Consider the following 69,197-nt stretch of genomic DNA (forward strand, 5'->3'; position numbering starts at 1 on the left):
GGTGACATGTACTGGGGTCTTGGGTTTCCTGATATTTCTCAGATTTATGAGGTAATGCAAACTATTAATCTGTTAGCTTATGCCACAGATTTGGACAAGTAGAATATGAAATGGACACTACAATGCACGATTAGCTCCGAAGCATGCCAACATGATGTCAGCCATGTCATTGTCTATAAATTTCATTGATTACCATTTTTATATGTTTTGTGGAGTGGTTAGTTGTTATCAGGGGCGACGCCATGTTCAAGTAGGCTGGTGCCCATGCATGCACCAGGGTAATGAAAAAACTACCACTAACTTGACTCATATTCATCTTGGATTGCTACAAAATTTTGTAGATTTCTTGAGGAGTGCACCACGGTAATCTTAGCGCTAGATTCGCCACTGGTTGTTATTATTTAGTATGGATTAAGCAAAGATTTGGTATACTTGGTTCGATCCATCCACAAGTTGCTACCTGCCCTATGTTATTGGAGTGCCGGTTTTTTCTTTTTTTGAGAAATTCTTAGATTCTCCTCTTAGTGGTGGAAGACTCGATAACTTATATTATCAACTTGGAGTATATATAAATTCACTTGGTCAATATTTGAAACTGAAACTGAATTTGGCGTGTAGTATACAAGTGGTCTTGGTTGTTCTAGAACTATGTGGTATTGTGGTTCACAAGAAATTTCTCCAGTATTTCTCATACTTGAAGTACTGTACGGCACTGAATTTTGTGGCATCATTACACTGTATGGATGAAACACAAGTCTAACAATTTTGGATCAGTCTTTATCAGAAGTTTCGACATCTTACAGAATGGAAATCATGGCATTATTTAATTAAAACTTTCAGCCACACATAAAACGACACCATTTGCAATAATCTCTTCAAAAAAGTGAAAACCCTACTTCCTAAAACATCACGGCCTGATTACGTATCAAAGATTTGATATGGTTGATGGGTCTAACCATTATTTATTTAATCTAGAGCTTATAGTAAATAAACGAAGTGTATTAGCTCATCGAAAGTGATGGAGTATGCAAGATATCATCAGCATGTCACTTACAAGTTAAGATTCCCTACTAATATAACACATTTCCTTCATTAATTATTTGAAGATCACATTTAACTAAATCAATTCTTGGTGGCCGGTTTACCAAAAGTCTGCAACACGTGAAGAAGAAACTCTCAAATATAGGTTCTAGAACTCCTAAATAAGAAATTCCAAAAAAAAGGCATTAGCACACAATAGTGGAGTAGTTAAGATGACACAAACAACATGTTTTAGTAGATATTTGTTAGAAACAACTTAGGATAGGTTCAGTAGCCCAAGCCTTGGGTAGACTAGTATTTTTAATAGAAAAAAGGAAGTTTGATCTGTATAATGCGCCTAAAATTTACTCTATTTCAAAATACACGTAGAAGGACTAGTATTTAGACATTTACATTAAGAAGGATGTCAATGTGTAAGATTTTGCATTGCTATCCCATCTTCACAACAAAGACATGACAATATGTCATTTTAAAGTCTTCAATCCACCTGTTTTGACGCAAGAGAACAATCTAAACGTGTATATCGAATCTACCTACCTCTGCTGGCACAACTGTCGATAGCACATGCTTGGATTCTGATACATGTGTTCAAATCTCTTTGTGATAGTCAGCTCCATGTAAACTATTGATTGCATTGCATTATAGGAAGTTCAAACGTGCACTCAAAGCTAGCATATATAGTGCATGTGTACCTGATGTCGTCTATCTGTACATGTTTGGCAAAGTTTGGACAGGAAACCTCAAGTTGGCCTTAAATAAATTTGGGAGACATATATACTAGCCTATCAACCCCTACTCCCGCACGGGCTAATGAGAATTAATATAAAAATAAGATTTATAGCTAATATATTCTAATTAACAATCTCACGTCCACTTCATCTATTAAATATTCTAACACGAACTCTAAAATACATATTTATCATTATCTAGTTGCAGTAGATTTCATTTTGAATTGATATTTTTATCTCTTCCATCATGAATACATATTTATCATTATCTAGTTGCAGTAGATTAAATCATTCATTTTTGAATTGATATTTTTGTCTCTTCCATCATGAATACATGGTGACACATATCATGGATAGTATTTTTATATAAATAATATATTAACAGTGATATAAATAGTAATTTAGAATTTTATATTGGTACACTTCAATATTTTGTTATAATTATATAATTTAGATTCAGATTTAGGAGTTACTTTAACTTTTAGTAATAATATTATTGGATAATTTATATGCAAATTTAGGGCTATTTGCATTATTTTTATAATGACATAGCTAGGTAATTTACATGAAGAATAGGGAGTTACTTTAGATTTTTTTTATAATGGCGAAGTTGGTTAATTTAGATTTTTTTTACTTTAGTCTATTTTCATAATGATAGTGTTATCAGATTGATGGCCGAATGTTTCTATTTTTTTTTAGAATTTCTCTATTTTTTTTAGAGTGCCCATTTAGGATCCTAGGTGGTTTCACGTGAGGCTTCAAAAGAAGCCTCCAATTAGTAATAGTAAGATATGTCTGCTGTAAGTGCAAGACGCTAAAAGTAGCCTTTTTCAGACTGAAATTCTACTTATTGTAAAGGCGGTACCCAGCTATGATTCAATACTTTTCAATTCATTATTTAAACATGCATGTAGGAGTACGGTACCTATTCTTCTAAAAAAAATTCTCAAAAAGCAGGCCTTTGCAAATCATGATATTATAGTTATCAAAATGTGAAGTAGCAAATGTTAATTAGTAGGTACCTTCTATCTCTGTACAGTAGTACACGTGGAGGACAAAGGCGGAAAGGCCCACAAACAGTACTGCACACATTGGACATTGCCGGGCTAGGGAGGCACAAACTGATTCATTGTGGGACCCAGTCAATGATGGTTGCATATGCATAGTATGTCATTGATACAATGAGAGAGAGAGAGAGAGCGGATGAGTATGGATGTAGCCTTTTTCAGCGTTTTACTGAATGAACTCAAAGGATAAAACAAATTAGGTATCCTAATACTAGAATCATTGTGTTTCGCAAAAGGAAGTTTGGCCTAGCAAGGAAAGATTTGGATATGCACACGAATGTATCCAGTCAAAGTTGGCCATGATTTGTTGGGTTGTGTGGTTGCCAACATCGGCTATGATGATGTCATCTTTACCCCCCAAACGCTTGAAGAATTCACATACATTCTTTACTAAAGAACGATCAATAAAGGAGAGGTAAGTATGTGTTTTGCAAATAGTTTTTTTATTCTCAAGAACCCATGCACATTTACTATTAGAGCATCTCCAGCACTCTCAATAATCATTTCCCAATAATTGGTATTGGGAGATGTCCCAATATATAGCAACTTTAGGATTATTAGGGGAGTTGCTTTTGTAGTTTCTCAATAATCTCATCCCAATCTAACTATCTTATTGGGAGAGTCACAACTCACCCTTTATTCAAGGAGAGTTGGGGTGAATTATTGGGTTGTCCCTAACTATTGGGAAAAGGAAAAAGTTTAGGGAGACTGTCGGAGCACTATTTACTTATCAACTCTCCCAATATGATAGTTGGATTGGGAATTGGGGAACTGCTGGATATGCTCTTACGCCCAAGTCTGAAACTACTGCATGCACTTATTTTGAACTTGTTATGACGTGTTCATTATGGTGTGAAGAAATGAGTATATTGAATTGAATACTGCTCATGTTCATCTAATAAGATAAAAACTAGAAGTGGCCAAGACACCAAGTAGATGGGCAGCTGGTTCCATCAATGTTAAATATAATCATAATAGGGACAACCCTAGCTAACATGACGCCACGTTAAAAAGGTGTCTATATATACACAAGAATATACAGTAGGTTGTAGGTTATCATTACTAGAGCATTAGGTGATGCATCTCATGAACATCCAACATGGACACACTTACGTCAATGATGGCTATATTCATCCAACCCAAAGGAACAAAGATACCAATCAATCAATCAATGAGACACGCACGCCATTCTTGTTGATCCATCCATCCATCGACCTGCCACCCACCAACTGTATTCGTGCAAAATGTTGCTCAATAGTTTGTGATACATAAGTTTTTGGAAGAGGTGCTGTACACTAGCTAACTAGTTTGGTTAGTGACCCATCATTATAATAATTTGCTTGCTTATTAGCCACACCAATCTTCAGTCTTATCAGCAGCATCCAATGGATAAAAAAAGATTCTGCCTTAGAATCATACTATGATATGATGCCTTACTGAGATAGCGAGATGAAGTTTGTCTCCTGCATGAAAAAAGAGCACTTTTGATCTTAAACATCAAATACAAAATTAATGATTAGTACTTCACTTGTCAAAGCATCGTTAGTTGAACAATAATCAACTAAATGTCTGATCAATCAAAATTATTATATCGCATACCGATAATTTATCTGGTAAGCCCATCCAGCCGAACTTAATGATGTAAGGTGTCTCATGCTGAGCTCTGGTAGCCCTTCATCAAATAAAATGTTATTTAATCACTAGATTATGTAATATCCATAGTTGTGTGCTAGCTTATGGTACAATACATATTATATATCAGCATGTTAAATTCATTGTCAGTTGTCATTAGGCTAGTCCAACTAAGGTGATATTCTACCATAGATGTTGTGGGTCTATGCAGGTTATATATTGTGACCATATGGTTGTTTAATGTTCGAAACGGTTACCATTCTTAAGTACAATACTTAACCAACTTGATCAAGTCATCTCTAAAGTAACATTGTATATCTCCAACTTAATTAGGGATATCTCAATCCTTGATGTGTAAACGTCGATCCCCAATCACAGGAAAACTGGTAGTTAGGAATCAAAACTTTTTATTATTTGCAAAAATGTCGACACCCTTGCTGCAGATGAAGTGCACTTGTAGAAAGGATACACTGCGAATAATTCTTTGGTTCTGATAAGAGGCATCTTCCCATCTAAAAACTAACATTTGCTTGAGACAGACCTGCTATCAACACTTCCTAATAAGACAGCTCAAGCAAGTAAGAATTCCATGCATGAAACGGCCTGCATACGTCCATTTATTGGAATCGTCTTTTTGCACACTTGTAGCTAAGGCTCATCTATTGATGTATCTAGCTCGATGGGCACGAACGTGGATTGTTTTTTGTAAGGTGGTGAGTCACTCACTGACTGTTTTCCTATTTTCCAAATTTTTTGGATGAGGTAAAACTTTTAATTTCTGCATTAATCAGACAACCTAACTAGATTCAATTTTTTACACTAGTAGTACCGTAATCGAGGATTTAGAAAAGTTTCAAATCTAACTATTAATGCAAGAAATCTTTATAAATTTTTTGAACATGAATGATTGAATTGGACAGTCAAAAGTTTCATCATGGTTTTCCTTTTCCTCTGCCATACTGCCATAAGTGGCACAAATTATTTGGCCATTTGCCGCAACAATTTGATGCAACCAAGAATTTGGCAAGATTGACGCTACCACTACAATACACATGTCATGCCATGGTTCGCACACTTGGCGCGTCACAATCTACACGCAAGAGTACTCCAGGACAAACAGCATGCAAGCGATACTGATAGAAGAGATACTTCCAGAAATCCAGTACCCTTTGATTGGACACTGGGCAGACAAAGGTTAGGCAATTGGCAAATCTCTAGCAATCATCCAATCGCCAGCACCAAAGAGAACAAAGCATGGAAAAGAATAGAGAGAGAAATGGAGCACTGCATGGCCATACAGGCATCTCAATCAGGGGACAACATCCATGTCAGCATTTATCCCGTCTGGAGCACACCACTTGGACTGATTGCTGCTTGGGACCAACCAAACCAACCTTTGCAGATGAAACGAATTTCTCCCCCAGTTTGTCACACTCAGAGTGCCCAACTTGGGCTTGGGATCTTCCGTTGGGATGAAATTGGAACAACTGCCTAACTCAAAATGCACAAGTACCAGGGTGAGCATTTTGATCTTTTTGAAGAACCAGCACTGCAAAAACTAAGGTTGATAGGGCCATCACCTTGTGAAACATATGTGAATTCAGAGGTGCAGCACAGTTCTCAGGCATCATAACCACCATTCAAATTTGGAAACATATCAGGTGCAAACCAATTCTTTTCGTGCAAACTGTGCAAACTTCAGTCTGGTAATAAAGAAAACGGCAGTCAATTCTTTTCGTAATTTGGGTGAACTACTCATCACCCATCATCACAACTCTCCTCTCTCAAGTTGTTGGTTGGGGTCTATAAACCTAGAGTGAAAGCAAAGGGATAAGTTCTTTGTGCCTTGCAGTAGTGGTCCTAGTGGACAGAACAAAGTTGATCGGCGATGGCAACCAGATGCCACACTACTCCTGCCACCTGCTCGATCACAGCTGAACACTTGGGATTTTTCCCAGTGTCCTTTCCACACAATTCCCTGCATTTTTTTACAACATGAAAAAGGCAGTGCATCAAGAGATAGGTACACTTGTCGACTGCTTCTTCGAGTGCCTAACAAGACAAACGAATATGTGGCTTTAGTTGACCATCCAAACTAAAGCAGCCACAAGTTCTTAAAAGTGAGAGCATCCATGATTTCCCACCAAAAAAGAAAAGTTAAAAGGAAGGAAAATGAGACCAATCTCACTTCAGTGTTCACTCCTAGATTCCCTTCAGCTGTGTCAGATGGAACTCACTTTCTGAAAAAGGGAGGAACATGACATTGGCATCTGACAGTCAGAATTCAGAATTGGCTTCTCAGGTTCAGATACCGCATCGCATTCTGAACTCCATGGTTCTAGATGGGTTACGTTAACCGTGTGTATCTCAACATTAGAAAGATTATTTAATTCAGGCGTGATTATTCATTTTATTTTATCTCATCTTTTAAATTCAGGCGTGATTATTCATTTTATTTTATCTCATCTTTTACCGGTCGCACGCATGGTCTCATTTCATGGGGGGAAATAATAAAGATGAACAAAAGTAAGAGGCCCATAGAATTTACCGACAATTACACCTTGAGATCCTCGGGCCCAATATCCCCTAGCCCATAATCACCGGGCTCGGCCCGGCACCAACTTAACCGGGCCAAGCGGGAGATTATACTCCATAGCCTAATTAAGCCCACGTCCAGGATGGCTCTCGCTCGCCGCTCACAGGCCCAGCGTGTCCCCATTTCACAGGCCCAGTGTGTTACGCGCTAGCGGGCCGAGCGAGCGGGGAAAGAAAAAAAAAAGGAAGCACTTTTCCATAGCCCAGTTAGGCCCATGTTCCCAACCAGACTAGGCCCAGCCCAACGCGCGGGTCAAGAGCTAGGGTTCCGCGCCTCCCACCCCACTATATATTCTCCTCACCACCTCGCGCCGCCACTTCTGCGCCTCCCCGTCTCTCTCGTCCTCGCTCGCCGCCGCCGAGAAGGAAGGAAGAGGAGGAGGAAGGAGCAAGCGGAGATGGGCCACTCCAACGTCTGGAACTCGCACCCCAAGAACTACGGGCCCGGCTCCCGCGTCTGGTAAGGAACCTGCGCCGCCGCTCTCGTCCCTGCCGCTAGGCGGGTTCGTCTCTTCGCTAGGATTAGGATCTCGGTTCGTGATGCTCTTGAGCTGTGGATGGCCTGGTTGTGAATAGCGAGATAAGCGGGTTCCATGGATCTGAGGTGGTTCTGATGCGATGTGATGGGTAGTTCAGTTCCCGTGGGTTTTAGGACCGTATGCTCTTGATGCGTCTGCTGGTTAGAAATACTCTGCGTTAATATGTTCCTTTGTTTGGGCAGTATGGTTGCTGCATGAAGAGCCGGTATTGTCGTTGTAGGTTTCTAGAACGATAGTTGGTGTGTATTTCTAGGATTGTTGTGTTTCCCAGCGGAGACATGATGAGCAGCTGTCGTATGAAACTGCGGTTCTGCTACCCTGTTAAAAAAAAACTTTTTCTGAGCCTTTGTTGTTTTAGTTTTTGTATCTCAGCTTCATGTAGACGCTGTGATATTGCTGCTCATGTCTTATGGTTTACCACAGAACCTACTCATGTCATCTCCTAGCCAATCCCTTTGTGAGCCTGGTGGACTATTTATCTATGCTGTAACATGTTGTAGTAATGGAGATATGTTTGGTTGGTATGATGGATTATGGCTGATGTGATTTGCTAGAGCTATGCAACAAAGAGAGGCAACTGTTTTTGCTGGGGATGTGTTTTGTTCCAAATTGTCTGTAAAATGAATGATATTTCAATGATAGAGTCTTGCGGCGCCAAGAGTATTTGTCATACAATGAATACTATGGTAACTCTGAATGCATTTACATTTTGCAGCCGGGTCTGTGCTAACCCCCATGGATTGATCAGGAAGTATGGGCTCATGTGCTGCAGGCAGTGCTTCCGCAGCAACGCCAAGGACATTGGCTTCATCAAGGTATCCCTGCTTGTGCAGTGGGCTCATTATTGTCATTAATTTGGCTTGCATCCTTGTTGAAGTCAGTTCAATAATTTGTGATTGTTACATACCTGCATTGGTAGATAAGTATAATTGTTTTCAACTGCATGTTGGCCTTCATTTGCCATCATTGGAAGTGATCAAGTTATGCTGTTTTTTAATGCTATTGGTTAACAACTTTCGTCTGATATCTTGTGTTCTTACATTTGCAGTACCGCTAAAGGCATTGCCTTGCTGGCGTCGAGAACTTCACCTGGGTTGAAAAGAAATGGATCCTTCAATAGAAGGCTCAACTTATGTGCATTAGATTTTCGTTCAGACTTGAGACTGCTAGTAAACTACTTGTTAAAGTTTTGATGGGTACTATATGCCTGTTAAACTAATTATAATTAAGTGATTGGAGTATTTTGTCATGTTTGATATCTGGTGTACTCAACCTGCTTGTATTGGTGCCCTCCAAGGCTCCCAAGTTATTGTACTGCCAATTCTATTCCTTGCTTCATGTATGAGCTTGGCACTTTTGAATGATGACAATTAGTCTGTGATATCAAACTGTAATGTGATAATAATTACAGTGTGTATTTGCTGGTACAACGGGTGTTACACCGGTTGCCCGAGTAGGCTGAGGCACTGCATCCATGAGGCAATATGGCTACTGCAGTACAGTGTTGCTTTCTGCTTCAGTCATTTCACTGTCTATTCTTGCTCTATTGCAGATTCTGTAATCTGTTAGCTAGATTGAAATTTAGCTGACACTTTTGTTCAATGTTCTGCATAATATGCTTGGATTTGATGTCTTTGATTTATTTAATGCTCATTAAGATTGAAATTCAGAACTGGAGCATCAAGGTGTTGCACAAGCAGGCAAATGCTTCTTGCTGATGTGTTCAGTCTATCATAGTTCCTAGCTCTATTGTTGCAAATTCTTTGCTTTGCTGCTTTGGTGTAACATAGATGACAATTATGTTATTCCTTTACTTGATTTGCTTGGATCTGGTTGTTTAAATATTTTCTTGTGAATTGACCGAAAGCTCAAAATGGCTGCTGCAGCTGTGCAGTCATATCTTGATTTTCCAAGATCTTATCCTTGTACAATGTGCTGTGGAATAAAGTGTACAATGTGAATCACATTCTGGAGTACATTATATTCATTGTTCATTGTGCTGGGTTGCATATGATTTGAACGCCGGAGTTTGCATTTGTATACACTGATGTTGAGTGAACAAAAACTTATGGTGATCTGATATCTTCTTGGGCTATTAACACGCTTTCTTTTGTTTTTTTGCGGGTGATAGTGTTGTTGAATGAGATGACTGAAAACTCAAATCCTTCAAATGAAGTCTTCATTGTGAAGCTGGACATTATATTCTTGTAAATGCCTGCATAATTCTGTCTGCCACACATGTATACTGGCTTGGGGGGCATAATTCAGTAAAATATAGGCAATTTGGCATAATTTTGTCTCACAATAATCTTGTTCTTGCGTTGCACATTGAATGAAAAATTGAAGTCTTGGGAGCTGGCATTGCATTATTAGCAGTATTAAGTAACATTGTTTTTCTGACTAGAGCCCTTTAATCTTGGCATTCTGCATACACAATCAGTGGATCTCTCCATTCTGGAATTTTCTGATGACACTGTGTTTCTGAAGTCAGGTTGAGTTAAATTATTGCTCCTGGGTCATTAGTATCCTGATGATCATTTCAGGGGCAGTACCCAACTGAAGGACAGCTTGCTAGTTTTTTTGTTGGGAGGGCCGAAAGCATTGATGAACTTGGACAATTTGCAGGTACTTATTCAAAGCTCCATCTCGTGATCTGCGAGTTGCTGCAACCTAAGTTAATACCAGCTAGACTGTCATCTTCACACAAGCCGTGTTTGTCATGCTTAATACAAAAATGAAGCACGTCTCAAGCTGTCCTATTATACATAATGACTGACTTAATGACTTCACCTTATCTCCTTGGTTAACCTTTTCATCCATCATGAAAAATAATCTTTTGTTGTCTGAAGTGCTGTAGTTTCAATCCTGCACAGGGCCAAGACTTGAACAATACAGATTTCTGAGTTACAAGGTTTGATATTTCGTAAGTTAGTCAATCAGATGAAGGAGTCTTGCACATCTTGAACATGTCTTACAAGTCACAAATCACATAGAAAAATTATGAATTGCAAGCTGAGCTTTGTTCACCTCCTTTTATCGTATTTTATTTTATTTATTACCTCCAGCACTTCTTCTCCATGATCACCTACACCTCCAATTATCCTATGTCTGTTTTCCTTTGTAACTTAATTGCAGATCATGCGGATCATTTAATGCAAGCATATAATTGCCTTGATTATTGATCTTTTCTTTTCTTAGGCCACGAGTTGTGACATTATAATCATCTTGGACCCTTGGGACATCACTAAGATACTGCTGTCTCTTAAGTGGCTCAAGGGGCAAATGATTTTGTATGCAATTTTTCTAGTATCTGAACAGGAAGATTGAGGGATGGGGCATTGCGTTTCAGGCATTAACTACTACCATCTTGCTGTCATTCTAATCTGGAACTCGAGTCAAAATTATATCTGAAAAGATTCCATGAGAATGCAGTATAAATGATGTCCTCGCCTGCACCATGCATACAGACATTGCCAAGTAGAAAATAGAATTGAAGGTTCATATCAGCAGAATGGAAGCAAAGGGCGCATCCATTTGGAGTGAGGAATCTGAGATGATTGCTCACCTGCAGTCCATGTTCTGGAACAGCAGTGATGCTGATGTCAGCCTTTCTTCCCCCAACAGTAGCACCAGTTCTTGTATTGAACCTGGCACATTGCCTACTGCCTTGTTCCTTCCACTTATTGAAAAAGAGAGTTATGACACAGCGCCATTGCAGAACGCTGCCACAGATTGGTGCTTTGATCACCAGAGTGAGGCCTTTGCTTCAATTGATAATGCAGTTACTGGTGACAAGAGGGCCCTTCTCATGGATGAGAGAAGGAAGAAGAGTAAGAACAGTAACAAGAAACCCCGTATTATTGCCCCAGTAAGTAATGCCAACACACTGAAGAAGTTTTTTTCCCCACAACTGTTCCAACATTATGTTTTATGAAACACGCAGCTGTTTCTGATATTTGCAATGGTGCAATTTATATTAGGTACTGATGACAACTTCAAGTGCTCTTGATGATAAGGCCAATACTGAGCTTATCAATCTCAGCAGCTACTGGTGCTGTAGCTCTGAAGATGATTCTATTGGCGTGTGTGAGGAATCTGTTGTTCTGAAAGAAAGTAGCAGTTCTAGAGGTCGTAGTCGGTCCTCAAAGAATTCACAGAGTCTTTACGCAAAGGTCAGAATTAATCTTAATTGCACACTGATCTCAGAATCAATTTTTTTTCTGATGGCTTTTGTCATACTGTTTAACAGAAGAGAAGAGAGAGGATTAATGAGAAATTAAAAACACTGCAGCAGCTAATTCCCAACGGCACCAAAGTAAGCTCTTACTGTTTTATATTTAGTGATCTCTAATTTTTTACTATACATTTGACAGTACTGATCATTGGTTTTCCTGCATTTGCAGGTTGACATGAGCACTATGCTGGAGGAGGCAGTTCAGTACGTCAAGTTTCTGCAGCTGCAAATAAAGGTTCTTTATCATGTCTCATTGTATTCAGATCAACCTTATGAAGAAACATTTGCTTACAGTTGAAATTCATGGTTTTAGTTCTTACTCTATGAAATACCCAAAAGAAAATCATTACACTTCTGCTAAATTCACAATTCTTTGACCATTTCAAATAAATATAAAGGTTTATAGTATTTTCGGGATGAGGTCATGGTTCCAGAACGAAGGATTTACCATGTGTCTGATCCAAATTTCAGATATCAATTTAACTTTGGCAATGGATAAAGTTCTACATGCTATACTGTTATAAGCAATTCATTTTTTAAATATATGATTAATTGATCTTGCTCTAATGTACCCTTCTTTTTTCTCAAACAGCTATTGAGCTCTGATGAGACATGGATGTACGCTCCTCTTGCCTACAACCACTCGAGCATTGATATTAATCTGAATTCTTCTGCAAAGAAATGATGACTATCCAAAAAGAATTGGGCAAACTGATCATAATTCAGAAGGATGGGACCTGTCAAGTCAAACCCAGTACATGTTGCATCTGTTTTTTAGACCTGTATTTAACCCTGACTTTACATAATTCAGTTGCTTCTTGTAAGTAAGAGCATGAGATTAATTTATGATACAGTTGGAGCAAAGGATCTCCCTTGTCAAATGATGAGATAATGTATCAAAGATTTCTACAGAATTTACAATCATGAGGTCACAGTGGCCTACACACATAGTAAAAGTCCGAACAGCCTTGGTTCAGGCAATTCACTTTTGCAAGAAAATGCTTCCATCTGTTAAGGATAAAGAGAGAGATTAACAAAAAAAATCGAGCTTTAATTTCTATCTTGTTCTGGAGAGGTCTGTGCAAGCAATTTTCAGGATTTAATTTGAGTTTGAAATAAATCAAGGATCCCAAAATCTGCTATTTGGTAGCTTTATTTGTTTCGGATGTCATTGTCCAGGCTCCACATGCTATGTAATTCTGGGGAAACTCCAAACTGTCAGCTCGGAGAAGTTCTTTAAAAAAACTGCATTTTTTAAGCACAATGGTCATCAATAATGTAAGTTTTTTTTAACAAAATGTGAAACAAGATACCAAACAATTTCATCCATGGAATATTGCATTTCCTCTGCTTTCTCATCAGTGATACTCAAAAGCTTCTCGTGGATAAGAAGAGTAACCAAAACTTGCAGAAAAGCGTCAGGCAAGGACTGAAAGTGCTTGTAGCACTATCATATATAGTGGATCATGAGTTGTCATTATTTGCTTGCTGCAATGTATATCACCAAAGTTGCACCAATCGTTTGTTGTTGTTACTACTTTCTTTTGCTTCTTTCCCACAAGTAAAGTGGTCCATGTTTGCTGCATAGTTTCCTGTTAAATCCACTTGCTTTGACATGTTTAGGTCTGAAATTCCCCTGTTTCAGGAAGGAATGCACATGTTGCCTTGTAACATAGAAGCTTGATGCAGGTAAATAATTGCCAACCGCAGTCTATATTGCTTTCAATAGGTAACTACTTTGTATGCAATTCCGAAAGATAACTTCTTCACACACATAAAAAAAAAAGATAACTTCTTTGCTAAGGGACCGAAGACTTTATCCAATTGGTGATGACCTGTCCAATGCATGCTTGCTGTCACCACCAAGAAGCTTCTTTTTATGGTTGTGCAACATTGGGCATGCACTAGATAGACACGAACACGACTATTTGTGGGTGCCGAGTGTTAGCACATAAAGGAGACATCTGATTGCCTAATGCGTCATGTCCCTCTTCTTGATTTCACCTCTTTATTTATGTGCAACTTGAAGGCAATTTTGGGTACCTACAAAGTAACAAAATGCACAAATCTTCAGAATATATATTTGTGTGGTTATCATTTGTCGTCGAGAAATTTGTAGTGCAGTTATTTTAATTTGTTTGAAACACTTCCTTAGATCTGCTGTTTTTCACCCGCAAAAAAAATCTGCCGCATTTGAAAGAATGGTGCTTAATGTTTAACTATCTGACATTTACCTGAAATATGCATTTAGCTCTTAGCGAGAAATATTTCATTAATACATATTTTTTGTGGACAATATTTATACTATTAGATTTGTAGCAAACGTTACTTTTAGGAGCTCTTTTATAATAATTGTAAAGTACCAATTGGTACTTTTACCTTGAATTTTTTTAGCCGTTGATCTATGAAAAGTATTTACAAAATTAAATTAAATTAGTAATCGGTCCCACTTTTTGATACTTGGTCTTATATTTTGGAAGTACCAGGTACTTTATCCTAGATACTTTCTACCTTCACCACCGTAAGATTTTATCAGGTGGACTGTTTCTATTTTTTCAATCATTGTAAAATTTCTCAACTTTTAGTTACAATTTCGTTGAACACAAATAAAGTACTGGTCAATTAATTATTTGTCAAAACCTTGTCCTTACGCAACGAAATACTCTTGTAAAAAATGAAGAGACTAATTATGAAAAGTTTCTAACTATGAAGAGAAATACATGTCCTTTTTGTGGTGATTATCCGCACGCCCTACACTTGTAAAAGTGAACTACACTTGTAAAAAAATGAAGAGAGCAATTAGTTCCCTTGCAACGTCTTGTGGCCTGACCTAAAAGCATCTTGCAAGACCCGGGAAGTTGATTCCAAAACCACGCCATCTTCTTTCTTGCGCAAAACGGCCAAAGGATTTCGAAAGCATCTGCTGCCGCTAAGATTCGAAGAAATGAGTGCCCCTTTTACAACATAGTGCAACTCATCTCGACAGGAAGCCTGCAGGTTCATTGAACCTGCCCACAATTTTTTACCCCGGATTCGGACAGGAGAGAGCATGATTCTTGACCACTTTAACCCTGTTTAAAACGACCACTTATCCTTTTTCTAGCCGCTAACTTGCACGGAACATGAATCTTTGAGGTCTGTTTTATTTGAAATACAGGCTGGAGCTACTGGATTTGTTCGTACAAAAACCATGCAAGAATGAACTAGTGGCTCAGGGAATTTCAGAGGGTACATGCACTGTACCAAAAAATTTTCAAACCATATTTATTTTGTTCCGTACCAAGTTATGCTAAAAGTCTATAATGGAGCCCAGTACTTTTAATCGTACAAGAGTTCAAAATAGAGGATTTAAGAGTGTAGTTATAAATCTCGGTACTGAAAATTCATGAACCAAGTCTACCTATAATGAATAAAGATTGTGAGTGTCTGAATTGTACAGTGTAATCTAAAAAAAATGAATAATGATTTTCAATGCGTCCACGCAAAAACTCTAGTGAAAATATGCTAGATTTCGAAAATGGTAGAAACTAGTCCAAAACCGCACTTTGAAGAAAATGGTAGAAACTAGTTCAAAACCGTACTTTGAACTTTGTTTTAAAAAAGAAATTGAAACTTGGAATAGTTTCAATCTTTGGAATAGTTCATACCAAAAGAAACTTTTTCCCTAAAAATACATGTTTAGTCATTGCGCAGTTGTTTAGCTAGATTCTTTTAGACGTCGAGTTTCCATTTGCAGTATGGACGAATTATATCTACAGTTTGGCCGAAATGAAGAAAATATATGATCATACAGCGTGCAAAAGGAAGGAATTATGGTTTCATTATTTTTCCCCTGTCATGGACAAAGATTTCAGGTCAAATAAAGACTGCACACTATAGCCAATGCTTCCTGACTCAAGAGGAGTTTTTCGGTAAACAATAAATACTTTCACGGATTTTTCCTGTCGATCAGGTAGGTCGCTTCCCGGTTTGCGAAATCAGAAAACCTTTTCCGACGGGATTGGACGGGACTCTACCTGCCTTGAGACCGTTGAATATTCCTATTCAGCAAGCAGCGTGTTTAAATAGTCATATTTCCATACTGTTTGTTAATAACAAAGTTTACCATATCTTACTGAAAATTACGATCATGTTCAAACGAATTCATATTTTCCACCACAAGATTATTATACAATTAATTTGTATTTGTAAACAAGCCTCATTTCAACCGTTTGTTGACCGTTCAAAATCTGACGACTCCATCATCACTCTAGAAAGTTACAGTACATGGGTGTGCACACAAGCATGCATACACGGAAGTAATGTGATAGTGTACATCTTTATTGCCATGTCTAGCGAAATAATAATAATTAGCATTTGATTTGATCTAGCAGCAATGTAAGACCAATCTCAATTCAAACATTATGAGCATTAATTTTACTAACATGGCAGAGTTATTATTATAAAAAAAGAGGAGAGGGAGTGTTATCATCATAATATTTCTCCAACTTAGTTACTCAGTTCACAGTTTTGATAATTGTGCGACGACACTCCGAGGACCGGTCTAAATCAGACACGGCGATGTACCTTCACAGAAGCTGACATCTGCATTCCACGGCCCTATAAATAGCACATCTCTCTCCCTCTCTCGTAACCTCGGCCTGACACGTTGGCACAAACATTTGTACACCAAACCCGTGTGTGTGTGATAACTTGGTATATATATATAGCGTTCGACGCTGACCACCGAACGCCGCCGGCGTCCGTGCCCTTGCCGCCATGCTCGCGAGGACTCCCCCGCGGCCGTGCTACGCCGGCGCCGGCGACCGCGTCCGGTGCCGCCACGAGGTCGCGCCGAGCAGGAGGCCGTGGGCGGTGCCCGCTGGCCTCGCGCGCGGAGGCCACCGACGAGCGGGCGCCAGGCTCGCCGCGGCGGCGGCCGCCGGCGAGAGGAGAACGGCGGCGGGGCTGGAGCCGGTGGCCGCGGCGCCGCCGGACGGGACGAAGCTCGCCAATGGGTCGTCGGCCGTTGCAGGTATGTAGCGATTCGATCATTTCAAGTACAAGTAATTCCGGTTCTGTAATTTTGGGTACGAACCTTCAAAAAAAAAATTGGGTACGGTTAAACGTTTCTTTTCTTTGCGAGTGATTAGCGTTGTTAACTGCCATTTTTTACAAAAAAACTAGAGTTATTACGGCCATTAGTAAAAAGCATTACAGAAACTCGCCCGCTGTAACCCTGAATTCTCACAGTAATTCCATTTGAAACAGAACGATATTACTCGTGGAAAAATGATGTGAAATACTGAATACAAAATAGGCACAGATAAAATATTTTCTATCTGATTTAATTTATAAAAAGATACTGTGCTCGATCACAGATAGAAGAGCATTGCATTTTTCTTGCAATAAACAAAGAAAATAACGTCAAAATTGGTTGGCTGACGCAACAATTCTGTACGCTAGGCCAAGCTGATCTTCAGTTTATCTTGAGAGATTCTGACTGACCAGGCAGAACACATGATCTATTTATATATATATATATATATATATATATATATATATATTTCTATACACCCTACAACCCTGATCCAGTGTAGCCGATTGCGATTTAATCAAAATCATCAGAGGGATGTACGGAACAAAAATGATTTGGTAGAGTTCACCCTGACAGCTAGCTCAGCTGTGATTGTCACCACTCAGCACACAGTCATGAGTCCTCTGCTCGTCAAAATAAGGGTGTGTTTAGTTGATGAAAAAGTTTGGGTTTTGGCACTATAGCACATTTCGTTGTTGTTTGACAAATAATGTCCAATCATGGACTAATTAGGCTTAAAACAATCATCTTGTGATAATCAGTTAGACTGTGTAATTAGTTATTTTTTTCAACTGCATTTAATGCTTCATGCATGTGTTCGAAAATTCGATGTGACAGGTAATGTGTGAACTTTTTTGTAAGGGATAAGTCTATTTTACAACCTCGAACTAGTCAAGAAGTCCGTTTTTCAACCTCCAACTACGAAACCGGGTAGCATAGGCCATCGAACTGGCAAAACCGTCCGAATCACCCCCTCGATCACTGTAGCAAGCCGTTTTGAGGGCGGTTTTGCTACAATAACATTTCCGAATTTCTGGATTTTCACACCTCTCAATTAAATAATAAAGAAAGCATAGTTAATATTGTCTAAAAATCATGATATTTTTTTGGGAGGTAGATAAAAAGATAAGGAATCTATTTTGGCTAGATGTGCTACAATAGACATAAAGGAATTTGAATTATAAAATTTTAAAAATAGGTAGAATTTAAAATTCCTTGAATTTTTAGGTCAGCTAAACCTATGATAAAAATGCATTAAAAATATGATAATTCATAATTTTTTATTTAGTTTAGTTAGGTACTTTTTATTGGCCCAAGCTCTATAGAATATTCATAAATTAAAATTTGAGGAATCAAATTTGATTCAAATTTGAGCATTGCGAAGGAATTCAAAAACTTTCATAAAAACTTGGGCCAATAAAAAATACCTTATTAAACTAAATAAAAAATTATGAATTATAATATTTTTATTTCATTTTTATCAAAGGTTTAGCTAACCCAAAAATTCAAGGAATTTTGAATTCTACCCATTTTTAAAATTTTATAATTCAAATTTCATTATGTTTAATGTATCACATCTAGCGAAAATAAATTCCTTGTCTTTTTATCTACCTCCCAAAAAAATATCATGATTTTTAGACAATATTAACTATGCTTTCTTTATTATTTAATTGAGAGGTGTGAAATTCCAGAAATTCGGAAATGTTACTGTAGCAAACCGCCCTCAAAACAGCTTGCTGCAGTGATCGAGGGGGTGATTCGGACGGTTTTGCCAGTTCAAGGGCCTATGTTACCCGGTTTCGTAGTTGGAGGTTGAAAAACGGACTTCTTGACTAGTTCGAGGTTGTAAAATAGACTTATCCCTTTTTGTAAACTAAACGGGGCCTAAAGAGACCGTAAGCAACACGTCACAAGATTCAGACAAAAAATCTACAATTCTGGGGATATGTAGCTGATTTTTCTCTCTTTTGTTTTTGTTCTCGAGAGAAACTCTCTTTGTTTTTTTTCGTAAAATCGTTCACGAGTCGCAACAGAACAATGCATCCATCACCATAGCTGCAGAGTTCTTGTAAACAGGGGTGAGGGATAAACTGCAGAGTTCTGTTGACAAATGCCAGTGGTTTCCTCCTCCCTGATGATGAACTTTCCTTGTGCTGCTTGAGCCTAGGAGACAGAAAAAACTGCATGATTCAGGTCTGCGTCATGGGTTGAGCTTGATCCTGATGCGTTTAGTTGCCTGAAAATGCTTCTGATTTTGAGATTTCGGTGCCTTTCTAGAACAGAGTTGGATGGCTTGGTGATCACTTTCAGAATGGGACAGCATGTTCATATTTTTAGATACACGAGGCTGATTGCTGAATGGGACAGCATGCCAAAGATTGAGATCGATTGGATCCTAGCTTGGTTCCAAATAAATGAGAAGTAAACTTTATTCATATGGTTCTTTATTTGGCATTGATTGATGGAGCCAAAGTTATGGGATTGGTGGGTACTGACTACCGAGAAAGTTACAATTTTTTTGTTTAGCAAAAATCGTAGTAAAATGTATGAGTTGAACTGCAAAAGTTTCTCAGTGACCAATTAACTGGTTTATCCTTAAAGCACTAATCCCAATTAACTGGCTTATCCTGAAAGCATTACTCCTAATTGTCGTACCAATTTTCAAATCATACTCTGTTTGGCATTTCAGAGAATTTTTTTTGGGTTCTACAGGTATTAGCAAGCTTGTGACCTCAACCGTTGGGAAATCAACAAATATCCTGTGGCATGACTGCCCTATAGGGCAGACAGAGAGGCAAAAGTTGATGAACCAGAAGGGCTGTGTCGTGTGGATCACCGGACTAAGTGGTTCAGGTCTGTATGAGATGATTGAATGCCCTTGGTCTCATACTGAATTTGCTCCGCCAGTGAAACTTAACTAGACCTTAACATCTACCACAGGAAAGAGCACGTTCGCATGCGCGCTGAGCCGGGAGTTGCACTCCAGAGGTCATCTTACCTATGTTCTTGACGGGGACAACCTAAGGCATGGGTTGAACCGGGACCTCAGCTTCAAAGCAGAGGACCGTGCTGAAAACATACGCAGAGTAGGTCTGTTCGGTTCAGAAATCACTCTGCATTATGATGAGTTTCCACCAGAGAAGTTCACTGCTTAAAGTTCTAACTGTGTTACTCTTTTCAGGAGAAGTAGCAAAGCTATTTGCAGATGCTGGCCTGATCTGCATTGCTAGCTTGATATCACCTTACAGAAGTGATCGAAGCGCGTGTCGAAATTTACTGCCCAAGTCTTCATTCATAGAGGTGTGCATGACTAACTTTGAATGTTCTTGTAGAAAAGTCAGAACTTGCTGTCCTATTCTAGTATATACTTACGTTAAGATTTATAGTTGAGAGGAGTATGTTTGTGCAGGTATTTTTGAATGCCCCACTTGAGGTGTGTGAAGCCAGGGATCCAAAAGGTTTGTATAAGCTTGCCCGTGCTGGCAAAATCAAAGGTACTAAAACGAAGCAACTGATTGTCCTTGTTTGCTATCTACTCACATATCATACTAAGGAAAATGACCTGTAGGGTTTACTGGAATTGATGATCCTTATGAACCACCATCAGATTGTGAGGTTAGCCAAATCTTGTACTTCTAGAATATCTCCATTGTCTCTGCAGATCCTGTACTTTCGTATTACTACTGTCACTCTGTCAGCAACTCTGGAGAAAGGTTCTTTGTTTAAGATAGTGATTTGCAGTCCTCTAAGACTTACTATGAACAACTTTGTGCAGATAGTGATACAGTGCAAAATTGGGGATTGCCCTTCACCGAAATCAATGGCTGATCAAGTGGTGTCATACCTCGAAGTGAATGGATTCTTACACGAGTAGCGGTCGATGTTTGTGATGCATTGTCAGAAGCACGGTATCACCGATGCTAGATGATGTATCACACCTCAGATTATTTGGTTGACGAAAATTGCTAGCAACTTGTCTGTGTGCATGGGTAAAGTTGTTTCTCCTGGATGTTTTAGATAGTGCATACCTTATGGCTGACTGTGGTGGAACATGTTTATATGTTAGATGCACTAGTGTAAAATGTAAACGTGCATTGTTCTGAGGTTAATTGGATTGTTTGTCACAAAACAACAAATGGACCATGGAAAGTTTTCTTCCTTAGGGACCAAGGGCCTGCAAGGGTGCTTTCAAGCACTAACCATTTTGAAAGACCTATACTTCTGACGCTCGTATACTTTTTTTTTTTTGAAAGACCTATACTTCTGGCACTCGTCATTTCTGAAGATCGATATAATAAGTTGCCAGATATCAATCCTGTGTAGTTACATAATTGAAGTAAACACCTACTTATCTGACACATCATTCCAACATACCTACTTCGCCTCGGAGCATAAATGAGTTGGCTACATATAATAAGCAAGTTTCATTTCGTCCCTACTTAATTTAGGGAAGTCCTTTTTATCAGAAACTCTGCTAGTTGCCATGCTGCCCGGCCCGAGCAACCATCACAGATCATGAGCGGGATCACGACATGTGTTCTATGCAACTAGCAAGTGGTAGGATATTACGTCTGGGAATGGGAGGAAATGGGAAACCCTGACTGGCTTGTACGAAAGTTCCGTTGGCATTGGCACCAATGTCTCCAGCTATGCGATGCTCTTCAACGGAGAAATCCGTGCTCCTCTTGGAACCAAACCAATCACGGAGCTCTGTTGATGAGGGTTGTTTACGGGTTAGTTTAAAAAGAAGACATCCCATTTAAAAGGCACATGTAATGTGTAGGTGGGGTGGCAAGGAAGCTTTACGTAAGTCAAAAGTTCTGATATGGGTCTTTAGTCCCGGCCTCATTGTCCCGGTTTCAAAACCGGGACAAAAGGGGGGTTTGGAACGGAGACAAAAGGGGGGTTTATGTAGTAGTGAATCCCTACTTACTTTAGGAAGTCCTTTTTATCAGCAACTCTGCTGGTTGCCATGCTGCCCAGCCCAAGCAACCATGCATTACATTACAGATGATGAGAGGGACCACGACATATCTCCTATGTAACTAGCAAGTGATAGGATATTACGTTCTGGGAATGGGAGGAACGGGGAAAACCTGACTGGCTTCTAGGAACGTCATGTTGGCACTGGCACGCCCTGTTTAGTTCCCAAAAATTTTTGCACAGTATCCGTCACATCGAATCTTTGGACACATACATGGAGCATTAAATGCAGTTGAAAAAATAATTAATTATACAGTCTAATTGATTAGCATGAGCTGAATCTTTTAAGGCTAATTAGTCCATAATTACATATTATTTGTCAAGTAACAACGAAATGTGCTACAATACTAAAACCCAAACTTTTTCGCCAACTAAACACACCCTAAGTTTCCAGCAACACTATTCTTCAGCTGAGAAATCTCCATTCTCCTCTTGGAATAAACCAATCACTGAGATCTGTTGGGATTATGCTAGGATTGGAAATAATTAGTTGGTTAAGAATAAAGACACTAGTCCCAGCCCAGGTGACCGGGCTCATCATCGAGGGGTGTTTTTGGATCCAGGCAGGGGCCAAGCTAGTGGCGGCGCTTGGTTGGCTGGTCGCTGAAGCAGAGGCAGAGGTAGGGGTGTTCTTTGCCCAGCTCGTTGTTGTTTTCTGGTTGTAACTTAACTTGTATAAGTCCTTTTAAGCATTGTTGAACCGTATGCGTGTGCCTGGGAATTTTTTTACAAAAAGGGCTAAACTGCAAAAAGTTGGTAGTCAGGATAGGTCTATACTGACCGATAGTGTGGCAGTATAGGCACTTTTACTGACTTTTAAAGTTGCAGATTTTGGGCTGTGGTATAGTGATCAACTGATCATTAATCAGCAATCACTCAAGTACTCAACGTATTATGGTCTCATTTCTTCTATCTTTACAAAATCCAGTTTGCTACTCTTGGTAAATACTCTTTGACATCTTTATACAATGCACATAGTTATTCATCGCATCAGCGGTTTTAACCTTTAAGCATAAATATACAAAATGAGGCATGCAATACGCATTTTGTACCAAACATCAAAACTCGCAAAGTGGACCTGGGCATCCTCTGCACAACTTGGAGATACGGCAATGGGCGGAGGACACGGTTGAAAATACCAGATTGGCTACTCAATTTTCCATGAAGATAATGGCAAGGTCTCAGAGTCCTTCCAAGTGTAGGCCACTTGAGCATACCGGTCACCCAAGATTTCACCTGCCGCAGCGTACGACTCGAGTTCAGCCATCTCATCTGGTGTAAGCTTCACAGACAGTGCCTTGACATTTTGGTTAAAGTTCTCAATTTTTGTTGTGCCAGGTATGGGGCAAACATCGCTTCCTTGGTGGTGAACCCAAGCCAATGCGAGTTGCGATGGTGTGCATCCTTTTCGTGCTGCCATTGCATTCACACGCTCGAATATCTGAGCATTCTTCTCAAGATTCTCTGGTTGAAATCTAGGCATATTCTGTAGAAGTATGAAATCCTCATTATTAGAAAGAGGTAACACACCATATTTCTTGTTCTTCTAGTATGTGATCAGACCATTCAATATATCAAATAAACCAGACCAACAAAGGAGGAACTAGGTGGCATTTTATTAAGAAGAACATATGCACCCAAATTCGACTCAACAAGGACTTGTGCCTGGTTGGTCTATGTAGACATCTACACCCTTGACTAACTGAACTAGTGCAGCATCCTATTCAAATAGACTACCAGAATCTAAAATTGTATGCAAGATCAAGGAAAGACACAAATCAAAGATAACCACGTATTATGCGCCTTATGAAGAAGTTGAATCAATGGATAATGATAAATTATCAGGCTACCATAGCCAATCAGTGTTCAATAAGTAATAGTTTGAGTTCACCTTGCGGGAGTCCTGCTCAGATAGTGAGTCAACTAGTTTTGCTCCACTGGAGAAGAAACCTCTGCCTAGTGGACTGTAAGCCACAATTCCAATTCCAAGTTCTCTAAAATTGAAACAGAAAGGTGAAAAATCAAAGAATAAAACTTCCCAGTTAATGACTGCAAAACTCTAGTGTTTTGACTATTCATGGAAGTACCTGCAAGTGGGAATTATATCTTCTTCTACATCTCTAGACCATAATGACCATTCAAGCTGTACTGCAGTGATAGTATGGATTGCATGAGCTCTTCGGATTGTGGATGCAGATGCTTCGGATAATCCTATGTACTTTATCTTTCCTTCTTCCACTAGCTTCTTGAGTTCACCAATCTAGTAGTTGAAAAAGAAGACAATCTCAATTGTCCAAAAGGAAATGGTTCATCTCTTTCAAAGGTGAAGAATGAAATGGAAGAGAAAGTAACAGCATAAACAGGAGTTCATATGTGAAATGATAGCAACGGCAGCAGCAACGTAACACGGGCTAATAGTAGCATTAGCCCCAAGCCCCCAAACAGAAGTAGGTCATGTAGATAGGAAAGTACTCCTATGTCTATGTGAAGCTACCAATTTCCCCAACGGACATGTGGGTGCCAGAGAAAAAACATCATGGGGGGTTTTTGCTCTTGCCACAGCACGCACCCTGGTGACTTGGTGAGCTCTTGCCACAGCACTCGGCACCTCTACAGGCTTCTCTAACGCCCTGCAACACTGCTAATCGTCTGGTGAGCGCTTCAACCTTTCATCCAATAGAGCTCTCGCACCTCTGCAGGCTGCTCTAATGCCGTGTGAGATTACTGATCAATGTGATTTGAACCCCGGTTGCCTGCACATATATGTGGGGCTTGAGACCACCGGGCATCCTCTTGCATTGGTCTGCTCTAACATGAATGAACCAAAAAGGGAAGTAACTAGTGCTGCCGGGCACAGAATTCCACCAACTTGGGAAATGATTGATCCAATTGTTGCCTTGCCTTGCTGGTGTGGTACATGGCTATATGCAATGGTACCTCAGAAACCTCCTAGAAGTTAGAGCATCTCCAACAGTTTGGCAAATCGAGTTGCCATCTTTGATTTTTGACAAAAATATTAAAAATACTTCTCCAACAGTTTGGTAAAAGACTTGGCAATTTTTGGCAACTTGGGAAAAACCAGCCTCCAGCGCGTAAATATACGCGCGCGGCGCGCGGTTGGCATCGTGGTTTCTAGTCAGGTGGGAGGGTGAAAAAAGAAATAAATAACAGAGAAGGGTTCCTGATTTAAGTTTTCAAGAGGTGGAAGGACATAAATATAATTTTGTTTCTCTCTCAGGGTTCCTGATGTAAGTTAGATCTGAATTTGGCAAATGAATTATGCCAAACTGTTGGAGATAAGCTCTTTTTTTACTTGGCATATCTTTTTAGAAGTTGGCAAAACACAAGATATGCCAAGTAAAATATGACAAACTCTTGGAGATGCTCTTAGTAATCCACTAGTTCTTGGTGTTTGAGCTCTGATAACAGTGTGGGGGTCCTACCAGATGCGCCCTTCTGACAATGCAAGTAGGTAAAAAAATACATTTCTTTTGTTTCAGGGTTAAGTTCCGGGTGGTTGTTGAGATTATAGAAGAGAAAACTTTGCATCATATATGCCACGCCACCAACCACTATCATCAGTCCACCACACTTTCGTTGCCATGCAAGAACATTACCTTCAACATTTCCGGTTCCAGCCTCCACTTGAATGTTCACATGAAGCCTCCATAGCTACCAAATAAAGAAATCAAAGTGCGCAAGGACTACTACTCACCGTGACCTCGATGGGCACCCTCTTGTCAACGCGGTGCTGGTAATAGAGGTCGATGCAGTCGACGCCGAGCCGCTTGAGGCTGCTCTCGCACGCCGCCCGCACGAAAGCTGGGTCGCCACGGATCTCCCATTTCCCGTCGGCAAAGGAGGCGCCGAACTTGGTGGCCAGCTCGACCTTCTCCCGTACCCCACCTTGAAGCGCCTGCTCAGGACGAAAATGAATTCATCAGAAGCATTACATCGAACATCTTCAGTGCAGAGAACTGGAAAAAACAAAAAAACAAAAGGCCTGAGACGTGCAGAATCGATCCTAAAGGTCTGAGAGACCGAGAGAGGGCGACCTTGCCGAGGAGGATCTCGTTGGTGTGCGGGCCGTAGACGTCGGAGGTGTCGAGGAAGGTGACCCCGGCAGCGACGGCATGGTGGATAAGCTTGACCATGTCGGGCTCGGGCTTGGGCGGGCCGTAGAAGGCCGACATGCCCATGCAGCCAAGGCCCTGCGCCGAGACCTCCAGTCCCTGCGAGCCCAGCTTGATGCGGGGCATGGACACGGGAGTGGCAGCCATGGCAGCTGCAGGAAGCGGAAGGCTGGTGGCACTGCGGGTGCGGGGAGCTGGTGTGTCCGCCTTACAGTTACAGAGCGGCTTGGCGCTTTATAGAGTAGAGTCAGAGCGAGGCCCCCCTTGTCCGCTATGCCAGGCCAGATTTGATTACGTCACTGCACACGTGAGCTTGTAGTAAGAGGTGACGTCTTATATTTGTAAAGTACATGGCAAATTGGCCGGCCTCTGGTATATACTTACAAAATCGTGAAAGATTAGGCCGGAAATTTGGGTGGGCACTACAAGAATTCTGCTGGTACATAGGGATAAAAGTGGGACGGGAAATTTCCGTACTGACCGACACCGCTTTTCGTCCCGTTTTCAGAAAAAAAATAAACATTATCATTTTCAATTAATTTTATAGTCATTTTCACCGTATTTGATTTTGTTAGTTTCATAAATACGGAAAAATCTCGTACCAACCGCTACCGTTTTCCATATTACGATACCGATTCCAACCGTTTTCATCCTACTGGTATTTACTTTATTCATAGACACTAAAAAACACGACACGAACTTACCATGATGATTGAAATAAAGGTGTATGCCGCGTCATACATTTGCTGGACCCAAATGAGCCGTCATAGATTGGCATTTGTGTTCGTCGTATGCTAAGTTCTGAATACCATTAAATTTAAGGTCACCTGCAAGGTAAATGCAAGTGGCTTTTAACTTGAGGTCAATCATCTTCATCTACCATGCATGGTAATAGTTAACAGGGCATACATTGCATATATTCAACCAAAAGTTCCAAAATTTTGTTCAGGTGTATGAACCCATAAACCACCATCAATGAATCTAGGTTGCTGCTGCTATGAATCATGAATGAACATCATAGAGGCAAATATTACTCTGAACTGTGTAGATGAACATAACAGCTACATGATCTGCCGGAGGGACCAAACCAGCCAAACAAAGAAAAATGACAGTAGTTCTCTGAACCTGAAAGTTGAACGAGCTGCTGCAATTTAAGGGCCCCTTTGGATCACGGGGAAACGACAGGAAAAACATAGGAATCGCCAGGCGCAGGAATCGTTCCTGTACTTTCTTCCGTTGCTTTCCTTTCCTTTCTTTGCCCTTTGGCTCTCCGCGATTTACCTCGGACTTCCGCCACACCATGAGCTCGGACCGGATGTTTCGTTTCCTCCGTTCACAGTGAGAGCGAATCCTTTCCTCCACCCTTTCCTCCGGAAGCTTTCCTGCCTATCCAAAGACGTGGTGACGTCAGCTAATCCTCCGGAAACTTTCCTACACGTTTTCCTTCGTTTCGCCTACTATCCAAAGGGGGCCTAACTTTGAGCATAAGTCCTCATGGAGCACAAAAATAAACCTGCAGGTTCAAACATAATTGCCACCACAAATAGCTAGTAGAGAAAATCCAAACAAAAAGCAAACGGCTCAAGCTGTAATGCGGCATGGCCGCCGCATAGAGGTGGTAATGGACCATGGCTCTAATGATTTCTTCACAATTCTACTTGGTTCTTAATTTTTTTAGTTCAAAATTATATAAGATTAGAGCCTGATTCTTAAATTATCTAGGTTAAAAATTTAAATCCTCTACGGCCGCGGCATCCCTAGCCTTGTCGCTGAACGGGTAGGCGCAGGCAGGGGTCCCTATCCCTCGGCTGCCACGCTCATGCTCGCGTGCTGCGTCGCTCCGGCTTCTTTTAGAGTTTTAGGGTGGCGGCCACCGTCGCATCGGTGCTGGTCCTCATGGCGGCGTTCTCCGTCAGGTTTGGGCCACTGGCGGGCAACGTACAGCCCCGAAATCATGCTGCTGCGACTGCGGGTTCAGTTCACAAGCCTGGCATGGCGGTAAACCGGTTGACGTGCGCGCTAGTGAGCATGATGTTCATCTCGCTCATCGATGTGGTCACCATGCCCGGGTGCTTCTTCCTCTACACCGGGGTGGCCGCGGCCGCCTGCGCGTTCGTGTACGCCCGGATGCCGGAGACGAGGGGTTGGAACCTCAAGGACATGGACGAGCTCTTCGCCAAGTGATGATCGATCGTTGATGGCTTCGATCATCACTAGTGTGACCATCACTAATGATCGAGGTGGATGCAGAGATGAATGTTAGTATCTGGGTGTTTTGATGTTACCCCAGCTATTTATGCTACAAATTTTGTGCGACTTGACGCTATTTTTGTTTTCACATTGGGACTTGAAACTGTCGATTTTCTTTAGTCATACACAGCTACTGGTGAATTTGCCGCCTCTGTCACAATTTGTACTATATTATTAATTCATGATTTATTTTTAAAAGAAGGAAATTGATGCTACGATACACAGTTACACACAGTGTGGATGGGGAGGTTCTTGACGATGCTATGTATGGGAATAGTTCCTGAGGAAAGTTATAGTAAGAACTTAATCTACACTTGAAAGAATAATTTCTCCTACATCGTGTTTCTAGTCATTTCTGAACTATGTGAACTTTCAAATTGATGTTGTGAATCATGCCCGGCCAACATTCAAAATGCCGCCGTACTATGGTTACTCTTCTTTCCTAGTTTACACTACACACACTATCATCTATACCGCGCATTGCCCTTTAACACAATTTTGCCAAATTTGACTGCAAGCATGTTCCCACTTGGTCGAAAAGCAATGAACGCGTCAAAGAAAGATATATATACACTACTCATCTCTTAGCAAACCTTCACAATCCATCAAGCCAACAACAATCAACATTTACCACAAAGGTCTACGTTCGCAACACTTCACCATAGCTTCATCTCTCTTGTTCTCAATGGAGGAGCAAACCTAGTTCTCATAGTGGGTGCAGGCCCAGCTGGCCTTGCGACAGCAGCATGCCTCACCAAGCTCTCTATCCCTCATGTCATCGTTGAGCATGAGGACTGCAGTGCCTCCTTGTGGCGAAACCGCGCCTACGACCGCCTCAAGCTACACCTCGCAAAGGAGTTTTGCGAGCTGCCCCACATGTCATACCCAGCAGATGCCCCGACCTACATCCCAAAGGATCAGTTCGTTAAGTACCTGGATAATTACATTGAGCATTTTGATATCCGGCCAAAGTATCATACTACCATTGAGTCATGCACATATGACGAGGGTAAAAAGTGCTGGTTCAGCATGGCCCGTGATGTGACAACATCTGTGGTTGTTAGGTACACAACTAGGTTCCTTATTGTTGCAAGTGGTGAGAATAGTGCAGCAAACATTCCGGTGATCACTGGGCTACATGACTTTGCTGGAGAGGCTATCCACTCATCCAGGTTCAAATCTGGCGCCACCTACTCAAGGAAGAATGCACTGGTGGTTGGATGTGGCAACTCTGGAATGGAAATCGCCTACGATCTTGCATCCCATGGTGCCAATACATCCATTGTTGTTCGTAGCCCGGTATGTGTGCTATTCCTTTTGCATTGAGAGCACAAATGCAACTAGAGTTTAATTGCGTGACAAAGTTCTTAATTTGAGTTAAAGCAGCATTCATATATAATAGATGAGCAAATTCATCATAAGCTTTCCAAAGAAGAAGTATGTATATACTACTAAACACGTGAAAAACAGCGCTACAACACTTTCGAAAGGAACAATATAATGATCTTTACACATTTATGTTAGTTGTTGTGCCCTTACAAATATATTTATGTGGTATGATATATGCTTGCAGGTACATGTAATGACAAAAGAAATAATACGGTTGGGCATGACATTGGTCCAACATATCCCGGTGAATGTTGTGGATGACCTTCTTGTAAGGTTGGCAAATTTAGTGTTTGGTGACCTATCAAGGCATGGAATTGTGAGACCAAAAATAGGTCCTCTCCAACTCAAGGCAGAAACTGGTCGATCTGCTGTGATTGATGTTGGGACTGTGGGTTTAATCAAGAAAGGGATTATCAAAGTGAGCATATTTTCTCATGTGACAAATTTTTTATAATAAAATTTCTCCATCAATATATTCATGTTTGTTTAACATTTCAGGTGCTTGGAAATATTTCCAAAATCAAGGGCAACGTAGTCGAATTTGAAAGTGGGAAAGAAAGCGCTTTTGATGTCATTGTGTTTGCTACTGGATATAAAAGCACGGCAAATACATGGCTCAAGGTAGCAATGCTAATGTTTGTTTTTTCCCATGCAATTAAACATTTATTGCACTTGTGTCAGTTCTGTTTAACAAATTTATAATTTTTTTTATAATTGGTGATTTCAGAATGGTGAAAGCATGTTGAATAATGCTGGATTGCCAAAGAAAGAATTTCCAAATCATTGGAAGGGTGCAAATGGTCTCTACTGTGCTGGTTTGGCGAGGAGAGGCCTGGCTGGTATTGCCATTGATGCCAAGAATATTGCAAATGACATTTCGTCTAGCTACCATGCGTGAATGTGATACTTATTAAATAAACTAGCTAGCCATTAACTGTACTTAAGGTGGTTTTTCAATCATTTAGCGATATTATGTGGTGTATATATGCTATATACTGATCTTCATATTGCGAGTAGTTTGTAACTTCGTATTGAACTAATATTGTACGACCACAATTCATTGCTTGTGACATACTGTGCTACCTGGTGAAATGATGAAGCTAATAAAACGTTCATTATATATTTTGTACACATGAATAGTCACACAATAACAAGGATACTTCAGAAAGATACCATGGAACATTTCAAAATTCATAAAGTGAATTGTGTTGTTGCCAGGACAATGTAATTTCACCACACTTTAACTATCCAACATATGCCACAGCGGTGCAAAAATAAAGGCGGTGCAAAAAATAAAGACGAATAAATGAATACCATGCTATAACACCAAAAAATATTGCACATAAGATTAAAAAATTGTACGAGCAATCCAATTGGGTTAAATTAACAATATGTTATGAAAACAAATTAATGTAACAAAAAATTACAAATTTAGAAATCTTAATTAAGAACACCCAATACAAAATAGCATAAACAAAATAAGTAAGCCTAAAATGATTCCTGTGAGAGAAAAAATCTGAAAAGTGTTACCTACATACATGACTTATTTACCATACCTACGTATAAGAAAAAGAAAAACCAAGTTTTTTCTATACTATAAAAGTTGAAACAATTGAAAACATTTCTCACCAAGATTAAGCCCACCGTACCTCTCACGGAAGCCCCACTGTCAGGCCAAAAAGCCTGACGAAAGGGATGGGGAGATTGATTTCGTCAATGTTTACCACCAAAATCCTATTATTTTTTACACCAGCAATTTCTTATACACACCTCTTGTACCCACATATTACTTTCCTTTAGCAGACACATACTTTCCTTTGCACATACATAGAATCATAATTGACGCCATTTTTTCTTTTGGAAGGATAATAATTAACATCATTGTTTATGGAAGGAAAAGAAAGATGTGTATTAACGTATTACTTTCCTTTAGTATACACATACTTTCCTTTGTACATACGTTAACCCATAATTCATGTCATTTTTTTTCTTTTGAAAGGATAATAATTGACGTCATTGTTTATGAAAGAAAAAGAAAGACGTGTATAATTTTAAGAAGAAAAATAAATGCCATTGTTGCTTGATGGTTTTGGAAGGATATTAATTGATATCGTTATTTTATGGAAGGAGAAGAAAGATGTGTATTATTTTTGAAAAGAAAATAAATAACATCATTGCTTGATGGAAGAAAAATTAAATACAGGCACGTACATCTTTCCTAGTTAGAATAAAAAGAAAAACCAAGTGACACAGTAACGCCGGGATCAGCACAACCCGTTCGTTGGGTGGCAAGCCCAGGCCTGCCACCCTCGCTAGAGCGAGCCCAAAAAGCCCAATCTCTCTCTCTCTGTCTCACTCTCACACGAGCGCGCGCGCGCGCACGCAGCAGCGGCCCAGGCCCGCGGCCGAGAGCCCACCGGCTTAAACGCCCACAACCGCCAGGCACTCCTCGCGCCCAGGGGGGCCCCGCTCGCCAGGGACAAGCACCCGCCGCCCCGGAGATCGCATCGAACTCCCCCGGGCCCACCGGCTAGAGACCCGCCTCCGCCACCCGCCCATCGCCAACCGCCACGAACCCGCGCGCGCCCCGTATATAACGAGACGGCTCCGCCCCCACGCGTGCTCCTCCTTCCAAATCCGCTTCCGGGCCCAAACCAACCCACCAAACCCTAGCTCGAATTAGAAAAGGAGGGGGAGAAAAATTCCCCAACCCGCCGCCGCGTCGCCGCGAGATGGCCGAGTACGACGAGCGCTACGAGGGCAACGGCGGCCCCGCCCCCGGGGACGCGGGCGCCCACGCCCAGGCCGAGCACGGCGCCGCTCCACCCCCCGCCGCAGCCGGCGGGGGCTCGCCGCCCGCCGCGGCCAAGCCCCCCGGGTTCTCAGACCACGCCGACGGCCGCGCCTCCCAGCCCCAGGTTCGTGCTCGCGTCGCCCCGATCTGATGCGCCCGCCTCCGTAACGTGTGGCTTAGGGGCGGTACCGGACCAGCTGCTTGGTTAGGGGGACGGGAAGGGTCTGCAGCGATCTGTGTGGGTTTTCGGATTCGGTGCGGGCGCGAGGGGTTTGGCTTGGGTGGTCCATTGTGCTGGGTTTCGATTGGTTCAGTAGGGGCGTCGTGTTTGCGGAGACTAGAGAGTGCGCGAGTTGTTTCCTCTTGATGAACCGACATAAAAATGCTAAAAAAACATGGGGAACAAATTAGGTTTTATTGGAGAATGGACTAAAACATACGGAACAAATTAGAATCTACGATTTAGTTTGGAATCACCGTCTTATGGTAGTGAGCTGGATGCGACCATCAGAAATCTTCTGTTTCTGTCAGTCTTGATGAGAATCAGGAGGTGGCTAATATGACAAACACCATGCATGTTTTAGCTTATCTTCTTATTTTGCCACTGGATATAATACAAAATAAGTTGAATGTTGGCATTTGATTGCTGGGTTGTTAACATTTGGTTCGGCTTAGTGATAGGTGGGTTATATTTGACCACTTGTTGGATTAATTGGTGCTGCTCGTGGATTGATGGAGTAGTATCAATCTCAGTCTACCTGCTTAGTGTCAAGTTTACAATTGTTGCCTTTGGATAAGTGACCTGACTAATTGATTTTTTTTACTTTCTTTAGCACGAGACACAGTCACATGACAGTGGTTCCTCGAAATCCCGAGAAAGGGACAGAGAACGTGATAAGGGCAAGGACAGGGAGCGAGACAGGGACCGTGGCCGGGAGAGGGAGAGGGACCGGGACAGGGATAAGGACCGCGAAAGAGGTGAAAAAGACAGGGATCGTGATCGCCACCACAGGGATCGAAGTGAGCGCAGCGAGAAAAGGGAACACCGTGATCGTTCCGACGATCGTGACCGCCACCGTGATGATCATGACCGTCACAGGAGCCACGATTCCGAAAGGTAATGTGCCAAGTATTTGTGCAAGTGTAACTTAGTTTTGCAAATCCCGCTTCTGTCTGGTGAATTTTTATGGCTAGTATTAAACTTGCTTAATGAATTGATGAATGCAAAGCTATCCTGCCCACCAGTCTAACTCGATGACCTATGTTCAAGAGATTCTCAAAGTTGCAGGAATATATTATGTGCCTGAGCAATCTAGGTTTTACCTCGTCATAGTCTTCTGAAACTGTTTAATATACTAATGCACCGTAATGTATCGATATTTCTAAGAAACCTAATTTTGTGAAGATCTTTTAATCACTGGAACACTTTGCTATTCAATTGTCATCTGCACTCTGCAGAGTTGTCTAGGCTTTGTTATGTATTTTTTTTTAATTCTCATCTGAGACTAAACAGTTACAGACAGTATCTGCATTGCTGCTTGTTAATTATTTCACTTTCCCTGAGCCAAATTTTTAGCCAGCTGTATTCTGGAAACTTGGGTCTTCGTATTCAATGTCGAAACCATGCAGTCAAGTCGATAATAAACATTGTTGTAAAAACAGAAAAGCACAAAGTTACTTGCAGCAGAAATCTGATGTATGGTTGATAATGCAGGAGAAGAGACCGAGACAGAGATGACCACCGTAGGCATCGGTCCCGCTCCCGCTCCCCGTCTAAGAGCCGTGACCGTGAACGTAGATCTAGATCTCGTTCGCGCTCTCGTTCAAAGAGGTACATGTTTGGATACTCTCTCAACTTGATTTTAGTTTGATTTCTGTTATTGCCTTGTTAATGCCACTGTAGGTTTTTGAATAGAAAATTTTGTCTTGTGCTTTGATGCCTTTTGTCCATGCTCTTTCCTTAACTAGTTGTCTTCTGGGTTTTGCATGTTGAAAACTGATTGTATAATGTAAATTTTTTAATTGTCATTTGTTGATTCCTTGTTTCCGAATCTTAACTTGGATAATGATGCTTTTTCGGTTGATGCAATTCTTTTGACGTGATCTATTCTTTTCTAGACATGGTCTGTGATTTATTGTACTATATCTTCTCCCTCTGTTTTCAAATAGTTTGCCCTAAACTTCATATATTTAGAAGCAAAGTGAGTATCTGCAACCTACTCTGCTGTTTCACTACTTGCTAACATCTTGTCTTAAACAGCAAGCGTGTGAGTGGATTTGACCAAGCACCGCTACAACCGCTGATGCCTATAGCTGCTGCTGGTGCTGTTCCTGGTATGTTGCAAATGTCATAATTTAGTGTTGTAATTTCCATTTTTATATTTATAATTGGAGTTGCACACCAGTGGACTTGCTGATTAGTTATTATGCGTACACAATAGTAAAAAAAAATCAAGTAAGTTTATTGCTCTTTCTAGTTTCTACTATCTTAGCAGTGTCAATTTCTAAAGTCTAAACTAGGTTGTAGTGTTACAAAGTATAGACTTCATTTTTTGTGGGTTTTCCTAAGCTTACTTAGCAGGTAAGGTTCTCTCTAGCATGTCTCCAGAAATTGGGCTTGAGCTCTTGGAACTGGTCCCATCAGGGGCCTGCTGTCTAGAACAACTGGATGCCTTTAGGACTTGGTAATCCTTGTGCTATGAATCCTTCATTTTGTTTGTACAAAAGACCTGTGAATTTTATTTTTAAAATTTTATTACGAATGTTAATTGAATCTGAGCAAAATTTTTCTTGTCTGCTCTTGGTGTTTGTTTTTTTGTTGTGTATGTATATGGTTTAGAAGGCAATCTAGGGCTCACTTTGTAGCTTTACTGTACGAGGGCACTCTGGTTGATAACTTGTTCGTCTTCGTATCTGCATGTATTATATTATCATGGTTTTCAGAGCTAATATTTGAGTAGTTTTTTTAAAATATGCTGCCCTATTCCTCTATGTGGAGTGTGGAAAAATTTGTCCATGTAGGCTTTGTAACAATAGTGGGTATTTATTATTTATTGTGTGATGCTCTTACTGGACATTCCATTTTCTTTATCTTAAACAGTTTTCTATTGATGAATTGCAGGTCAGCTGCCTGGAGTCACTCCTCCTATTCCAGGGATGTTTCCAAACTTATATAATTTGGGACAGGTAATGTTTCCTTTCAGGGTTACTTAACTAGCCTATACTTTGATTGGTACATTTTCATGATCTGGTAATGAAATGGTGTTTTTTTATTCCTAATTTTGTCTTGCCTTTGCATCAGATCAACCCCCTTGTTATTCAACCACAAGCCATGACACAACAGGCTACTCGACATGCTCGGCGTGTTTATGTTGGTGGACTTCCTCCAACTGCTAATGAGCAGGTAAATTAGTAATCTTAATTTTCTTTCCACTTGTTTCTCTTTTTGTTTACTAGTTTGGTATTATATCATACAGACTGTTGCCATATTCTTCAATGGAGTTATGGCTGCTATTGGTGGAAACACAGCTGGTCCAGGTGATGCTGTTCTTAATGTCTACATAAACCATGACAAGAAATTTGCTTTTGTTGAGATGAGATCTGTGGAAGAAGCAAGCAATGCAATGGCCTTAGACGGCATAATGTTCGAGGGAGCACCAGTGAAGGTTAGAAGGCCGACGGACTATAATCCTTCCCTAGCAGCTGCGCTGGGCCCAAGCCAGCCTAACCCGAATCTTAATCTTGCTGCTGTTGGCTTAACCCCTGGCTCTGCTGGAGGATTAGAAGGTCCCGATCGCATTTTTGTGGGTGGGCTACCCTATTACTTCACTGAGGCCCAAGTGCGGGAGTTGCTCGAGTCCTTTGGTCCTCTGCGGGGATTTGATCTTGTGAAGGATAGGGAAACTGGTAACTCGAAGGGCTATGCATTCTGTGTGTACCAGGATCTTAATGTTACCGACATTGCCTGTGCTGCTCTTAATGGCATCAAGATGGGAGACAAGACCCTTACTGTTAGACGGGCGAACCAAGGAACCTCTCAGCCTAGGCCAGAGCAGGAAAGCATCCTGATGCAGGCACATCAACAGGTGCAAATGCAGGTACAAGCAAGCCCTTTTATTTAAACTTTGGCAAACAAAGAGACATATTTTATGTAACAGTGATGTTTGTATTGCCATTTCAATCTCTTGACTGCTATCTTTGTGAACAGAAACTCGTGTACCAAGTTGGAGGTGCTCTTCCAACAAAAGTCGTATGCCTGACACAGGTAGTCACAGCAGATGAACTGAGAGATGATGAGGAATATGAGGACATTGTGGAGGACATGAGGGAAGAAGGGCGCAAATACGGTATACTGCATGAAACCCTGGACTTCTCTCCCCTCTTGTTTCGAGCTCTTATATTCTGTTTTATAATAGTTTTGATTGCCTTCCCTCAGTTACTGAATTTGTTTCTTTTTGTGTGTTTGTCTTTTTGTGTGTCTTTTTTGTAGTCCCACATAATGCCATTGCAGAGTGTTTTATAGTCCGACCCTATGCAATATTGGCAATCGGGCCTTAACCTACAGAAGACACACTATTCTTTGAGTTTGATTAATCATGTATATTATTATCACCCTCTTTTTTCTATGGATGTACTCACTAACACTTGGACAGGTAACTTGGTGAAAGTTGTAATCCCACGGCCTGACCCCAGCGGTGCTCCTGTTGCTGGAGTTGGGAAGGTGAGTTCTTGTCAACTCTTAAATCTACTCATAGCATTTGGCTTACTCTCTCAATTGACTTCAATCCTGATTCATGAACTTGCGCTGCGCTGCAGGTGTTTTTGGAATATGCAGATGTGGAAGGATCGACCAAAGCGAAGACGGGCATGCACGGGAGGAAGTTTGGTGGAAACCAGGTGGTGGCTGTGTTCTACCCCGAGGACAAGTTCCACGCAGAGCAGTATGATGGATGAAGTTAGAAAACCTATGCTAGAGTTACCTGAGGACAAGTTCACCGCAGAGCAGTATGACTAGAGTTACCCGAGGACATGTTCGCCCCAGAGCAGTACGACGACGGATGAAGTTAGAAACCTATGCTAGAGTTGGAGTCATGCAACACGATGTACTGTTTTTTTTCCATCTTAGTTGAGGACCAGAACCATTCCTAGTTTTTGCAGTTGATATCGGACCATACTGTAGTCATTGATTCCGGACCATAATGTAGTCATAAATTTCGTCCAGAAACCATTATAGTTGTTGGATACTGTGTGCTGTGCTGCTGACGAGGCTATGATGAAAGAATTCATTTGATGTTTCTTGTTGCTAGGCTACAATGGATTTTGCGTGGTGCTGGTAAATCTTGGACGCGTCTTGTGAGACATGCCCTTCCAGCTGGGAGATGACAGAACCCGTGTACTACCATTGCCTAGCTCGTGTGTTTATCTACGGAACGGAATGATTCGTCCAGTAGCTCTTGTGCGATCACAGAGAAGCAAGCCACGATCACATAGTTGGACGTATGTATGCGGGGCAATCCATGCCATTGTAGGCACTGAAAATGAAGCCTGCGAAAATTCTATCTTCATCTTTGTTTTCCGATGCTAAATAAAGAATTTACTTTTTTTAGGCCAAAAAAAGTAAAGTAATTTTCTGAAAAGAAAAAAAATCTTATTAAAAAAACTTAGTTCCCTAGTTGACCGAGATGGCCCAAAAGCACAGGAAGTGAAGGCCCACCTGCCATTGCGGCCCTTGTGTCCAAGAGATCTGTTGCCCTCGCAAAACCTAACCCCCAAATCCACCCACTCCCACTCCAGATCCCCAATCGATTCGAGTGCTATGGCTGAGCTTCAACGCCGCCGCGGCGGCGGCGGCGGCTGCTCCGGCGAGGACCGCATCAGCGGCCTCCCCGACGCGCTGCTGCACGAGATCCTGGTCCGCCTCCGCTCCGCCGCCGCCGCCGCGCGCACCAGCGTGCTGTCCCGCCGCTGGCGCCACGTCTGGGCGCACCTTCCCCAGCTCCACCTCGTCGCGCCACCAGCGGCAGCGCCAGCCTCGTTCCTGGCTACCGTCGACGCTGCCCTCGGTGGCTATTTAGCCCCTACCCTCGAGCACCTCGGCGTCGCCCACTTCACCGACCAATGGCGCGACCTCCGCATCCCGGCCGGACGCATTGAGCCTTGGCTCCGCTTCGCCGCGGAACACGTGGTGGGCAACCTCAATCTCTTTCTCCGTGCTCCTCTGATGTTCAACGGTTGGACACCGGAAATCCTCGGGGAGGAGGCGGTGCTCGAGCTTCCGGTGTGTCAGCGAGCGAAACGAATCGAGCTCCATCTTCGGTATGCAGATACAACGTGGCTCCGCCCCCAGGCATCCGGCCTTCTGTTCGCGGCGCTCACATCCCTGAAGATAGATGGCTGTGTCCGCATGGAAGGCAGCGATCTCACAGCACTTGTGAGCACGCAGTGCCCGTGCTTGAGGGACCTGGATCTTTACATTACGCTGATTGTCATCTTTGATGTCTCCATTCACTCCTACTCGTTGCGCACACTGGAGATCCGCCTCTTAGAGACAAGGCGTCTGGAGATTTTGGCCCCAAGTCTTGAAGAACTCATAATATCTATTCAGCCAATGGAGGCTCAGATCTCTGCTCCGAAGCTTGTCAAGGTCGTTTGGTGGCATCCCTATGATCCCCTTCTCCATCGGTTTGTTGATGTTGGCCGCCGTAGGCTCCAGCTACTGCAAATTTCTATCCAGTCGTCGTCCCTGTCTAAGCAGTTCGATGAAGTTGATAAGTTGGATCTGAGCATCTGTCTAGATTTTCCAGGTGTGTTGGTGTTAACAAATTTCATCACAAGTTGTTTTTAATTTTCAGACCCTAACTGATTAGTTTTTGTCTACTAATGAGTGGTTATGACAGATGTAGCAAGGTATGGAAGCTTCTTGAATGAAACAAATAAGCTGCCCAAGTGTAAGAGCGTTCGCATATTCTTGCAATGGGAACCCCATGGCTTGCTTCCTGTCATGTTGCATCTCTTGAGGAGTTGCAATGATACAAAGAAGCTTCGACTAGATTTATTTGGTCTTTTGTTCCGACGATTGGTAATTTCTAAGACCTTTAGGTTTATAACTTGCCATAAAATTGTTGATTGTAAGCTTTGACTTGCTGTTATTTGATAATTGAGAGTGTTGCAACATATTTTTTAGGCGGGGTATGGTGGTTGAGGTTCTGGATATGTTTATTTATCATTTTATAAATGTTGATATTCTATGCAAACTATTATTAATTGGATCAAATTAAAGATTTGTGCTTTAGCTAGTGAACATAAATCTTTTTGGGTTGCTTAGCTTGCTTGAATTTGTGTTATCTTGACCAAGCTGTAAATCAAAGGTATCATAGGTAGCCGTATTGGCAGGTGTGGGGCTCCTCACTATGTAGTGTTGCAGTGTTTATATATATTACAGCTAGCTGAACCTCGCACCATCAAAATTAAGCAAGCTATGTTGATTTATGAATATTATCTATATTCTCCACTAATGCAATGTTGTTGCATTCTATTTTTATTTCCAGATGCATTCTTGCCTGCCGTCTTGCCTTTGTCGTTTGGAAGAGAGTCGCAGGATTGATGGCATTGATCTCAGTTCACTTGAAGTGGCAGAAATCAGTAGTTTTTCAGGTTCTCATGAACAAATGGAACTTGTGGAGTTCCTATGCAGCAATGCAGGAGTTCTTAAAAGGTTGCTCATCACTGGCGTGTTTGGTCCTAGGCCCAAGGAAGTACGTGAGAAGGTCTGTAGCATGTGTCATCCAAATGTTAAAGTTGATTTCTTTGTGTTCCGCGAGGGGAGGCGGGTACTTGTTGACTAATTTCATGCGTGTGGTAAATGTAATATTATGTGGCCTTTACTAGCTAGTTTTTGCACAATAAGTGCAGGGTTGTACGTTTCAGGTGTTTATAGGATTCATCTTCAGTTCAAATTTGAACCCGATCAATTAACTCTACCTCAAAAGGCTCATTATTGCTGTATTTCTTCTTAGACTTAGACCATTTACATCTAGCCTTGAGATTGCAACGTAATCATTAGAATAGAGAAGCATAAGTTTCATGACACTCACTGCCAAAACTTTACAAATGTGACATCAAAGATGTAGCTCTTGTTTAGTTGCGAAATTCAAAATTCTAAAACTATCACATCGAAAGTGAATCTTACATGCATGGAGTATTAAATCTAGATGAAATAAAAAATTAATTATATAGTTTGCTTGTAAATTGCGAGACAAATTTAATGAGCCTAATTAGGCTATGGTTAGACACTAAATTGCTACAGTACACATGTGCTAATGACAGATTGATTGGTCTTAATAAATTTGTCTTATAGTTTACAGACGAGTTCTGTAATTAATTTTGTAATTAGTCTATATTTAATATCTCAAATGTAAAAATATTTTATTTCAAAAAGTTTATGGGAGCAACTAAACTAGAGGTAGATACACTTAGGTCGTGTTTGGAATGCGTGTAACGTGACAGCAAAGATGTGGATACAAAATATTTGTGACTAGTCTTGTGGCTAGTCACACATATGTACAAAATATGTGGTCCAACAACGTAATATTCTAAAAGTGTCCTTGTTATTGTGTGACTAGTCATGTGTACAAAATATGTGATAACGTTTTATTAGCTTCAACATTACACCAGGTAGCACAATATGTCACGATGAATTGTGGTCGTACAATATTATTTCAAGAGTACTCTTATTTCAATACAAAGTTACAAACTACTTCTCGCAACAGGAAGATCAGTAGATAGCATATGTACGCCACATGATGTGGCTAAATGATACACTACTATAAATATGATCATTGCAAACGGTCTATTACTGCCGTTTTCAAATAGATCCGACGGTGATATGCACTCATCACCGCCGACTTGTATTACGAACCGGCGATGATAAGTTTATAGATATCACCGCCGGGTCGTAACACCCGTCGGGTGTTACGACCCATTCCTATCCTCTCGCCTCTCCCGTGACCTCTCTTTTTCTCCCCTGAGCTCTCCTCCTTCCTTCTCTCGCTAGAGCATCCCCTCTCTTCTGATCCCCTCCCTTTCCCTTACAGATCGGCGGCGGCGGCTCGCGGCTCGTGGCGAGCACGCGGCGGCGACGGAAGAGCGCAGTGGGAGCAGCGGCGAGCACGCGGCGGCGACGGAAGAGCGCAGCGGGAGCTCGGGGCCGCGGTGGTGCGCATGGCGGCCGCCCTGCCCTTGCCCCTCTCTACCTCCCCGACCCCGGCGCCGCCTCCCCGACCCGACCCCAGGCGTCGCCACCCCGCCTTGTGCAGAGGCGCCGCCCCCGCTCCGATCCCCCGAGGAGATGCCCCGCCGGCGACCTCTCGGCCCTACACGCCGCGGTCCCCGAGCCCCGCCAGCGCCGTCCCTGTTCGGAACCCCCAACCCCCGGCGCTGACTCCTGGACCTCGGGAGTCAGGACCCCCACGCTGCCCTCGACCCCGGATCCAATCGACGGCTCCACTGCTGTCGTCTTCTCGCTTCCTCCGGCGTCCTCACCTCTGCTGGGCCGGCGTCAAGCGGAGCTCATCTTTCGTCGGTAAGAAATCCTCTAGCTTGGATCCTTTCTTTGCTGCGAGTGATCTAGTCCAAACTTCCTTGCTGAGCTGTGTAGATACTCCAATCCATCAATACACTCTATTGCGTATTTGCTTGATAAATGTGAGCATCCCTGCAAAAAACTGAAATAATGGGCTCTTATCTTTTTACCCAAACCAATAATATCAATTCTAGATTTTCTTATCGATTATAGATATGCGATCCCACTGTTCAGCCTTTTGCAAATTGTGGTTGCAGAGCACAGCACATTGCAAATTCTAGATAGAAGTTTCAGTATTGCAAATTCATTACCTGAGTACCCTGCAACTATAATTCATTTTTATGAAACATTTGCTTGCTTAGTGTCCTGGAGCCTGTATGTTCTTAATGGAGTATCCCCCAAAACCAAACGGCGATGGAAAGTTCTATCACTGTTGTTGTCCAGAAATATGCTCACCACAATGGTAAAACTTCTAGTGCTGATAACGGTGTCAATGTAAATGGCTGATTTCGCAACTTTTTCACTACTTTCGCTCTCGACACATTCAGTATGCGTCATCTTCTCATTTTTTTTATGTAAAGCAATAATATCATCTTAGTCCTAGTCTGTTGCTTCATATACTAGATCACATCCGATTCCCAACCATTGCTGTTTTAGTTTCTAACTTAGTCAATTTATGTGATCCATAGCTGATATCATGTAATAGGATGCTAATGTGTAGTTTGATCCCCAACCTACTGCCTTAATCTTTTATAAGATATTTCTTTCCCTTATTGCTAAAATTATCCTTTTCCAAGATCACCTACTAGATTGTGGATATCTAGCAGATGTTGGAACTGAACCAACTGCTGATAACTATGGTCTTCAACACTACAAAGGTGAGAGAATCCGGAAGATTGAATATTTCATTCTTTCTATAGGTAAATGTGATAAAGATAATTCTGGTTGCATGGTGAGCTTGGCAGTCCTACTTAAACCATCCTTCTTTCTTGCATATTCATATAGGTACTACGTCACCAATAGGATAGTTCTAAAGTCTTTGAGGTTCATCTGTTTACATGTCCTATGCATGCAATTATGCTGGGTTGCCCCACCTCGTGCATCACTTTTACAGACACGAGTATGCACATCATTACTCATCTAATGCGATAGTCACATCCAGTTCGACTATGCACTGCTTGTTCTTCAACTGTCACCCACTTGAGCATCAGAGCATAAAAAATTGACCAATGGAACATTTAAATAAGTTAGTTGAATTCTTTGCCAAGTTTCATCTGTATTTATACCCTAATTGGCCTAGTTTATCTGAACATACATGAAAGCAGCGTTATGTATCCATAGATTCCTTGGACTACACTTTCTTATCTGTTCATTCATTGCAGGTTAGAGTATGATACAATCGGCATTTCTGTAAAAGCGGCTGCTGTTTATCTTGGAACTGCACTTGTAAAGGTCAGCATTCATTGCAGGTCAGAGTATGATACAATCGGCACTTCTGTAAAAGCGGCTGCTGTTTATCTTGGAACTGCACTTGTAAAGGTCAGCAAACAGTCCAGAATTCTTATGTCTCGTGGAATTTAAAATGACAAAGGGGTTACATCTAGTGCACAATTTTAATTAGGCACAATCTTGGGAAAACATTTCTCTTTATCTGGGCACCAAATAACATGAAGAATTCCAGAAGGAAATAAAAACTAGATGTTCATTGTGGATCATGGAGTTGTTCTAGAACCTTCAACATTTCCAACCTGAATCCTGATTTAAATATTATTTCTACTAATCCTTTCTATGATTTGCCATACAAAAATGGAATTTGAGAAAACCAAGCTTCTTTACTCATATGCAGGTATAATGGGGCTGAGTACAACATAATCTAGGTGTAATGCATAGATCCTATCGTTCTTATCAAACATTGTATTATATTTGGTGCATGAACTCTTTGTTTTAATCTTGATGTATGGACTCTTTCGTTTAATCGATGTATGAGTTGTTTGGTTGAATTCTGCTGCTATAATTATATATGCTATAAAAATAGTGCAATATTATTATATGAATATTTTTTTATGGAAAAAAACTCATCACCGCCGGTTCCAGCCACAAACCAGCGGTGATGAGCACTCATCACCAACGGTTTTTGAACTGGCGGTGATGTGCCCTCCTATCACTGCCGGTTTTGAAACCGGCGGTGATGGCCCCCTCTATCACCATCGACTTAAATCCAACGCCCCTCCAAACCGGCGGTGATGCTCATTTCGAACCAGCGGTGATAGGGGGTGCTGGGGTAGTGATAGAACAACCACCACAGAAAATACCGTTAATGTCTAGCTAGTTCATCTAAGTATCACATTGTTATTTATGGTAGCTACACAAAATGTCATTGGCAATATTCTTGGCATCGATGGCAATACCAGTCAAGCCTCTCCTCACCAAACCACCACAATAGAGCCCATTGGCACCCTTCCAAAGATTTGGAAATTCTTTCTGTCACTGCGGGAAATGGGCAACTACTAAACTACTCGATTGCTGGTTTGTTGTGCGCTTGATCGGATATGGTCTAGCACGCAAAGACTCGAGGATTTAGACTGGTTCAGGCCGAATGTGCCCTACGTCCAGTATGGGGGTGGTGTTCTTGCTCTATTGCTCTTGAGCTCTGTTGACGCTCCTTAGCGCCCCCGATTTATATACCGCAAGCGCACGGTTTCATGTAGCTTTTCCCTCAGAGTATTCCCCCAAGGTTTATCAATCCACGGAACCAAAGAGACAAGAAACAATCTACTAGCATAGAGATTCCTTTGTGTGAGATGGTGAAAACGAATCTAATCTACTAAAAACACGACAAACACCGAAGGTAGCAAGAGAAAGTTAGAGATAACCAATCTAGATCACCTAGATCATGCATATGTTGTAGTTCCAGCTAGATAAAGTGAAGTAAGATAGATGTGAATCTCAATGAAAAGCCTCTTTAAACTCAAAATCTCCAATCCGATCCCTCGATACCCAACCTACTCTGTGGAGACGGCTTGTCACGACGCCCCCCTTTTCAACGGGATACCCTGAAGCAAGTCGAACTCACTTTGGTAGTTCCGCCATGAACCTCTAGCCACCATGACTACAAGATCATGCTAAGTGATCTATCTCGATAATAGATCTAAGATGAAGGGAATCCAAAGAAAAGAACGAAATCGAAAGAGGAGAACATGGTCGCTAAACATTCGGAAACACAAATAACTTCACCATGAATGATAGTACATCACAAGATCACAACCGGGGCCCTACCTTGATCTTGATGATCCTAGCTCCAGAACTCCGACGTGGTCTTCCTTGCAAGGTTCCCACGTCGGCTAGGGCAAACCCTAGACAACTAGCACGACCCTCGGCTCTCCGAGAGGTGTCCCTCTATCTTCTCTGCTCCTCGGCGTCGTCTCCCGAATTGCTCTCTGCGTGAACCTTGGGGAGGGGTCTTTAAATAGCCTCAGGGAACCCTCGGTCAAAGGGGAGGTCGAACCGACCTAAAAAAGGCCTGGGCCGGCCGACCCAATGAGCCTAGGCCGGCCGGCCTGGGTCTTTCCTTCGTCGGCTGGTGCTCAACTTTCCCCAAGTCTCCTGGAATCTTCTAGAGTTTATGTCTTTCACGATTGCACCCCTTTAGACGTCGTTATCTTCGAGATTTCTTCGAGGAGAAGGATAGGATGGAAAATCCTTCCTTAAATATCTCTTTGCTTTGCTTAGCTCCGAAGTATCTCAATCTTATCTTGTGGGCTTTGTCTTTTGGGCTTCATTGGAGGGTGGATGTGCATGAATGGGCCTCCAATCATCATGGCCTTCGACCCTTTGTTCGGGCTTTGGCCTTCGTCATTCTTCGTGTCATCGCGTGATCGTGGGCCTCGCCATTTCATGCTCCAAAATTGGTCAAAAACCTGCAAAAACGAAGTACCTCCAAAATATATGTGCAAACGTGAAAACGACCAATAATTGGGCCGAGGCTAGGATGGTTAGTGATTTTGATATTAAATTCATGCCATTATCAAAGTTAAACAGGGGATAAAATGGATACTTAAGGAGCGCCAACATTCCCCCCATGCTTAAACCTTGCTCGTCCTCGAGTAAGTCTTTGATAAAAATCAGCGCTGCCTTTCAGTGTCCAATCCCTGTACTTGATCATACACGAGAAAACACAATGCTCCCAAAAAATATTTTACAGTTAATAGTTCAAGTTGTAACCAGCTTTTTTCAATGTGGAAGGTAGATACAAGTTAAATGCTTCCCCACAATTATTAAGCACATGCTCTCAAAATTAAACAAGACTCAGGAGTAAGAAAGTAAGTTCCATAAGTAATGCTAAACCAAGATCAATAATTCAAACCTCATTGCAATTTGCTCATGGAAACTCTCAGCTCATCTTGTCTCTCAAACTTGCTAGAACTCTCTCCTTTCTTTCTCTCATATGTATGTGTGAGGCTTTATCTGGAGCTCTGGAAAGGTTAGTCCTAACAAAAGATATTATAATCAAGATATTATCAAAACAAGAAATACTTCTTATGGATTTACCGAGACTCGTCAAATAGACCATTGGAAAATAATTTCTTTGTGGAGAGGGAGAGAATGGAACACACACTTTAGATGGTGGACATGTGCAAATGGCAACGGTTGATCCCAAGGCACGACTGAAGTCCTTATTATCGGATTGCATATGGTTGGAATAATTGAGTATAGAATAATCTTCAAAGTACCCGGAGTTTAATGAAGCAAACGGAACCGAGGAGCTTTTCATCGTTATTTATTTCATTTTTTTTCTTTCTTTCTCTTTTTTTTATTCTTTTTGCTCCTCAGAACCACTGGCAACACAATGCACTTACTCCACCTCCCCCCATGCTTGAACTTTTGCTTGTCCTCAAGCAATGAAGTGATGATAACTTGATGGAGTGAGTGCGCAAAACCTTTATCAATTCTCTGGACATAACTTTGGAATTCAGGGGAGCATCTCCTCGTGAAATATTGAAGCCAACAAAGGTGGAAAAGGGGCAGGCCGGCCGGCCTAGGGGTGTTGAGCCGGCCGGCCTACTGCCTGTAGGCCTCCACTTCTTCGGATTTTTCTTCTGCGAATTCTTTGATGCTTCCCAAGCTGATGTTTTACTGAATTTTGCTCTTGATTCCACTGTTTTGCCGTCGAAATATATATACTCAATATATAGGTTGTGGTCAAGGAGGTGTTTCACAAAAAGATGTTTTTGGTTAAGGGTGGATATCCAGCGAGGTTTGCGATGTTCCCGGTATAGAAACTCACAATGCATGGATAGAATGGCTAGCAAAAGATAGGTACGCAAAAATACGGAATGGTCAACTTCTTAGTCTCGTACCAAAGAAGATAAATCCTGAATTAATTCACCTGAAAATAATTCTTGCTCTATGGTTTTTATGATATATCATTTAAGCTTGTAGAAAGGTAGAGCAAATGCAAAAGGTATCATTGACAAGGTTAGCTCAAAATTAAATCCAAATTAAATTTTCCTTGACAAGCTTAAGTAAGAGAGCAAGAATAAAAGATATGGGTCCTAATTTATCATAACCTCCACAATTGAATTAGCCGGTATTTAATTAATTTTCAGATCATGTTAAAGAGAGCATTAGTTTAATCATGCATAAACCAAGCACAAGAAAGTAGACAAAGCGGCAACGATCATCATATTTTAACATGGCACAAACTTTCTATCATCATTACTAACCATAACATTAAAGCGTGGGTGATGCATTTATTTATCATGGTGATGAAGACAAAAGAAAACAAATTGCACACATGCTGAAATAAATAAAACAGAAAATCGCTACGCACACACAAGCTTGCACACATGCTGAAAATAAATGAAAAGAAATAGAAAATCCAAACCACACGTGCGAGCATTTTATTCTTGGTCATGCCGTCGATCAATCTCCTTGATTGGCTCTTGTGTTGTATCCTTGATCATAATACTGCTGAAATGCTCCTCCATTAAATTGTTCCGGTGGCGCCAGACCTAGAAGTCCCATTTGATATGCAATTCCTGCAGTTCCATCTTCTAGTTGGGTTGTATGCCTCCGGATGGCATCTATATCTTCCATATTTCTTCTCGCATAAGCACCCATAATTCTCATTCCTTGTTCTGGTTGAGGGAGGTCAAAATATTGTGCTCCAAATGACGGGTCGGGCATCTCTCCTTGATATGACGAGGGTGGGCATCCGTAGTTGCTAAATGGTGGGGGTGCCGCCGCAGCGTGCCCCCATGCGTGTTCTTGGCTTCCTTCCCATTGACTCGTCCATCCTTGCGGGTATCCCTGTCCACTTGATGCACCTTGAAATTCATTTCTCCAATAAGCAGAACTTGGCGGTGGAAGATTTACTTCCAAGTCTTCTTGTTGTGCCGATGCCGATGTCCCTTCAATTAACCTTCCTCTTTTTGATTTCTTCACCTTTTTTCCAATATTTTCAACTCGCCAATCAGTTCTCCCTCTTGCAAATAATTTCAGCCTTTGATCGGGGAGGGAAATATCCATCTCAAAAATAGTAAATCCCTTCTTTTCATCTCCTCCGATATAATGGCCTTGCCTCAAATGATCAATCCCAATATCTCTTCCCGGGACATAAAATTTTTGGATCATTCTAACCTCAGATTCATTGCTCGGGCTATCATTGTGAGATAACATCCCGAACCAACTTCTCCCGTGCCGGATGATGCTTCACAAAGCCACCTTTCAACCATGATGTTGGTGGGATCAATTACTTGCTTCTTCACCAATGCAGCATACATCCAACTTAATTCCTGGTCGGTGACCTTTGATTCTCTCATCCTTCCGAGAATTCTTTTACTCAACCAAGAGTGGAATATTTGGAGGGTAACATTACTTATATTCTTTCTTTGGCGGTTGACATCTTTTGCTATTTTTGTCCAAAATTCATCAAGCTCTCCATCTTCAACTTGCACCATTTCATATGCATTATTTTTGAATCCGAGCAAGCTTCCTATTTCACCATAGGTGATTACTTTCTCTTCATTCTTGAGCCTAAATTTCAGACATGAAACTTCTTCACCATCCACCATTTCCGTTGATTTTTCTAATGTCATGAACATCTCAAGAGCCACTTCTTCTTGCATATCAACCGTGACACCATCGGAAAATAACTTCCAACCGATGTTTTCCAATAGCTCATAGATGTCATGATGAAATCCCAGCTTCACCAATGCTTCATCATCAAAATCATAATTTGCTCGTAGTCTTCCCTTCATGAACTTTAGCCTTTCTTCTTCTTCCTTCGACAAGATAATAAACCCATATTTTGAATTCTTGGGCTTGTATGGTGGTGGTGCGGATGACCTTGTCGAACGCCGTGGAGGAGGTGGCATCCCTTCGGTGAATCTCATGGAGGAGCTTCTCGGGTCTCTCATCCCACCAAGGAGCAACATGTCGCTCCTCGGTGCGGGGTTGTCTTCCTCCATGCTCCGCAGAGACTCGGAGACCGAGTGCCTCCGCGAAGAACTTGCCGATGCGTCGGATGTTGATGAACGTGTCCTTCTCCTCCCGGCGATGAACTTCATGAGGCCACTCATGGTGACTCCTTGCTGCACACACTCAAAAACAAACACACCGGGGGTTTCTTGCCGGCGGGAGAACAATATATCGAAGAGTGGAGCAAACTAGGAATTGTGGTGAATTTTTTGAGATTTTTGGAGTAGATTTTGGTGGACGAATTTTTCAGGGCTCTAACTGATGTTTCTGGGCAAAGAACTTGAAGAACATAAGCAAGGAAATGAGTGAGGAGTATACCTGCCAAAGGGGAGCACCAGAGGGCATAAATAGGGGCCAGGCCGGCCGGCCTAGGGTGTTTTTCCCTCTTCTCCACTTCAATTTTCTCTGGTGGCTTCCTGGTGCAATTATTTGCTTCTGTCCAGTACATCTTGTATGCTTTGCACCGCCCAAATCATGTGAACCACTCCTTCTTTGCCTTTGATGTCAACTTGCAACATTATTTCTCCACTTTGTGTCATTCACCTTGTCCCATGCTTAATCATTCATCACATGGTGCCATCTTTGCTGAAAATCACTTGTCCTTCCCATGCATGGCTGCTCCCTCCATTGAATTATTTGCATGTGGTGGTAGGTAGAGAGCACAACTCTCACTTTGATCAATGGATGTTAATCAAGCACGTAAACCCTTTCCAAATGATGCTTAGATGTTTAATCCTCCTCTAACTTCGAAATTTCAGAATTGACTCAAAGCATGCAATGAGTTTAAATGAATAATTAGAGGGGAATTGAAACATCTTTACATTTGTAAGTCGAAAAATATTTCCCGACTACATTAATTTTGGTTGCACCGGAACCGTTCACTTTCATGAATTGATAGCGAACATTCTCGAATTCAACCGTGGGTCTTGGGTTTAGGTTCTAATTTTTGCCAAAATGAGAGAGAGAATTTTGAAAAAGAGAATAATTAAGGTTAGGAAAATTCTAGTCATATGGTAATGAAACTGAAAATTCTCTCTATGTTTGTGTGAACCTACGCATCAAGAATTTAAGTAACATAGCGCGGCTCTACTCGTGTGTTTTAACTCAACTTGGTCCGGCCGTCATGGAGAGGACGGTCGCCAAAAATAGGTATGGAATTTTGGATGTGGCTTTCTCAAGAAGAGGCAAATAAATCATAGGATGGCTCATGTCATTGGTTTAAAATAAGAAATAACATTGGAATGACCGAGCGAATAAAATCCAAATCGAATTGTTTGACCGAACTACCAATTGTTCAAAAGTATATCATGTTCCTGCGTAGCAAAATTCTCGACTCACTTACCTAAACCTTTTGCGGGTTGTCCTCCCGGCAGCTTATTCTTGACTCGACGAACGGGTTGCCAACCGCAAAGCGCTTCGTTTATAGTCTATAGCTAGACTTTCTTCTTCTTCACTTCGGACCAACGCTCGATGATGGCGCTGCAGTCTTGGGTACCCACTTCCGCACAATCCTTGGTGCGGGTTTGTCTTCTACATTAGTCGTCTTTTTGGTCTTCACAGGCGGGCTTTTAGCTTTCTTCTTGACGGGTGCAACGATCTTCTTTGTCGCGATGGACGCGACGACTTCTATCTCCTTCTTCGCTTCCTTCTTGCTCGGCTCCTCTTCTTTCTTTGGCTTCTCCTCTGTGACATGGCGGTGAGGCAGAACATATTTAACATTGATCATGTTGCATACCTCGAGGCGTGGACGAAACTTGAATTCGCTTGTGGTGCCATTGATGTCGAACTTTATCTTCCCCTTGCCAACGTCGATGTTTGCCCTTGCGGTCTTGAGGAAAGGCCTCCCAAGTATGAGAGGCGCCTTGCTCCCTTCTCCCATATCGAGAATCACAAAGTCAACGGGGACTAAGTGTTCTCCAATCTTCACGGGCACGTCTTCGGCGATTCCCAAAGGATAGAGAACGGAATTGTCCGCTAACTCTAGGCACATGGCGGTGGGTTCCGGCTCCGGTAAGCATAGCTTCTCGAACACATTCTTTGGCATGACGCTCACACTTGCACCGAGATCACAAAGTGCTCTTTCGAACATAAGAGATCCAATGGAACATGGGATGGTAGGACATCCGGGGTCCCTCTTCTTTTCTGGAGCTTCATTAGCGATTGCCGCGCTACATTCCTCAGTTAGCTTGACAGTGCTTGGCGGTATCTCGCGCTTGTTTCCCATGATGTCTTTGAAGTAGCGAGAATACGTCGGAACTTGTAGAGCGTCCAAGAGCGGCATATTGATGCTCAACCTGCGTACCATCTCAACAAATTTGTTGAATTGCTCATCTTCGTGTTTACCTTTCCGGTATCGTGGCCTTGGCGGTAGAATCTTGGTGTCTATATCATCTAGCTCAAACTCCGGCTCTTCGGTGACTATCTCTGGCATAGGAGTAGGTGCCTTCTCCTTGATGATGGTCTCCACTTCAACTCTTGGCTTAGGCTTCCTTGCTCCCGCTGCATGTTCGGGTTCTTCGGTCTCCTTTCCCGAGCGAGTTTGAATTGCCTTAGCCGTCTCCGGACTTTGAGGTTGCCCGGGCAATTTTCCTTCGTTGCTAGATAGGCGTCCGGCGAGCTGGGCTACTTGTGTTTCTAGCATCTTCATCATGTTGAGTACTTGAAGGTTAGAGCTCCCGACCTCCGTCACCTTGCCATCAATGTTCTCCAAGATTTTGTCCATAGCCTTGAACTTGGTGACGGTGTCCTTGTTGATCTTGCCTTGCTCCTCCATAAACTCCTTCAATTGTATACGAAGAGGTACCGAGTTTTGAATGGAAGAGCTTGCATTAAATTGGGGTCTACCTTGCCCGTAGAGGAAGTTGGTCGGCGGAATCCATTCTCCCTTCTTCATGTAATCGAGCATCTTGGCTTCCTCCGGGCAATTCTTTTGCACATGGCCGTACTCTCCACATTCTTCACATGTAGACCTTGCTTCGGCCGCCTTCAAATCGATAGCTTGGGCTTCTCTCTTTTCCACTTCCATCTTCTCCAACCTTCTCATGAGCGAGTCGATCTTCCCTTCTAGCACTTCTTCGCGTTCCACTTGTAATACACTCTTCGCGGCGCCCATGGCTTGGAGTGGTTGCTGCGCCCCGATGATGCCCATGCGTCATTGTTCGCCACCTTCTTGAATAGTTTGAAAACTTGAGTAGGTGTGAGCTCAATGATAGATCCTCCGGCCGATGCGTCAATGATCCCCCTTGATGCAGTAGTGATGCCTTGATAGAACTTCTGGACCACATCCTCCCTTGAGAACTTGTGATGAGGTACGGCGCGGATGTAGTCGTTGAAGCGCTCATAGGCTTCAGCAATAGTCTCTGTCGGGGCTTGCGCGAATGTTGCAATCTTGTTGCGCAGAATCTGGGTCTTGCCCGGCGAGTAGAACTCCGTCATAAACTCTTTCATCAAGGACTCCCAATTTTGCACCGTGTGCGGTGGTAGAGAATGAAACCATTGCAGCGCTCTCCCAAGTAGAGAGAATGGAAAGAGCCTCGCTCTTATTTGATCTTGAGTCATCCCTTGCATGTCGAAGGTGCGGCAGAGTTGGAGGAACGCTTGAAGATGTAGATTAGCATCTTCTTTTCCAGTGAAGGGCGAGCTTTGCACCATCCTTATGATTGAAGTCTTGATCTCGAACGGAACTTCGATGTTGTCGAGATTTTGGATCGGCAAGTCCCGAACGTCCGGAGTGCATAGCTCTCCGATCGTACGCTCTGGCTCCGGTAGCGCCATCCCTTGGTGAAGTGGCGCCTCCTTTGGACTTGTTGGTGGAGTTGCTTGAGGTGAAGACGATGAATCATCGGCTTCAACTTCTGGATCTACTAGTTCCGGCTTCCTTGATCGTGCTTCTCGTCTCCTTTGCCTGTAAATTTTTTCTGGATCATCCACAAAATTTTCGGGTTTGTTGGAGAGGCTCCCGTCCATCTCCTGTTAGGGGTTACTGAAAAAGAAAAATATATACGAGATCTAAAAGATGAATATACAAGATCTAAAACATAAAAGAAAAATAAAGCAAACTCTAGATTAGATTGATTTTCGTGGAATAGATCCGTTTTTTAGTTAGGTCAGAAAAATTAAGAGATCTAAAAAGGTCAAAAATAAAAATCAAGAAATATTTACGAATGCAAGTAAGATTGGATCTTAAATCGATGGTTCCCCGGCAACGGCGCCAGAAAAGCTTGTTGACGCTCCTTAGCGCCCCCGATTTATATACCGCAAGCGCACGGTTTCGTGTAGCTTTTCCCTCAGAGTATTCCCCCAAGGTTTATCAATCCACGGAACCAAAGAGACAAGAAACAATCTACTAGCATAGAGATTCCTTTGTGTGAGATGGTGAAAACGAATCTAATCTACTAAAAACACGACAAACACCGAAGGTAGCAAGAGAAAGTTAGAGATAACCAATCTAGATCACCTAGATCATGCATATGTTGTAGTTCCAGCTAGATAAAGTGAAGTAAGATAGATGTGAATCTCAATGAAAAGCCTCTTTAAACTCAAAATCTCCAATCCGATCCCTCGATACCCAACCTACTCTGTGGAGACGGCCTGTCACGACGCCCCCCTTTTCAACGGGATACCCTGAAGCAAGTCGAACTCACTTTGGTAGTTCCGCCATGAACCTCTAGCCACCATGACTACAAGATCATGCTAAGTGATCTATCTCGATAATAGATCTAAGATGAAGCGAACCCAAAGAAAAGAACGAAATCGAAAGAGGAGAACATGGTCGCTAAACATTCGGAAACACAAATAACTTCACCATGAATGATAGTACATCACAAGATCACAACCGGGGCCCTACCTTGATCTTGATGATCCTAGCTCCAGAACTCCGACGTGGTCTTCCTTGCAAGATTCCCACGTCGGCTAGGGCAAACCCTAGACAACTAGCACGACCCTCGGCTCTCCGAGAGGTGTCCCTCTATCTTCTCTGCTCCTCGGCGTCGTCTCCCGAATTGCTCTCTGCGTGAACCTTGGGGAGGGGTCTTTAAATAGCCTCAGGGAACCCTCGGTCAAAGGGGAGGTCGAACCGACCTAAAAAAGGCCTGGGCCGGCCGGCCCAATGAGCCTAGGCCGGCCGGCCTGGGTCTTTCCTTCGTTGGCTGGTGCTCAACTTTCTCCCCAAGTCTCCTGGAATCTTCTAGAGTTTATGTCTTTCACAATTGCACCCCTTTAGACGTCGTTATCTTCGAGATTTCTTCGAGGAGAAGGATAGGATGGAAAATCCTTCCTTAAATATCTCTTTGCTTTGCTTAGCTCCGAAGTATCTCAATCTTATCTTGTGGGCTTTGTCTTTTGGGCTTCATTGGAGGGTGGATGTGCATGAATGGGCCTCCAATCATCATGGCCTTTGACCCTTTGTTCGGGCTTTGGCCTTCGTCATTCTTCGTGTCATCGCGTGATCGTGGGCCTCACCATTTCATGCTCCAAAATTGGTCAAAAACCTGCAAAAACGAAGTACCTCCAAAATATATGTGCAAACGTGAAAACGACCAATAATTGTGCTGAGGTTAGGATGGTTAGTGATTTTGATATTAAATTCATGCCATTATCAAAGTTAAATAGGGGATAAAATGGATACTTAAGGAGCGCCAACAAGCTCGGGTGCTCAAAGTTCAGAGGGGAGCTTACAAGCTGGTCAAGCAGTGTCGAACCTCTAGGAGTCCAGCCCTTTCCTACGTTGGGGGCTTTCCCTTTTATAGTCCAAGGTGGGCCCCCCATTTACAAATATCTGGCGCTGTGTCTTGGCACCGTCGGGGTGTGATTCGTCCTTGTCAGTCGTTGGGGCCCACTCGGTCGGTCGAAAGTGGGCAGGCTTGATCCTGGCGATCGTCTGGGGCAAGGGATGATCCCAGCGATCTTCTTGGGCAACGCGTTCCCTCGGTGCTGTCCCATCCTGGCTCAGTCGGGATGGCACGACCACTTGGATGGTCGCTCGGGGTTCACCTCCGGTCTTGTCCGCCGGAGCCTACTTTTCTTGTCTGCGGGGCTATCTCACGCCTCCCCTGCGTAGCTCCTGTCACCGGACAGCACGCCCGGTGAGGGGTGTCTTACCGAGGTCTGGCCGGGGGCGTCCGGTCACGCTCGCTGGCGTAATGAAATAGTGCGCAGAGGCAACCATCATTAGGGCGGGGGGAGGCAACGTCTGTGGACGCCCCCTCCTGTTGTGTCGCGGGGCCCGTGCGAGCGGCGCTATCCCCTTGTCAGGGAGTCCTACTGTCTAAGCCCTTGCCGCAAGATAAGGAGAGCTAGCGTCCTTGAGCCTGCACGGTGCCTATCTTGGCTGGCACGCCTGTCAGGAGGCGCGGCATTCTTGGAGCGCACGTCCCGGGTCATCGGCATGGCTCTGACCCGGGGCGCTAGGTTGGGGGACCGCCACGCGTCCCGGGAGGTCGGGCTCCCGGATTCGTTGGCTTAGGAGGGAAGGCAGCTCCCCACACGGCTTGGTGGGCTGTTCCGTTCTTGGCCCAGTGAACCTGCAGGGCTTTCCTTTATACTAGTCGGGCCCGTTAGGGATCCCGAGTTTACACCCCCATAAGAGGCCCCCGAGCGGCTCTGCGATTTTTAATAATTGTGGAGCCGCTGGACTTGGTCTTGATGACCCTTGTCCGGGGCGTCCCATCCAACTTCCCGTGCCCTCAGCTTTCGGCGTGCGCCAGTGAAGGCGTGACGGGCTCTGGCCCGTCTTGATGGTCGAATGGAGCGCTGGCGCTGTGGAATCTCAAGGCCGGTCGTCGCGTCTCATCGCTACGCTGCAGACGCCTCGTTTCCCCCCTGCTCGAGACCGCCACCCATTGGTGGGTCGTGCGGTGATCGTGCCCCGAGTGGCGCGGCGGTTGCCTGGCATGCTGGCGCCATCCCGTCGGCATTCAAGAGGGGGTTCCGTTAGGTGAGGGCCTTTGGTGTGCCCCGTTTTGGCTGGCCCACTGAACGCTGGGGCCATTCGTGCCCATGTTTGCCTATAAATAGGGGTATTGTGGATACATGGTTCCACACAAGAAAATGGATCATGGAAATCCCTTTGGTAGTTCTCTTCCTCACACCCCACACCCGTCCTCCAGATGAGAGTGGGCATGGCTCGTGTCTCTGGTGCTAGAAGAATGCTTGCGAACGGCGGGGGATCTTCCTCCGGCATGAACTCGCCAACGAGTTCATCCCGCCAACAAGTCCGAGGGCTTGCTGCTGCAGTTAGGCAAACCAGGCCACTGGTCTGCCAGCTCTCTTGGCAATCGGCGAGGGGTGCTCCCAGCTTCTGGTGGCCTCCTTGGACTCCTCTCGGCACCGGCTTGGAGACTTGGTGGTGGTGTGGACCTCCTCTGCCATGGGGGTCGCCCCTCTGCATCCTTCTTGCGGCTGCCGCTCCCCCGAGATCTCGGGTGGGCACCTCACGCGTCGTCGACGCGAAGCCGCGAATCCGCTGCCTCATCTTCCAGCTACAGCTGGAAGGCTGCACAGCTCGGTGCTGTGCTTCGTGGCAGCGGGGGACGGTCATGGGCTTCTCGCTCATTATGCAGGGTGGTCTTGCAGCCAGGATGGGTCTCCGTGCCTCCCTTTGGAGGCGGGCGGTTAGAGTGGTGCGACTAGAAGACGCCGTGGCCAACGGATGGAGATCATGGCCCGTCTTCTGGTGCTTGAGGAAGATACCCAGAAGCGGCGCCGGCGGGGAGTTTGGGCTAACCTCAGCCCCATTAAACTCCCCCTCGTCGGCGTCGTCTGCCTCTACCTCTGCCGGGGGGTTCTTGGCACGGCTAGTGCTGGAAGAAGGCTTGCAAGGTTCTACAAGAAGTCTTGCGACGTTCTTTGGCCATGTCCTCTACCTTGCCAGGTAGCAGTCATTGCCTTAGCCCCTTTTAGTTGCTCCCTTAGTGGGAGTAAATGGATTTGATCCATTGTATCTGCTGTTTCCCCGAGTCGAGGACAGCTAGTTTTTATTTGATGTAATGGCTTTGAGCCGATTGTTGTAAGGAGATGATCGATGAAATAAAGTTAGCCCTGGGGTGTTTTTATTTGTTAGTCTTCCGCACTATTTTTTCCATTTTCATGCCTCAACGAAGAATGACTCCACTGCGATCGGTGGCGATCAGAGGAGGTGAACCCTACCACTTGACCTAGATGGCCCGGAATGGCGGGTTCGGTGAGCTCGATAACGGGTACGCCCATTTAAGGACAATCCGAGTGAAGTCCGACCCTGCTGCGGACGATCGGGTCGACGGAGCTCCACTAGGAGCACTCCACTTCTCTACAGCCCGCATCCCAGTCAGATACTCGAGCCGTCAGCCAGCTCGGGGGGCCTAGTTGGCCTCCCCCCTGGAGGGGATTCCGTGGAACGCTAGAAGCCGGATCGGACAAGAAAATTTGAGACGACCCGACTACTGCCGGGGCAGGTCGGGCTTGGGCTGCTTGTTGCTCGTCTCGGTTTTTCTTCCCTGGCTCTTTGAGTCAAGGCGGCGCAGAGCCCTCAGCGGACTGGTCTTCAGACCTTGAGATCGAATCGTGTGGTTACGATTCATTTGAGACATGGAAATGGTTCGCCGTCTTCCCTGCAATTGGAAACGAATTGACGACGGGGATTTAATTGGGACTGTGGAATACGCACCCGTGGAGCTGATGCGTCGTGCCGGTTGCCGCGAAGAGGTCCGTCTGGACTGGCTCGTGTCTCAAGGCATCGCTTCGCTCCCGATGGCCGATGGCAAGCGCCCCCACGATGAGGAGTCCAGTGCTATGCCACGCGGTCGGCCGCGGGTATGCCGCGAGCTCTTCCGGGGGATGTATTTTTTGACGCCGTCCTCATTCTTCCGTTCCTGCATTTTACCTTGCTATGTTCGTGACGATGCCTGTGCGGTGGTAGGGTGCCGTCGACGGGTCCCAGAGCGTGGATCGCGAGACAAGGTGGTGTTGAGCCGTCGGGCGGCCCCGCCGCCTCCGGCTCCTATTTGTCTGGCAGACCTCCGGCGCGCCAGCGGCGCCGGTCGCCGTGGTGCCGTCGGTCGCTACCGCTGTAGTGCCAGACTTGCCCACGCCGGGTTCCCCTGCAGTGTCTGCCACATCCTTGGAATCCGGTAACACAGAGGTCCATCCGGACATTCCGGTTCTGCAGCGGGAGTGCGACTAGGCGCATGGTCGCTACTTGGCCGCCTCGGTGGAGGTTGAGCACCTGCGGGAGAGCCTGCGGGCGGTCGAGGTGGCTCGGGGCGCTGCCGAGGAGGAGGTGCGTGCGGCGAGGGATGCTGCCGCGGACGCCCAGGCTCGGGCCTTCGATGAGTTCTGATCTTGATCGTGCCTACTGTCTCCTATTTCTCCTGCTTATCATACTTTTTACCTGTAATGCTGGAGGAGGTGTTGGAGGCCGTCCGCCGTGAGGTGACGGACTTGCAGCGCCGCCTCGGCGAGGTGGAGGACCAACGCGAGGCCCTGGAGTACGGCGCACTCGTTGTCTTCCGTGTGGTGGAGCCGCAGGCGCCCATGCGGGTGGATCAGCTCCATGCCCTCCCCGAGATCATTCGCTCGTCGGTGTGGCTGGGGATCCGTCATGGCGCCACCGCTGCATTGGCCTCCGTCCATCTGCGCACTGGGGTGCACCTTGGGGGAACCGACCTCGGCTTCCCGGAGACCTCTAGCGCGGCGGTTCATCGTCGGACCATGCTGAACTTCGCCGGGTTTGGGCGGGTCATCGCGGTGGAGATGGATGTCGACGACCTCCTGCGGCGCGGCGAAGACCTGGAGCTGGATGGCCTGTAGGGGCCCGGTGGGATGGTGGCAAAGCGTGGGGCCGGCCGGCGGCCAGGTTTTTATATTGTTTGATTATGAGATGTATGCAAGTGCTGTACCCCAAGCCGTTCATGCGGCTTGGGTGAACATCTGGGGCATTCACCGTGTGTGGTGCCCCTAACTATGTTTAATTTCGTGTTTGCTTCTCATGCTTTTGCTCCGTTTTCCGTCTCGCTCGGGTTTTGTTTTTTTCGAAATGGTTCTTAGCGTTTGCTTTATGATTTGGTTATGGGAGTTTCTGTGTGTTGTGTGGGAGGAGAAATCGGTGTGTGCGTGCTGCACAGTTGGTCCCAGTGAGGCCCCCGAGTGCCTTGGCCTGAGAGTGCTCAGGGCAAGGGGCTGTAGAGGCGAGAAACAACAGAAAGTGGGATGGTCGAAGACCGTGGTCTGGCCCCCGAGCGCTCCGAGCCAAATGTGGTTGGGTCGGGGTGCTAGAAACCAGAGAGCTTGTGTGTGCTGTGAGCATGTAAAAAATGCGGGTGTCCAGCCCCCGAGTGATTCCGGGCTGGGAATGGCTGGTTCGGGATGCCGGGTGAGTGCACTGTGTTGTGCTGGGAGAAAAAAATCGACAGGTGTCGGACCCCCGAGTGCTCTGAGCCGGAAGTGGCCGGGTCGGGGCACTTGGACTGAGCCACTAGTGCTTCTTACGGGGAGAAACGCCGTAACTATTCAATGTTCCAAGAGTTGGTCAGAATGTTACTATTGGAGTGTTTTAGCTTGTAGGTGCCTGGTCGTATCACCTCTGCGATGCTGTAGGGTCCTTCCCATGGCGGCGAGAGCTTATGCTTGTCCTTCGTCGACATGACTCGTCGCAGGACGAGATCTCCGACCTGCAGCGTCCTCTCCCGTATGCGCCTCTCGTGGTACCTGCGTAAAGTTTGTTGGTAGCGGGCCGATCGGTGTAGCGTAGCTAGCCTTGCTTCCTCTAGGACTGCCATGGCGTCCCTCTGGGCTTCGGCTGCCATTTCTGGGTTAAAAGCTTTGACCCTTGGCGCACCGTAGTCCAGATCAGAAGTTAGCACAGCCTCAGAGCCGTATGTTAGGAAGAAAGGTGTTAGTCCTGTGGACCGGTTAGGTGTGGTTTGCAAGCTCCAGAGCACTACCGGCAGCTCTTCCACCCAGCGACCCGCAAACTTTTTGAGCAAGTAAAAAATGCGCGGTTTGAGCCCTTGGAGGATTAAGACGTTAGCTCTTTCTACTTGCCTGTTTGTGCGCAGGTGTCCGACCGATGCCCAGTCGATCCGGATCCCGTATCCTTCCGCGAATTCTTGGAAGTAGTGACTTGTGAAGTTGGTCCCGTTGTCAGTGATGATGGAGTTGGGCACGCCGAATCTGTAAACGATGTCCAAGAAGAACTTAACGACCTCCTTGGAGTCGATTGTGGTTATCGGATTTGCCTCTATCCATTTTGTGAGCTTGTCGATTGCGACAAGTAGGTGGGTGAACCCTCCTAGTGCCTTCTTGAGTGGCCCGACCATGTCTAGACCCCATACGGCGAATGACCATGTTATGGGAATGGTCTGAAGGGCTTGGGCTGGCAGGTGGGTTTGTTTGGCGTAAAATTGACAGCCTTTGCATGCGCGCACGATTTCTTCCGTGTTGCGTAGTGCCGTTGGCCAATAGAATCCTTGTCGGAAAGCCTTTCCGACCAGGGAGTGTGGTGCGGCGTGGTGTCCGCAGATCCCGGTGTGTATCTCGAGAAGAAGCTCCTTGCCCTGGGCAATGGGGATGCACTTCATGAGAATGCCAGTCTCGGTGGGGCTGCGCTTGTAGAGCTCGCCGTCGATTACAGCGAAGGTTTTTGCTCGTCGGGCTATCCGGCGGGCTGCGTTACGATCCTTGGGGAGGACTTCATAAAGGAGATAAGCCAGCAGGTCGGCTCTCCAATCTGCATTGTCTGCCTGGCTTGGGTCGGATTGTCCCGTAGTAAGACAGTTTGGGCCCCCGGGTACCTGGTCTGGGCTGGGTCGGAGGGAGCCTGCTCTGTTTTTTGTGCATGCTCTGCTTCCTCTGTTTTTGTTCTGTCTGCGGCCGGCTGCTTCTCTCGCACCGACGGCGCGTTCAGGTCGTTGACGAAAATGCCGCTGGGCGCCGGCTTGCGCTCGGCGGCCATTTTTGCGAGAGCGCCCGCATCGGGGTTTTGTTTCCGTGGGATGTGGTGGAGCTCCAGACCCTAGAATCTCCCTTTTAGCTTACGGATTTCCTGGCAGTATGCGTCCATGAGAGGGCTCTCGCAGTTGGAGTTCTTCATGACCTGGTCGATTACCAGCTTGGAGTCGCCATAGACGTATAGACGGGTTGCCCCAATGTCGATGGCTATGCGGAGGCCGCTGATGAGTGCCTCATACTCTGCAACATTGTTGGACGCAGGGAAGTGGAGGCGGACTGCGTACTGGAACTTGCCTCCTTCTGGGGAGACCAGGACGACCCTGGCCCTCGCGCCGGGTCCCATGACCGACCCGTCAAAGTAGAGGGTCCAGTCGGCGATAAAGTCGGCCAGGGCCTGAGATTTTATCGCCATGTGCGACATGAATTTGACGTCATAGCCCATCAGCTCGACTGCCCATTTGGAAATCCGCCCCACAGCGTCGCGTTGCGTACAACTTCATCGATTGGGAACGAGGTGACGACCGACACGTCATGCTCGGTGAAGTCATGTTGCAGCTTCTTGGCCGCCATGATGACGGCGTAGAGGAGTTTTTGTGTCTGTGGGTACCGCGACTTGGTGTTGGTCAATACCTCGCTGATGAAGTACACGGGACGTTGGACCTTGAGGGCGTGTCCTTGCTCTTTCCTTTCAACCACCAAGGCGGCACTGACCACATGGTTAGTGGCTGCCAAGTAAAGCAAAAGGGGTTCGCAAGGATTCGGTGCCACGAGCACCGGTGGAGAGGATAAGAGGGTCTTAAGGCAGTCGAGGGCCGTCTGTGCCTCCTCCGTCTAGACAAAGGTGTCAGATTTCTTGAGGAGTTTGTACAGTGGCAGGCCTCGTTCTCCCAATCGGGCGATAAACCGGCTGAGCGCTGCTAGGCACCCGGTTAACCTTTGGACACCCTTGACGCCGTGGATAGGTCCCATGTTGGTGATAGCCGCGATTTTTGTCGCGGTTGGCTTCGATGCCACGCTCGGACACCATGTACCCGAGAAGTTTGCCCTTAGGCACACCGAACGTGCATTTCTCGGGATTCAGTTTGATGTTGAACCTCTTGAGATTTGCAAATGTGGTACTTAGGGTGGCGATCAGGTCGTCCGCACGTGGCATTTTGACGACGATGTCATCAACGTAGACCGCGACCGTCGCCCGAGGCGGATCCGGCCGGTCGGGGTCGATCGACGGGTTGATCTGGTCAGAAAAACAAGCTTGCATGCATCGCTGGTTTGTTGCCCCTGCATTCTTGAGACCGAACGACATCGACACGTAACAGTACGAGCCAAATGGCGTAATGAAGGATGTCATGAGCTGGTCGGATTCCTTCATCGCTATCTGGTGGTAGCCCGAGTAAGCGTATAGAAAAGATAAGATCTCGCATCCAGAGGTGGAGTCGATTATTTGATCTATCCGAGGCAAAGGAAAAGGGTCTTTGGGGCAAGCCTTGTTCAGGCTGGTGTAATCGACACACATCCTCCATTGACCAGTTTTCTTTCTTACAAGGACTGGGTTAGATAGCCAGTCGGAGTGATAGACTTTTTTTATGAAGCCAGCAGCTAGTGGCTTAGCTATCTCCTCTCCTATGGCCCTGCACCTCTCGTCGTCGAAGCGGCGCAGTCATTGCTGGACGGGCTTGGATCCCGGCAAAATGCGGAGCTCGTGCTCGGCGACCTCCCTTGGGATGCCCGGCATGTCGGACGGCTTCCAGGCAAAAGTGTCCTTGTTGGCGCGGAGGAAGTCGACGAGCGCGTGTTCCTATTTGGCCGACAGCTGGGAGCTGACCCGCACCGTCTTGGTTGGATCGGTGTCGTCGACCGCAACCGACTTGGTATCATCGGTTGAGACGAAGGTCGGTGCCTGACTGGGCTTGCCAGGGTCAGGACATCACTCTGGAGTGGTGGCGCGAAGCTGGCCGAGCCCAGCAGAGTTCGTCGCGGTGGTGGCGAGGTCGAAGTACTCGCGACTGCTGACGTAGGCCTGCTTGAAGGAGTTGCTCACTGTGATGACCCCATTCAGGCCCAGCAACTTGAGCTTGAGGTAGGTGTAGTTGGGCACCGCCATGAACTTGGCGTAGCTGGGGCGCCCGAGAATGGCATGGTACGCCCCCTTCCAGTCCACCACCTCGAACGTGAGGGTCTCCATGCGGAGGTTGGCTTTGCAGCCAAACGTGACCGGCAAGTCGATGTTGCCGACTGGGTATGCCTTCATGCCCGGCAAGATGCCGTAGAAGGGGAAGAGGGATTCCCGCAAGCAGGCTCACGGGATTCCCATGGCTTTCAGGGTGTCCATGTCGAGGATGTTGAGGCTGCTGCCCCCGTCCATCAACACCTTGGACAGGCGCATGTTGCTGACGACGGGGTCGACGACGAGAGGATAGCTTCCAGGCCGAGGAATGCTGACCGGATGGTCATCCTGATCGAAAATGATGGGTGTGGACGCCCACTTCAACTTTCTAGGAATGGAACTTGCGGCAGCACATACCTCGCTGAGCCGAACCTTCTGCAGTCGCCTGGAGCACTCGTCCTCCAGGCCGCCAATGATCACCAAGCACCGATCCACGTCCAGGAACTCTCCTTCCGCCGGCTTCCCTTTGTCCTGGTCGGCGTCGGGCCGCTTGTCGCGGCCGTCGCCGTCGGTCTTGGCTGGCCTGCGGAGGAGGCGCTTCATCATATCGCAATCCTTGAACTTGTGGTTCACCGGATAGCCATGGTTGGTGCATGGCTTCTCCAGGAGCTGGTTGAAGTGGTCGTTTCTCGGTGGGCGCTTATCGTGGTGCTCAGTCGCCGCGACCTTGCCGGTGGTGGGAGGTTGGCGGTTCTTCTTGTTCTTTCTGTCCTCGCGGCTCGACGAAGGCTTGTCGCGGTCATGTCGCTTTGCCTTTGCCGTGTGCTGGTCGCGCTCGAAGACAGCCCCGACTGCCTCCTCGCCGGAGGCATGGTTGGTGGTGATCTCCAGGAGCTCGTGCGTGGTGCGTGGCTTCTGGCTCCCTAGTTTGTGGACAAGAGTCTTGCAGTGCGTCCCGCTGAGAAACGCGCCGATGATGTCGGCGTCAACGACGCCTGGCAGTGAGTTGCACTGCTTGGAGAAGCGCCGGATGTAGTCGCACAGGGACTCCCCGGGCTCTTGCTTGTAGTTCTTGAGGTCCCAAGAGTTGCCAGGACGTACGTAGGTGCCTTGAAAGTTGCAGATGAACACCTTCTGGAGGTCTGCCCAGCTGTCGATGGAGTCGGCGGACAAGAAAACGATCGGGTATGATGAGCGTGTAATAAAAGCGATCTGTGACGGATCGGCAATAAGTTGCCGATGCCGATAAGCAACTAGACGGCTAGATCTAAAGCCAACACGTGCCAGGTAATAATGTATAAACCCACGAATATATGGATCTGGACAAAGCTAAGCTTATGATTCAATCTAATCGGCTTTACAAGATTTATCATAATAAACAAGGAGCTTACAGCCGATTAAACAGATCACTAAGCCGGGTAATTTGTGAATGAATCTAAACGAGAAAACAACCATGCGCTCGAGATCAAAGCTTAGATACATTCAGTAAGTTTTGAATAGATCTGAACGAAGCCACAGTGATGCGCCCGGAAGCTAAAACTCAGATTTACTCGGTAAACGAAAACTTAACAGCAAACCAAGTCGCTCGAATGTGAGACGTCCTTGATCAGCTCGAAAGAACTCGCAGAAAGAAAAATATGGCGAAGCCGCTGTCGGTATTTATACCGCTCGCCTACCTTGGGATGCCCTAAGGTAGGAGATTATTGGGAGAAGATCGTTGAATCTGGAACTTGAAGGTAAACACAAAGACACAAGATACAAATTTAGACAGGTTCGGGCCACCGGAATAGCGTAATACCCTACGTCCTGTGTGGTGGTTTGGTATATTGCGCCCTGCGCTGGGGTGTTGTGCTCTGTTGAGCTATCTGTTGGTTCATACCGATCTAGGTACACCGCCCTCTTTTATATAGTCCAGGGGGTAGAATTCTAGTCGGTTTATAAGGTAGGAGTCCTAGGAGGATTACAAAGGAGTTCTAGTTGGAGTCCAGTTTCTTCCTTTCTTGTGGATATCCGGAATCTTTCTCATATCTATGCAGTGTGCACAGTTCCGTGGGCCCGGGTATGACAAGTCCCCGAGCTCTTCGTAGCCGAGTACTGTAGGTGTCGAGTACTTCTGAAGTCGTCTTCGAGTACTTCGAGTGCTCCGTCGGGTGCTTCGAGTGATCTTCCGAGTACTTCCGGCTGCATCGAGGCTGTGAGGTGCTGAAGCCCCGAAAGTCTTCTTTTATATGGTGCGTGATGAACTCGCGCTCCATATGGAGGAGCCCCCGAGCCTTAGGTTGAATCGCAGAATCAGGCTGAGGGTCAAATCAGTCTTCAATATTCTGGTCTTTATCTTCCAAAAATTTTGAAAAATAAGCCGTCGATGACACGTGTCCCGCAGCCCCCGAGCTTTGAATCCAAATTCCAAGATTTGGAATTAAGGATCCGAAAGTCGTGGCACACGGTGTCGAATTTTTCTTGCCTCTAGTCTTCACATGAGTCAGCATCGAATAGTTCTGCGGCGTCCAGCCCCCGAGCCTGCGAGGCAAGCAAGCCATGGAAGCCACGTCGAGTAGTTTTTGGTGTCCAGCCCCCGAGCCTGAGAGCAGAACATGCCAGCAGCATGCTCCAGGTCCGATCTCCTGAGAAATAAATATAAAAATATGTTGTAAAATGATATACATGATATCAAGTTGGGAGCAAATCCCAGCATTGCAGAAAATGCTTGTAAAAGAACGGGAGAAAATCCCAGCATTAAAGAATGCATATAAAACTTTTTTCGTGTCTTGCGGTCATGTAGTTTCCCCGAGCAGTTAGCCTATTATGTGTAAGCACCTGATCCCTGATAGCCGTAGCCCATAGCGCAGGAAACGTGGCCGCATGCTCGCGTAGGAACATAGGAGTACAAAAGAGTCGAGGTTGGCGTGTGCTCCTCGAGTACTCGAGTACTTTAGCAAATAGAAGACAATGAAAACAGAGAAGAAGTCGACAAGGCGACAAATAAGATGTGCGGCGCGCATAAAGCACTTGAGAGTGCGGGTTGCGGACAAAATAGTCGGCAAAAGTGCGGGTTGCGCACAAAAAAGGTCGGCAAGAGTGCGGGTTGCGCACAAAGCAGTCGATTACGGTGTAGCCCCCGAGCGTAGGTTCGGTCAAGAGGCATACACCAAAAAGCAATCGATCTTGTGAAAAACAAGTCAAAAAAGGTATAAGTGACTTAGCTTGATTGAAACCGACTAGTCGGAGTTGATTCCGACTAGTTATTGATGGTGCGAGGCCCACTCTCGACTAGTTTTCTAGTCGAGAAAAGTAATCGAAGCAGTCGATGACGGGTCGAAGTAGTCGATGACAGGTCGAAGTAGGCGACAGCAAGTCGTTGAGTGCCCTCACAGCACAAGCTGGAGTTGAGCCAGGTAGTCGAGGTCGATGGCGGATGAGCTAGACAAATAAACTCCGATCCTTGCATGCATGCCAAGACACACACGTTAGCTAATAGAAATAATTAGGAATACATATTATCCTAATCATGGGAAGGAAGAAGTTAAAATAAGAAAGAAAAACACTTCCCGTGCATATATAGTCTTGCGTGATGAGTGGTCAAAGGCTCAAGGCAGATTGTTTGCTCCAACCCACGTGATTGATTATTGCATGGGTCCATGTGCATGCACATGCATAGGTAACGCACGGACTCCGTCTTCGATTCCACCTCGAATATTATTCTTGTCTCGGTCTTGATGCTTGGTATGGTTGGATATTACGTATCCGCTTCATACTCGAACTCGACAACAGCACGACGATGGACATGCTTGTCTGCTCCGGACTCGTGTTCGACGAGAATAGCGATTCTCCGCTTCAATCTTGATGCCGCAGCTTGGGAAAAGAACCAAATCGCTGCTTGAATTGGTTGATGCAGAGGCCGTCGACTCACCGAGTAGATCGGTTGTGTTGATAATGTCCTTCAAGCTCACCCAATGATCGCGACGATCAGCTCCACGGTGGGCGCCAACTGTCAGTATTTATACCGCTTGCCTACATTGGGATGCCCTAAGCTAGGAGATTATTGGGAGCAAAACACCGAATCTGGAATTTGAAGGTAAACGCAAAGACATAAGACACAAATTTAGACAGGTTTGGGCCGCCGGAATAGCGTAATACCCTACGTCCTGTGTGGTGGTTTGGTATATTGCGCCCTGCGCTGAAGTGTTGTGTTCTGTTGAGCTATCTGTTGGTTCATACCGATCTAGGTACACCGCCATCCTTTATATAGTCCAGGAGGTAGAATTCTAGTCGGTTTACAAGATAGGAGTCCTAAGAGGATTACAAAGAAGTTCTAGTTGGAGTCCGGTTTCTTCCTTTCTTGTGGATATCCGGAATCTTCCTCATATCTATGCAGTGTGCACAGTCTCGTGGGCCCGGGTCTGACAGCCGCTGACGAGAAAGTAAATTACAAGTAGAGTAAAGTTTATTTGTTGGATGCGTATCAATCTTTACAATAGCCGGGGGCTCATATTTATACCCCATACTAACACAAATTGTAGCCAATTACGGCAAAGCACGATTCTATTCTAGGGAATAAAAATTACTTCTAAAATAAGATAACTCTTGCCAAACCGACGCCAAAAAATCTGGTCAACTTCCCCTTCTTCGGTCAGCAAGATCTTTTGACCATGGCACACGATCACCCCTCCAAATCTGCCGATCGTACAATGCAGAACCTTTTCTCCTCCGCAACATGCCTCCTTGACACATGCCAAAATTTGGTGTCAACAGAATCGACTTCAAGACAACGGCGGATGGAGGCAGTGGCGGCGGTGGGAGGGCCGCTGGCATAGGTGGGTCACCCTAGCCCGCCCGCGCTTGTGGGGTGGTGGAGCCGGAGGTATGCTCGGGAAGAAGAAAGGGTGAGGGAGAAGGGAGTAGCCGCTCGTGGTTCCTTCGTGAAGCGATACCGAGCCGCGTCTGAGAGATAACGGGTGCGGCGAGATCTACTAGTCCGTCTCCAGCCTTCACAGATTTTCATTCATTGCTGGTAGAATACCTTTGCAACTTCAGTCTTGATCCTATTTGACGGCTACATATCTGAACTAGAAAATACAAAATACTATCGAGTGCAAATGTATCGCCGCTGAATTAAGGGGGGCAAAGTTCCTCTGGCGGCCTGTTCGTTTTTTAAAGGCAATTGCATCCAAAGTTCCAAACGAATAGAAAAGGCTGAAGGTTTAAGACTTAGAGAGTACCATACCTGCAAACATTCAGATCGAATGGTTAAACATTTCAAAAAAAATAATAAGTCGAGTGGTTAAAGGAGTATTTCTATCGAAGTGAAACTATTCTTGTACCTGAAACAACGGATCATGGATCTGACGATGCTGGATACTTTATTAACTAGATTGTGGGGTAAAAATACCAAGGAAAGGTGGGGAGACAATTAAAAACAATACACGTCAGATCCCCATAAGTTAGCATATGAAATGATGCAGTGACCTTCTAGAAGCAACTTATTAATCTAGATGTATTATATTGGCCGCATTTCTCTTGGGCACGAAGTACCCATCATGATCTTCTATGGACAGCACGCATTATGCGTAGAAATAGATCTCGGCTCATTATATACCTACGCAAACAAGAATAATAAGACATCGATACCAATAAATATATATACAAGAAA

General features: G+C 44.5%; 7 protein-coding genes across 9 annotated transcripts; 6 read left to right on the forward strand and 1 right to left on the reverse strand.

Annotated features, from left to right (window-relative positions):
* The first annotated feature begins 7,347 nt into the window (after positions 1-7,347).
* LOC120685887 (40S ribosomal protein S29) lies at positions 7,348-9,029 on the forward strand. The gene is made up of 3 exons (XM_039968007.1): positions 7,348-7,523; positions 8,318-8,417; positions 8,651-9,029. Exons 1-3 carry the CDS (start codon positions 7,462-7,464, stop codon positions 8,657-8,659), a joined length of 171 nt encoding a protein of 56 aa, XP_039823941.1. The 5' UTR covers positions 7,348-7,461; the 3' UTR covers positions 8,660-9,029.
* Positions 9,030-9,266: 237 nt separating this feature from the next.
* LOC120685886 (transcription factor BHLH133-like) lies at positions 9,267-12,792 on the forward strand. Its single transcript, XM_039968005.1, has 5 exons — positions 9,267-11,470; positions 11,583-11,774; positions 11,852-11,917; positions 12,006-12,071; positions 12,429-12,792. Exons 1-5 carry the CDS (start codon positions 11,114-11,116, stop codon positions 12,519-12,521), a joined length of 774 nt encoding a protein of 257 aa, XP_039823939.1. The 5' UTR covers positions 9,267-11,113; the 3' UTR covers positions 12,522-12,792.
* Positions 12,793-16,428: 3,636 nt separating this feature from the next.
* LOC120684578 (adenylyl-sulfate kinase 3-like) lies at positions 16,429-21,075 on the forward strand. Of its 2 annotated transcripts, XM_039966433.1 has the most exons (8): positions 16,429-16,522; positions 16,571-16,850; positions 19,626-19,766; positions 19,854-20,003; positions 20,095-20,213; positions 20,323-20,407; positions 20,482-20,528; positions 20,689-21,075. In XM_039966433.1, the coding sequence occupies exons 2-8, from the start codon at positions 16,595-16,597 to the stop codon at positions 20,785-20,787; spliced, it is 897 nt and encodes a 298-aa protein (XP_039822367.1). In that variant the 5' UTR covers positions 16,429-16,522; positions 16,571-16,594; the 3' UTR covers positions 20,788-21,075. The 2 variants fall into 2 exon arrangements, with proteins under 2 accessions (XP_039822367.1, XP_039822368.1); XM_039966434.1 differs by having other exon boundaries at positions 16,501-16,850.
* Positions 21,076-22,777: 1,702 nt separating this feature from the next.
* On the reverse strand, positions 22,778-26,251 carry LOC120684579 (probable aldo-keto reductase 2). The gene is made up of 5 exons (XM_039966435.1): positions 25,952-26,251; positions 25,612-25,812; positions 23,984-24,156; positions 23,788-23,890; positions 22,778-23,382 (listed from the first exon to the last, which is right to left on the reverse strand). Exons 1-5 carry the CDS (start codon positions 26,174-26,176, stop codon positions 23,044-23,046), a joined length of 1,041 nt encoding a protein of 346 aa, XP_039822369.1. The 5' UTR covers positions 26,177-26,251; the 3' UTR covers positions 22,778-23,043.
* Positions 26,252-27,925: 1,674 nt separating this feature from the next.
* Positions 27,926-30,566, forward strand: LOC120685142 (probable indole-3-pyruvate monooxygenase YUCCA11). Its single transcript, XM_039966974.1, has 6 exons — positions 27,926-28,209; positions 28,945-29,157; positions 29,452-29,578; positions 29,853-30,086; positions 30,167-30,289; positions 30,396-30,566. The coding sequence occupies exons 1-6, from the start codon at positions 27,926-27,928 to the stop codon at positions 30,564-30,566; spliced, it is 1,152 nt and encodes a 383-aa protein (XP_039822908.1).
* A 1,720-nt stretch (positions 30,567-32,286) lies between these two features.
* On the forward strand, positions 32,287-37,759 carry LOC120684690 (splicing factor U2af large subunit A-like). Of its 2 annotated transcripts, none has more exons than XR_005679408.1 (10): positions 32,287-32,586; positions 33,296-33,579; positions 34,177-34,293; positions 34,723-34,796; positions 35,584-35,648; positions 35,764-35,865; positions 35,939-36,559; positions 36,670-36,808; positions 36,952-37,182; positions 37,278-37,759. XR_005679408.1 is itself a non-coding variant. In XM_039966586.1 (10 exons), the coding sequence occupies exons 1-10, from the start codon at positions 32,401-32,403 to the stop codon at positions 37,413-37,415; spliced, it is 1,794 nt and encodes a 597-aa protein (XP_039822520.1). In that variant the 5' UTR covers positions 32,287-32,400; the 3' UTR covers positions 37,416-37,752. The 2 variants fall into 2 exon arrangements, 1 of the variants encoding a protein (XP_039822520.1); XM_039966586.1 differs by having other exon boundaries at positions 37,115-37,182; positions 37,278-37,752.
* Positions 37,760-38,263: 504 nt separating this feature from the next.
* On the forward strand, positions 38,264-40,455 carry LOC120685955 (putative FBD-associated F-box protein At5g50270). Its single transcript, XM_039968104.1, has 3 exons — positions 38,264-39,265; positions 39,359-39,540; positions 40,010-40,455. Exons 1-3 carry the CDS (start codon positions 38,278-38,280, stop codon positions 40,304-40,306), a joined length of 1,467 nt encoding a protein of 488 aa, XP_039824038.1. The 5' UTR covers positions 38,264-38,277; the 3' UTR covers positions 40,307-40,455.
* The last annotated feature ends 28,742 nt before the right edge of the window (positions 40,456-69,197 follow it).

This window comes from Panicum virgatum, chromosome 8N (genome assembly GCF_016808335.1).
Source record: "Panicum virgatum strain AP13 chromosome 8N, P.virgatum_v5, whole genome shotgun sequence".
Lineage (NCBI taxonomy): Eukaryota > Viridiplantae > Streptophyta > Magnoliopsida > Poales > Poaceae > Panicum > Panicum virgatum.

Bases quoted from the DNA above. Each gene is read 5' to 3' on its own strand.
- LOC120685142 (XM_039966974.1), top strand. From the start codon at position 27,926: ATGGCGGCGTTCTCCGTCAGGTTTGGGCCACTGGCGGGCAACGTACAG. The intron at 28,210-28,944 runs GTGATGATCGAT...ACTTCACCATAG, and splicing joins ATGGACGAGCTCTTCGCCAA to CTTCATCTCTCTTGTTCTCA. The intron at 30,290-30,395 runs GTAGCAATGCTA...TGGTGATTTCAG, and splicing joins CGGCAAATACATGGCTCAAG to AATGGTGAAAGCATGTTGAA.
- LOC120685886 (XM_039968005.1), top strand. From the start codon at position 11,114: ATGGAAGCAAAGGGCGCATCCATTTGGAGTGAGGAATCTGAGATGATT. The intron at 11,471-11,582 runs GTAAGTAATGCC...AATTTATATTAG, and splicing joins AACCCCGTATTATTGCCCCA to GTACTGATGACAACTTCAAG. The intron at 11,918-12,005 runs GTAAGCTCTTAC...CTGCATTTGCAG, and splicing joins TAATTCCCAACGGCACCAAA to GTTGACATGAGCACTATGCT.
- LOC120684690 (XM_039966586.1), top strand. From the start codon at position 32,401: ATGGCCGAGTACGACGAGCGCTACGAGGGCAACGGCGGCCCCGCCCCC. The intron at 35,649-35,763 runs GTAATGTTTCCT...CCTTTGCATCAG, and splicing joins ACTTATATAATTTGGGACAG to ATCAACCCCCTTGTTATTCA. The intron at 36,560-36,669 runs GTACAAGCAAGC...CTTTGTGAACAG, and splicing joins ATCAACAGGTGCAAATGCAG to AAACTCGTGTACCAAGTTGG.
- LOC120684579 (XM_039966435.1), bottom strand. From the start codon at position 26,176: ATGGCTGCCACTCCCGTGTCCATGCCCCGCATCAAGCTGGGCTCGCAG. The intron at 23,891-23,983 runs GTACTTCCATGA...TTTCAATTTTAG, and splicing joins GATATAATTCCCACTTGCAG to AGAACTTGGAATTGGAATTG. The intron at 23,383-23,787 runs GTGAACTCAAAC...ATACTTCTACAG, and splicing joins CTGAGCAGGACTCCCGCAAG to AATATGCCTAGATTTCAACC.
- LOC120685887 (XM_039968007.1), top strand. From the start codon at position 7,462: ATGGGCCACTCCAACGTCTGGAACTCGCACCCCAAGAACTACGGGCCC. The intron at 7,524-8,317 runs GTAAGGAACCTG...TACATTTTGCAG, and splicing joins GGGCCCGGCTCCCGCGTCTG to CCGGGTCTGTGCTAACCCCC.
- LOC120685955 (XM_039968104.1), top strand. From the start codon at position 38,278: ATGGCTGAGCTTCAACGCCGCCGCGGCGGCGGCGGCGGCTGCTCCGGC. The intron at 39,266-39,358 runs GTGTGTTGGTGT...TGGTTATGACAG, and splicing joins CATCTGTCTAGATTTTCCAG to ATGTAGCAAGGTATGGAAGC. The intron at 39,541-40,009 runs GTAATTTCTAAG...TTTTATTTCCAG, and splicing joins GTCTTTTGTTCCGACGATTG to ATGCATTCTTGCCTGCCGTC.
- LOC120684578 (XM_039966433.1), top strand. From the start codon at position 16,595: ATGCTCGCGAGGACTCCCCCGCGGCCGTGCTACGCCGGCGCCGGCGAC. The intron at 20,214-20,322 runs GTGTGCATGACT...ATGTTTGTGCAG, and splicing joins CCAAGTCTTCATTCATAGAG to GTATTTTTGAATGCCCCACT. The intron at 20,408-20,481 runs GTACTAAAACGA...AATGACCTGTAG, and splicing joins CCGTGCTGGCAAAATCAAAG to GGTTTACTGGAATTGATGAT.